This window comes from Hakea prostrata, chromosome 11, assembly GCF_041222555.1.
Source record: "Hakea prostrata isolate BN-2017 chromosome 11, UWA_Hpros_2, whole genome shotgun sequence".
Lineage (NCBI taxonomy): Eukaryota > Viridiplantae > Streptophyta > Magnoliopsida > Proteales > Proteaceae > Hakea > Hakea prostrata.
Genome location: NC_142610.1, coordinates 22,748,021 through 22,817,699, shown reverse-complemented (window position 1 = coordinate 22,817,699; position 69,679 = coordinate 22,748,021). Strand labels below are relative to the sequence as shown.

General features: G+C 36.2%; 7 protein-coding genes and 1 pseudogene across 10 annotated transcripts; 5 read left to right on the top strand and 3 right to left on the bottom strand.

Moving 5' to 3' along the window:
• Nucleotides 1-5,555: 5,555 nt before the first annotated feature.
• LOC149000975 (cysteine-rich receptor-like protein kinase 2) lies at nt 5,556-10,636 on the bottom strand. The gene is made up of 8 exons (XM_089141009.1): nt 10,222-10,636; nt 9,742-10,145; nt 9,395-9,520; nt 8,396-8,523; nt 7,887-8,100; nt 7,307-7,538; nt 6,848-6,998; nt 5,556-6,459 (listed from the first exon to the last, which is right to left on the bottom strand). Exons 1-8 carry the CDS (start codon nt 10,605-10,607, stop codon nt 6,148-6,150), a joined length of 1,953 nt encoding a protein of 650 aa, XP_088997135.1. The 5' UTR covers nt 10,608-10,636; the 3' UTR covers nt 5,556-6,147.
• A 4,959-nt stretch (nt 10,637-15,595) lies between these two features.
• LOC149000974 (cysteine-rich receptor-like protein kinase 2) lies at nt 15,596-21,625 on the bottom strand. 2 transcript variants are annotated; one of them, XM_089141044.1, is made up of 8 exons: nt 21,151-21,625; nt 20,657-21,072; nt 20,445-20,570; nt 18,773-18,900; nt 18,266-18,479; nt 17,196-17,427; nt 16,614-16,764; nt 15,596-16,274 (listed from the first exon to the last, which is right to left on the bottom strand). In XM_089141044.1, exons 1-8 carry the CDS (start codon nt 21,534-21,536, stop codon nt 15,963-15,965), a joined length of 1,965 nt encoding a protein of 654 aa, XP_088997170.1. In that variant the 5' UTR covers nt 21,537-21,625; the 3' UTR covers nt 15,596-15,962. The 2 variants fall into 2 exon arrangements, with proteins under 2 accessions (XP_088997170.1, XP_088997171.1); XM_089141045.1 differs by having other exon boundaries at nt 20,657-21,066.
• A 5,930-nt stretch (nt 21,626-27,555) lies between these two features.
• LOC149000973 (cysteine-rich receptor-like protein kinase 2) lies at nt 27,556-32,797 on the top strand. 2 transcript variants are annotated; one of them, XM_089139982.1, is made up of 8 exons: nt 27,556-28,009; nt 28,088-28,494; nt 28,750-28,878; nt 29,412-29,539; nt 29,832-30,045; nt 30,899-31,130; nt 31,551-31,701; nt 32,045-32,797. In XM_089139982.1, the coding sequence occupies exons 1-8, from the start codon at nt 27,630-27,632 to the stop codon at nt 32,354-32,356; spliced, it is 1,953 nt and encodes a 650-aa protein (XP_088996108.1). In that variant the 5' UTR covers nt 27,556-27,629; the 3' UTR covers nt 32,357-32,797. The 2 variants fall into 2 exon arrangements, with proteins under 2 accessions (XP_088996108.1, XP_088996109.1); XM_089139983.1 differs by lacking the exon at nt 32,045-32,797 and adding an exon at nt 31,816-32,038.
• Nucleotides 32,798-36,038: 3,241 nt separating this feature from the next.
• LOC149000972 (amino-acid permease BAT1 homolog) lies at nt 36,039-39,689 on the top strand. Its single transcript, XM_089140074.1, has 8 exons — nt 36,039-36,357; nt 36,481-36,741; nt 37,522-37,540; nt 37,634-37,853; nt 37,963-38,144; nt 38,570-38,859; nt 38,970-39,099; nt 39,229-39,689. The coding sequence occupies exons 1-8, from the start codon at nt 36,248-36,250 to the stop codon at nt 39,574-39,576; spliced, it is 1,560 nt and encodes a 519-aa protein (XP_088996200.1). The 5' UTR covers nt 36,039-36,247; the 3' UTR covers nt 39,577-39,689.
• A 3,313-nt stretch (nt 39,690-43,002) lies between these two features.
• Nucleotides 43,003-44,608, top strand: LOC149000971 (11-beta-hydroxysteroid dehydrogenase A-like). Its single transcript, XM_089140568.1, has 6 exons — nt 43,003-43,223; nt 43,330-43,522; nt 43,633-43,718; nt 43,850-43,981; nt 44,087-44,251; nt 44,324-44,608. The coding sequence occupies exons 1-6, from the start codon at nt 43,041-43,043 to the stop codon at nt 44,522-44,524; spliced, it is 960 nt and encodes a 319-aa protein (XP_088996694.1). The 5' UTR covers nt 43,003-43,040; the 3' UTR covers nt 44,525-44,608.
• Nucleotides 44,609-49,203: 4,595 nt separating this feature from the next.
• LOC149000970 (11-beta-hydroxysteroid dehydrogenase A-like) lies at nt 49,204-50,926 on the top strand. Its single transcript, XM_089140602.1, has 6 exons — nt 49,204-49,501; nt 49,610-49,802; nt 49,913-49,998; nt 50,134-50,265; nt 50,370-50,534; nt 50,603-50,926. The coding sequence occupies exons 1-6, from the start codon at nt 49,319-49,321 to the stop codon at nt 50,798-50,800; spliced, it is 957 nt and encodes a 318-aa protein (XP_088996728.1). The 5' UTR covers nt 49,204-49,318; the 3' UTR covers nt 50,801-50,926.
• Nucleotides 50,927-57,034: 6,108 nt separating this feature from the next.
• LOC149000969 (11-beta-hydroxysteroid dehydrogenase A-like) lies at nt 57,035-58,653 on the top strand. The gene is given in 7 exon segments (XM_089140619.1): nt 57,035-57,232; nt 57,341-57,533; nt 57,644-57,729; nt 57,863-57,994; nt 58,102-58,266; nt 58,339-58,375; nt 58,378-58,653. Coding segments are annotated over 7 exon segments (954 nt in total). The 5' UTR covers nt 57,035-57,049; the 3' UTR covers nt 58,536-58,653.
• A 94-nt stretch (nt 58,654-58,747) lies between these two features.
• On the bottom strand, nt 58,748-65,389 carry LOC149000968 (cysteine-rich receptor-like protein kinase 44; annotated as a pseudogene). Its single transcript, XR_016170805.1, has 8 exons — nt 64,890-65,389; nt 64,385-64,801; nt 64,187-64,302; nt 63,644-63,771; nt 63,141-63,354; nt 61,918-62,149; nt 60,812-60,962; nt 58,748-59,822 (listed from the first exon to the last, which is right to left on the bottom strand). The product of XR_016170805.1 is annotated as a cysteine-rich receptor-like protein kinase 44 (transcript).
• Nucleotides 65,390-69,679: the final 4,290 nt, after the last annotated feature.

The following is a 69,679-nucleotide window of genomic DNA, read 5'->3' as shown; positions in this document are numbered from 1 at the left end:
GAAAGGAAAAAGTTATCGACAGTAAAAGGAGACAAAGAAACAAGTCAAGAAACAGATCAAGCGTAAATTTTTGAGTTTGAGGTTATTCTTGTTCTTTTAAAATAATTCACTTACTTACCTCAATACTTAACTGTAATTTCTAATGGCAGCAAGTGTCTTTAATATATTTTTATCTTATAGGAGGTCTGATTGATAAATTAGATAACTCATAGGAGGGCTGCTGAAAATTTTTCTTTGCAAATCCTTATAATATAAACGTGGCACAAGTATATATGAATTAACAAATTGAAATATGATAATCCCATCTATTGGAATTATATGATTACGGCACTGCTTCCTTAATCCATGTTCGGAAATCGCCAATATTGACGTGGGGATTAAAATTTAGCTAATTAAGTATTATTATTTTTTTCTAATATTCCATCTTCAAATTTTTTATATATAAAAAAATACTTTTGTACAAAAAAAAAATATATTATTATTTGGGAGTAACCCTATCCATAGAATGTATCTCCCAAGCTTTAATATATTTTCAATTGAGAGTGGCATTATTTTTAGTAACTCAAAGGTGGTGCTGAAAATTTTCCTTTCAAAATCCTTGATATAAACATAGCACTAACACAATTATAAATGAATTATCAGATTGGAATCTGATAATCCCATTTATCAGAATGATCTGAATACGACATGGCCTCCTTAATCCATGTTTGGAAATCGTCAATATTGATGTGGGATTAATTACAATTTAGTTAATTAAGTATTATTACATTTTTCTAGTGAAAATTAAGTTGTTTTTTTTTTTGGTTAAGAAGTATTATTATTTTTTAAGGTCAAGAAGAAGTATTATTATCCAAACTTATAAATTAATAAATATCCTAATGGAATAATTCAAATTAGTCTACCAAACGAAGGGCTTAATTAAGATGGAAAAAGGATCAAGTTGAGATTAAGTCTAATTCAATGTGCGCATATCAATCATAGCAGCCGTGACCTGTTAGTATAGCTTTCCACTCTTGTAGTAATGTCAATTTTAAATTCTTTTATTAATTAAATAACATTTTCTTGGAATTTATAATCTTCAACCGAGCAGCCCAACTTGTCTTTTAGAATTTCTTGGAATTTAGATGCTAGTCATTGGGACTAGGACCCATAAGCATTTTGGGGATGAGATGCACAGGGGGATTAAGGTGTGGAGGGAATGGAGGATCGAACCACAGACCTCCTAGGACTTTAGGTCTCGAACAAAGAAATTGTCTTTCAATGCACTAGAAGCGCACCCACAACCTAACCTTTTTTGGATTGGCTAAAAGTGATGGCCAACCTGAACGTATTTGTGCACATCATTTAAACATGTGTTAAAACTTAAAAGAATTACAAAATCGTTAAGTCAGTCAAAGTAGAAAAGAAGGAATACTCTCTTCATGATGTCTTAAGATTTATTGGAATGTACGTGATGATCTCTGTCATCATGCATTTAGGAGGTGCTCACCTTGTTAATGTGTAAAATTGAATATCGTTCCTAAATACGTGATGAAGAGAATGTTATGACAAAGTTATCAAAGATAAGAGGATATATCAGCTCTCATGGACGGGGGTGTTTGATATAATATAAGTATCCCAACAAATAAGGTTCATATTTCATATACAGGTCTAAACCCTAACTAGGATAAAATTTGACTCCTATCAAAAAATAACAAGGGCAAAAGATCCTGTTCTATTGCAAATTTGAAAAAGAAACACTTCATGTAAGGTAAAGGACAATATCGATGATAGGAACTCTACAATTGCCATTCTAAATATCCACTCTATGGATAGACCAAGGTAGTCATTTTCATTCACGTGTTGCCAACCAAATTTGACCTAGGCATTGAGACTCCATCTTACAATTCGCTTTAACCCTTTTCTATGGTCTCTAATATTTTATAGAGACATCTACATCATCAAATCGAATTCAACAACTATAGTTCTCAATTTTTCGTTTTTGGTAAACATCAATTTATTCATTACATGCGAGGAATGCAACTGAACAAAGCTCTAATAACCACTCATAAGAAGTTGCCAAAAAAGAAAAAGCAACCACTCATAAGAACATGGTCACCTAGTTGTGCACAACACTATAAGCGCTTTCTTAGCTACAATGTCCACCGTTACATTTGACGAGCTAGATACCTAGATACAATAATGGTTCTCAATTATGAGTCTTTGGTGGTTGAAACTGTGGGAATTGATGCAGATGACCCAGTAGAAGAGGATGCATCTCCATGAACCCTAACCCTACTAGTAGCATCGATGAACACAGGTCTGGTTGACCTGAAACTTTGGTGGTTGGAACTTTCTGGTTGTTCCTTGTTTATCAGCAAGACAACAACTTTGGACATTTTGGGTCTCAATGTGCTGAGGACTGGGTGCATTGGAGAGCTATCTCTATAGTTTTCTTTACCTCATCTGCATCATATTCTTCAGGATCTAAGCTTTCATCCACCAAATTCAACAATTTGTCTACCTCAAACAGCTTCTATGCCTGTAAAGCCACAAGAGAAAGGGATAGATGAGAACAAGAAGAGGTTGAAACATTGTTCAGAAAAAAGCAAAATAAAAATTTTGAGCATGAATATCATACTGAATCACAGGTTTTGGTCAAGCATTTGAAGTTTCATTTTTAAGGAATCAAGAAGTATAGTAAATCACAGCATTTCTGGAACCACCTTTCTTCTTTGGTTCTATATTTAACAGATTTACCTAGAATTATTTCTAGAGACACCCTTTGAAGATAAAATTCAGACTTCCTTCCAATCAATCAGAGTGCACCCTAATTTCAAAATATACCATATTTGTTTGTACTTTTTCAAAGCAGTCCACCTTGGAAGAATCATTACTATGTGATTACCATGGCATTAATAGTTATACTCTCTAGATATTATTAAATGACTGTTAAACTTCCAGATCCCTTACTTAGGTCAACCATGGAGAAATTCAGCCATGAAGAATGGATTTCTACTAAGATTCATTAAATAAATAAATAAACCAGATCTCCTAAGTTATATTTGTTGAGGGAAGAAGGTAGAACAAAAAAAAAAAGAAAAAAAATTTTGATGGTCAGGCCTTGAAAAATGTACCCCTTCAAGGAGGTATTGGGTTTCCAGCTCCCGCCTTAAGTCATTGCTCCTTCAACCACTTATGATTTCAAGGACAACCACGCCATATCTGTTAGTATCAACCTTCTCGGATAGTTGCCCATGAATTGCATATTCAGGGGGATGTGTAACCCCTGAAATATAAGAAATACAAAAGCTTTCTTATCAGTATCAACAGGCATACATAATCATTTTAAGTGAGTTAACTAAATTTGTGTGCCATAGCAATTGATATCAATCATGAATTTTTGCAATTACATTTAGAACACATATCGTATTAATCTCATGTCTAGTGCAGTTTGTTTAACTAGAATGTTGAGCACATTGATGAGGCTCTCTGAAGAAATCATCTAATTCACCTACCTCCCATTAACATTAAAGCATGAAACCTTAATCCATCATTCATCCTATGAATATAAAGATTAGAATTTTTAAGAAATTGCCACACAATGGATGCAGGGAACTGATCAAAATAACCACAAAAACACAGAGGAATAAAAACCAAAGGTTAGAGATTGAACCAACATAGAGAAATTGAAAACAAACACAAAAATTCTACATCCTAAAACCCTTCACACTGAGTGAAGCTATGTTTCTAAAGAGAAGATTCAGTTGGAGCTAGGCATTCCCACACAGCTCTACATGTCGCAAGTTCTGACTAGAAAGGTCCCCCTAAACCCATGGTTCAAGAGACAGGCGACTACCTCTAAAAATATGGAGAATGAACTCTTCTCTATTAGCAATGTGGAACTAGACATCTGAAGGAAAAGCATAAGCACAAGAGAGACATCAATGAAAGGAAACCAAGAAATTTCTAAGCTCAAATTAAAGAACAAATTTATAAGGTAAGGGATAACATAATTTTTGAGTTTCAAAGTAATAAAATTAAACACAATATGTCTATGTTAGTTTGTGCCTATCTAACCAAAAAAGAAGTTAGTTGGAGCTCTCTTATTGTGTATCTCTAAACCTATCAACTGAACATGAAGCACATTTAAACAGAAAGAAAGATATAAAGAATGTAAGTGATTGTTTTTTACTCAAGACTTACAGGGTTCCAGCAAATCCAGTGCTTAGATGACTCTTATCCACTGGCCTAAATCTTACAAGCCCAAAATCCACAATTTTGGGCTGGAAATCGTTGTCCAACAATATATTGCTAGATCTTATGACTGTGCGTATGATACATACATGAAACTCCTAATGCAGATAGGCAAAGATCCCTTGCCATTCCAACAATTATGTTAAACCTCTGTTTCCCGTTGAGATTCCCATGCTTTTCACCTGAAATATTAGAGTTGTACTCAGAGTAAAGTAGAAGACAGGTTTCAGATAATTGTAACAGAAAAAACAGCTTTCTAACTCATAATGACCCATAACTAGTTCAAGATAATAACTATAGAATATATTTTTCCCCAGGTTGAGATTGTAGAGTGAGATTTGATTAGTGAAGCTTGGTGGATGAGGTTTGGCAGGTTTGTAAATTTTTATAAGACTAGACACAGATTGCTGCAGTAAAAGAGGTCCATTTATCTTGATACAACATCCTTCCTTCAACATATAAATCCCAAATAAAAAATAATTCCACCAGTTTCCAAAATAATAAACTCCACAACTGGCACGTATGAAATCTATGGTAATGACTTAGTGTCATTAAGCAACACAGGTATGTTGAATGGGTACTGTATACGCATGGATTAATAGAAAAAGGCAGATCAATTCCAAGACTTTCTTTTGGTAGGGTATGTTCAAGCTAGGTGTTCTGTTATAATATTTCAAAGAACTATATTGGAAATGCTTACTTAATGGTGAAAAACCAGGAAGTCAGATAAAGAAACTGGATTCTGACCAATGCAAAATGTGTATTCTCTAATTGAACATTTACAAGCACCTAAAAAGGACTTAAGATAGTTCCACACAGCCCATCTTTGATTTTCCACAGCCAAATGAGAACCATGCCCAAGATCCCTCTTAAGATTCTTCAGCAAATGCCATGCTTGATTTTCTCATTCAAATGGAAACCATGCCAAACTGCCCTACCACCATCACCAGTAACTTTTGTGCCAAACACAAAAGCGTTACTAAATATTGTTTAGCACTAACCAATCTGAGCTGCAAGAATGTTATTTTAAGGTGAGGCTGATGATCCTAAGTTAATGGGATCAGCTACATGGAACATGTAGGGGTTAGAAAACATCAGAGATGAAGTAGATGATATTACCAAACAATAATCTATCAAGGGTTCGCCATGAATTCATAAACAAGCCGAAATTCCGGGCCTTTACTACAACATCGAAGGAGCCGAACAACATAGAAATGATGAACATTGATTATAAGTTTCACTTCACTGGCGAAATCTGTCTTTGCTCTAGCTGATCGGTCAATTGTAAGTTTCTTTACTGCAACTGTTTTTCCATTTTTCAGAATCCCTTGGCAATTCGAACAGTTTACCAGGATTACCATAAGCCCATCAAAAAAACTACAAACCTAAAACCAAATCCTTCTAAACGATGTACATATTTACATGTTGACATTGTATTTGAGCAGAAGTGACAGTGATGAGAACAGATCTGACCAAGATACATATCAAAACACTTTCATTCACTTGTTGCCAGCCAAATTTGACTAAGGCATTGAAGAGTCCATCTTACAAGTCGCTTTAGCCCTATTCCATGGTCTCTAATGTTTTTTAGAGATGTCTACATCCTCAAATCGAATTTCAACAATAATAGTTCTCGAACTTTATTTTTGAGAAACATCAATTTATTCATTACTTGCTGGGAATATAGCTGAACAAACCTCTAATAACCACTCATAAGAACATGGTCACTCATTCGTGCATGACACCATGAGCACCTTCCTAGCTAGAACATCCACAGTTCTATATTATGCAACTCTTACATCAATCTTTGGCTTACATTTATTCATATTGATAATTACGAAGTTTCACTCGATAATTTATAACATAACCTTTCAAAGTGCTTCCTTTCTATTCCAGAATTTGGCTTCGATGTCAACGACCTGAAACTTTGGTGGTTGAATCTGTGGCATTTGATGAAGATGACCCACTAGAAGCAGATGCATCTCCACGAACCCTACTAGTAGCATCAATGAACACAGGTCTGGTTGGCCTGACCTCTGGTTGTTCCTTGCTTAACAGCATGACAACAACTTCAGACATTTTGGGTCTCAATGCAACTGAGGACTGGGTGCATCGGAGAGCCAGCTCTATAATTTTCTTTACCTCATCTGCATCATATTCTTCAGGACCCAAGCTTTCATCCACCAAATTCATCAATTTGTTTTCCTCATACAGCTTCCATGCCTGTAAAGCCACATGAGAAAAGGACAGATGATAATAAGAAAAGGTTGAAACATAGATCAGAATACAGCAACATAAAAATGTGCCATGGGTCACCCATAAAATCTGAATTTCTTTAGAAAATTAAAAGCACACCAAGTGAACACAATTAGAGTCTAGCAGATATAGAGCCACAGAACTAATCCTCCCCTCATGACACTTCTCATCCTTTTTTTCACCAATGATCATTCACCAAGGGAAGTGAGACGGTATGTGCAAATGAGTAAGAAACTAATTGGATATCTACTAAGATTCATTAAATTAAAGAAAACCAGATCACCTAAATTATATTTGTTGAGGGTAGAAGGTAGAACCAAAAAGAAAAATTATGGTCAGGCCAAGAAAAATGTACCCCTTCAAGGAGGTATTGATCTGCAGGGTCCAGCTTTAAGTCAAGGCTCTTTCGACCGCTTATGATTTCAAGGACAACCACACCATAACTGTAAGTATCAACCTTCTCGGATAGTTGCCCATGAATTGCATATTCAGGTGATGTGTAACCCCTGAAACATAAGAATACAAAAGCTTTCTACTCAGTATCAGTAGACATAAATAGTCATTTTAAGTGGGTTCATTAAATTTGTATATGTGCCATAGAATTGATTTCAGTCATGAATTTTTGTAATTACATTTAGAACATATCATATTAATCACATGTCTAGTGCACTTTGTTATCTATGTTAGTTTGAGCTTATTGACCAAAAAAGAAGTTAGTTTGGCGGTCTTATTGTGCATCTCCAAACCTATCAACTGAACATGAAGCACATTAAAAGAGAAAGAAACATATGAGATTGTTTTCACTCAGACTTACAGTGTTCCAGCAAATCCAGTGCTTAGATGACTCTGATCCCCTCGCCTAAATCTTGCAAGCCCAAAATCCGCAATTTTGGGCTGGAAATCATTGTCCAACAATATATTGCTAGATTTTATGTCTCTGTGTATGATACATACATGGAACTCCTCATGTAGATAGGCAATACCCCTTGCCATTCCAACAATTATGTTAAACCTCTGTTTCCAGTTGAGACTCCCCTGTTTTTCACCTGAAATATTAGAGTTATACTCAGAATATAGCAGAAGACAGGTTTCAGAAAATTGTCACAGAAAAACAACTTTCTAACTCATAATGACCCATAATTAGTTCAAATGGAAACCATGCTAAACTGCCCTATCACCATCACCAGTAACTTTTGTGCCAAACACAAAATCGTTACTAAATGTTGTTTAGCACCAACTAATCTGAACTGCAAGAACGTTATAAATATTAAGGTGAGGTAGATGATCCTACCTTAATGGGGTCAGCTACATGGATCTTAGAAGGGCAAAAGAATAATAAAAGAAAAGCATATGAAGAAGTTAGAAAACATCAGAGATGAAGTAGATAATATTACCAAACAATAATTTATCAAGGCTGCTGTTTGCCATGTATTCATAAACAAGCAGAAGTTCCGGGCCTTTACTACAACATCCAAGGAGCCGAACAACATAGCGATGGTGAACATTGCTTATAAGTTTCACTTCACCAGAGAAATCTGCCTTTGCTTTTGCTGATCGGTCAATTGTAAGTTTCTTGACTGCAACTGTTTTTCCATTTTCCAGAACCCCCTGGGAATTCGAACAGTTTACCAGGATTACCATAAGCCCATTAAAAAAAAGAAGAAGAAGCTAAAACTGAATCCTTCTAAACGGTATACATATTTACACGTTGACATTGTATTTGTGCAAAAGTGACAATGATGAGAACAGCCTTGTTTCTCTATGGAAGAACATTATAACCATATGACTTACAGAACCCAACAAGCAATGAAATTAAAAACTTCCAAAACCCTAATAATAAGAATTTGAGAATCATTCACGACCAATATATCATAGAAAATAGTGAAAAAATGTCGAGTAATACCTTGTAGACATCTCCAAACCCTCCTTCTCCAAGCTTATTCTCTGGAGAAAAATCATTTGTTGATTTTGCTAAATCTTTGTAAGAGAAACTCACTGGTCCCCGGAGCTCCGTCGCTCCAAGTATATCAACTGTAAAATGAACAAGGATTGATAAGATCTAAAGCTGCAGAGAAGAAAACCGCGCACGACCTTTTGAGGAATACGTATCGGATTGAACTGATTCGTACCGAATTCGAGGAGTCCGATACTTTAATAACCCCTTATCAAGGGATAGAATCATGGGCAAAGCTAAGATTTAACATCAAGAGGGCCAAATACCAATGTCTCACTCAGAACATAATGAATTTTCTGCTTATTATTTTTATTGTTAAAAATTTTCTTTGATCAGTAGCTCAAATACGGATAATGATATTTCTTACATCTTTTTTTTGGTAAACAGATATTTCTTACATTGAAAGACAATAAAGTGGTGGTTTAGTGGTTTCAAGCTCACTCCCAAGTGGTTGGTAGCCCCTATATCCAAGGTTCACTCCTTTAAACCCTAAACATGAAAAAGAATAAGAATCCCCTTGGCCCCAATGTAGTTATGCTCATGAATATAAGTAAAAACCAATCTAAAGGTGCCAAAGACTCCAAGGGATGAGAGAAGAAGGGAGGAAAAGATGAGTGGGGATCATCTCCTCGCTTGAAACTAAGACTTTACTTGTTACCACATCTCTGCATACGTGGGGCCCATTGGTGAAAAATAATAAAATATGATTTTTAAAAAACACCAATTTCACTGTGAGCCCCATTGCAATAAATGGTTGACCTACCCAAGTGTGCCCTTTCTTTAATGGTGGGTTATAATTGATAAATAGAACACGCAAGTCAAGATTGGAGGGCTGGAGGCTTGAACCAAAAAGTCAAGACTGTCTAGGTATTATACCAATAAGAATCAATTTGATACCAATTTATCAAACTATTCTCTCTCACACAGAGTCAAGTAAAAACACTATACCTTTGTCAACTTGCTTGGCCTTTTTGGATCTTACAAGGAAGACAATGAAAACACCAATAAGCAACAAACAACCAACTGCTCCAACTGCACAACCAATAATTATGGCCTTTTTTCTCTTCGAATTTCCTGTATATAAATAAGTATAATTTTTGAAAAGATTTTGAACATCAAATTTGACTCTCTAAAATTAAATGAATTAACACAAATGAAAAGAAAATTACTTTAATCGTACATTCAAGAAGGAAATCTATTTTTGAACTCTTACAAAATAAACCAGAGGTAATACCCTTCTTGAATATATACTATAGAAAAAAATCCAAACCACATTAAACAAATGCCCTACTCACCTGTTTTCAAGTAGGGTCCGATATTTGTTATGTAGTTTTGTCCGAAAAATGATTTCGAAGAGTATCTCAAAAAACATCCGGCATCAACAGCTCTCCCATCAGCTTCTGGAATGCAGATTTTCATGTTTTGATATGCTACATTTAAGCAATCCCTACAATTGCTCGCGCTTGCTGTATGCACACATTGCGCCACAGCGTACACTGGTCGATTACTAGAAGTACTAGTTGTCTTCTCCTTCACTGCTGCAAAGTAGCCATGAATTCGTGGAGTTGCAATTACGAGATTGGTTAACAACTCCGCGGCTGCAACTTTAAAACTGTTCTGATCAGTTACGGCTTTGCTCCCACATCTTGCATTATTCCCTATTGATGTTGTTTCTTCGAAGAAGTAGTTGCTCTCATACTTGGAACAAAGTGCTCATCAAACTAAAGAGCAAAAAAAATAACGGGTGAAGAAGATAACGACTTAAACCAACTTACCTTAAGAAGCAGCCGTCAAAGATAACACGAGCTCCGTTAGCTGCGGAGCAGTTTCTAATCTGTAACGCAGCTGTATCAAAGCAAGAGAGGCAATCGGCTTTGGATAGGTAATCCCTACATTGAGCCATACCGTAAACCGAACTCGCCCGGCCATATTGAGCCGTTGCGAATCGGGTATTATTCGAACCGGCAAGCTGCTTTCGGAGATCCGGTATCGTTGCATTCAGATTGGCGAAGAAAGTCGATAAATTGGTTGCATTGTAAGAGCTGCATCCGATGTTCAGCAGTAGTGCTTGAGGATCACATAAAACCGGGTCGGACCAAAGAACCAGGGAGATTATTAACTGAACCACCAGAATCACTGGAATTTGGGTTTGGCTCTTCATTTCTGATGGATTTCTAGAACTCTAATCGATTCAGCTTATCTCAGTGAAGAAGAAGTAGCTCTTCATTTTATATATAAAGACATGAATGGTTGTTCATCTTCCCAAGTCATCTTTCCAAGTCAACTAGGAGTAGGGATTGACAAACAGTGGGGCCAGGGGGACCACAAGATGAGAATCTTGACCTTGACTTGTTAATATAATTAGAAGTAGGGTGGACTCACAGTGGGGCCGGAGGATTTTTTTTTTAAATTATCTCTATTTTTTTTTTTTTCAGTATCACTAATTGGTCCCCTTTTTAAAAAAAAAAAAAAGTCCCCTTCAATATTGAGATTAATTTTTAAAAGTAAATAATTAATATAAACGTCATTTTTAATAAAAAAAATTATCTTTTCAATCCCTATTTATTCTCCTCTCTCTTCTCTCTCATCTTTTATTTATTTATTTTCTTCTCTTTCTATAAACGTGAGTTAAAAGGAAATTTTAAAAAAAAAATTTCTTATTCAAACTGTCATTCCTAAAATTAATTCTTCAATTTTTATTTATTCTCCCATATCTCTTCTCTCCTCTTTTTTTTCTTATTTTTTCTCTCTCTTTCTATAAGTATTGGTTAAGGAAGATTTGAAAAAAAATCTTCTTCACAATTAGATACTCTTTCTCTTTCAAAATTTATTTATAATATTTTTTTTTTCATAAATTTTTTTTTCATATTTTTTTTATTTCTTTTGTAATTTTTATTATTTAATTTTATATTGTAAATAAAATGTCTATAGTTAGTAAGGTAACTAACTACCATTGGTTTGCATCTTCTACCTAAAAAAAATTGATTTGCATTTCCTACAAAAAAATATTTTGTTTGCATCTAACATTTTAAGGTTGAAGTCATGTGTAGTTTTTTTTCGTATTGTTACTTTAATTTACCTATATTTTGTTGGAAAAAAAAATATCATTATCAATAATTTACTTTCTTTTTATATATGTGTAGGCCCTACAAAATATATAGGCATATTCCTTAGTATAAAAAAAAAAAAATTCAGAGGTGGGACTCCCAATTAGTCTTATAAGGTGTGCAAATGATGAGAATCGTACTTAAGTAAGTGACTAATGTCTTATTCCATTCCAGTGGCTTGACTAGTAACCAATGGCAAAAACTCAAAAATCCATAGTTTTCCTATTAAAAATAATTCAGAGGTGGGACCCCAATGTGTCTTATAAGGGCCCACACGATGTGTGCAAAAAAGTATTAATGTTTTCGCAACGGAAAAGTTATCTAGACTCTCATTCTTTGGCCCCTCCCCCAATGTGAATCCTGATTCCACCCCTGATTACAACATCTACAAGTCGTGGCAAAAGTTTTTCTTCACTAGCACGCGTTATTATTGAAACTGGTCCTCATGTTTCTTCTCAAGACCTCTCTCTTATTCTCTTCACAAGTTCATATCTTATCCTTTGTTGCTTGTTTGAATGCTACCATCCTAATTAACATGTCTCTTTTTCTCTCTCATCACAATTCACTAAAAACAATAATATTTCAGCTTTGATCCATAACGTATTAGAACAAATTACACAACACCCACTATAAAGGGGAGTAAAACTCTTGATCACCCATTATTACCTCTTAAATTACATCCAAATGTTGAAAGAGAGGTTATTCAGCTCCCATATTTGAAAACAATAGATAGGGGCGGGGGGATTTTCTGTCAGCGATGGCTTTCGACCGTGATGGTCCGATGAGGTATAGGTGGAAGATGGGTGAAGAAATTCTTCCTTCACCCACCTAAGGGTTGAGGGTAGATTGGTCATTTTAAATGAGTTGAATGCAAATAAGGGTATTTTGGTCATTTTACACGTCCACGCTATGTAATTTAAAAGATAATATTGAGCGATCAAGAGTTTTACCCCTTTTATTAGGGTGCCGTGTAATTTATTGTTTTCATTGCCAAGTTGGCTGACTTCTAAAGTCCTAAATCGATTGCTTTCAAGATAGAAAAGATAACCAATAAGAATTTATGAATCTTGACTTGTTAGTCAACTTTTCAAACTATGACTTTTCTCGTCTTCCAATGGAATTATATATTTTTTTATTTTGTGAAAATGGAATTTAATGTTTATTGACCTTGACTTTAATTAGTACGTTTACCAGTGGTGGCGGAAGTTTTTCTTCTCTAGCACATATTGCCTGTTTGAATGCTTCTCTACCCTACTTAACACGTTTCTCCCTCTTTGTTTGAATGCTTCTACTCTATTAACTCATCTCTCACGCCTTTGTTTTTTTTTCTTTTCTTCTTGGTATCTGAGTTTCATCTAAGTCAGCTCTCACGTCTCTTTCTTTCTTTTTCTTTGTTTGAATGTTTCTACTGTACTTAACAGTTAACACGTCTCTTTCTTTCCCTTGTTAATTTGAATGCTTCTAGTCTATTTAAGTCCTCTCTCTCTCTCTCACTCTTACATGTCTCTTTTTTTTCCTTGTTTGAATGCTTCTAGTCTATTTAAGTCACTTTCTCTCTCTCTCTCTCTTAAGTCACTATCAAAGTTAAAACCGGGCCAAACCGATATAGCTCGAACCGGTCTGAACAGAACTTTAATGGGTTGTGTTTGGGCTGAGGGTGGTAGAGACCACACCAACTCGAATATAAACCGCAACCCATTTTATAGTTTTACATTACTATTGTTTGAATCATCATATTACCACAAGGTAGTTTGTATAAACTATTAGAAAAAAATTGAGTATTAATTCAAAGATCAAATAGTCATTCTATTACTTGTAAAGGATAATTAGAATGATTAAGTATGAATGTCCAATTAAATGTACACAATTTGTTTAAATTAATTAAATATTTATCAAGTATGAGAATGTTGATTAAGTATGATTATATTTATCTAGAGGTATTTCTTTTGCATATCAACTAAATACCAATCCAAAAAAGAGAAGGATTTCATAGATATTCTCAAAAAACAAGAACCCAATTTCAACGATCAATCATAGGGTGGACTTGAATTTAAAAGGGTTTTCGGTTTGACAATTTGTTTCAGGACTATCCGATGGAGCCTAAGAAATGAGCTTGCAATTTCTATGTTACTACTTACTATTTGAGTTTTTGATTTCTATAAGCTAGGTGGGATTTCTAACATAGAATGACTTTTCATTTTTTTAATGAAAATTGCTACTGATCAGTAGCAATTTTCTTTTCCATAGAATTTTGGATTTTGTTGCAAGATGCTCGACTATTTCTTTTTATTATTTTTCTTGCATACCATAAATTAATAGTCCAAACCGTTGGTCAACCCGAATATAGACCGTTAACCCAAACTGTTAGTTAGCTCGAACCCAAACTGCGCTAAATCGAAACCGGTTTGAACCTGTTATTTTGCTAATGGGCCATGTTTGGCTGAGTGTTTTTGAGCCCGAAACCTTTAAGCTCAGCTTGAAACAACCCCAAACCGCATTGTTGACATCCCTAATCCCAGCTTTAATTCTTTGTGCATTACTATTTTCATTGTAAGATCCCTTGGTTCTTAAAGGGATTGCTTTCAAGTCTATATATATATATATTGGATACATGACTCAAGCTTGATCATGACTAGCTCTTGAGTATTGTGTGTATTTGCTAGTTGTAGATGATAATATTGTTTTTCATATTACTCAATTACACATTTAGTAGAGGGGTTCACCTATGCTGACAAGGTGGATCAGAAGTGAATTAATAACCTCTTGAATGTGGTGGTGGAATGTGAAAGTAGTGCATCCCTTTTGTCTGTGCCATCTTTGTGTTTGCTAGTTGTCCACTTATAAATCCAGTATTTGTTGAGAAAAATTAATGATTGCCATTGGGTTCAAAAACAGGATAAGGGGTGAATATCACTTGTGTAGCAACAAACAATTAAGAAACCTTAACTAAACAACCTTAACTACTAGACCCAAAAAAAAAAAGTATTTTTTAATGGTATTAATCAATTGCCTACAAAAATAAAAAATAATCAGTAGTAACAAGAATGAAAAAGTCTATTTATAATATAAATGTCTCAAAAACACTTTTTGTAGTTGAAATTAATAATAACATAAAATCTTTAGAGGCATTTTGCAAATGTAATAAAAGACTATTGGGAACATTTTATAAATGCTACTAAAAAAATGTGTCTTAAACATGATAAATTGAGACATTTGTTAAATTGCCTCTAAAAGGCTTGGTCTTTTGTGACATGACCTATAGAGGCATTTATCCAGTATTTATAAACAATGCCTCTAAAAGTATTAGAGGCATTTTTTTAAACTATAGAGGCATTTGTCAAAAAGTTTCTAAAGCCCTATTTTATTGTAGTGTCGAGCATTACGTTTTCAGTACCATATACCTATTGAGTATTGGGGTGAGTGTATTCTCACAACTGCATATTTAATTAACCGTCTTCTAACCCAATTACCTAATATTTGGTCCCCTTGTGAGCATTTATATGGGAAGCCTCCTTCCCTTTCCTACCTTTGTGTTTTTGGGTGTTTAGATTTTGGGAAAAATACTTCCATTCAATATAAGTTTGAGAAAAAAGCATATCTAGCTAGGTGTTTTTATGGGTTACCCACATGGTCATATAAGGGTTACCGTATTTTTGATCTTCAAACTAAACGCTTATGTCTCTCATGATGTTATCTTTCATGAGCATATTTTTCGATTCTCCCTACGTCACCACCTTGCATCAAGTTCACTCATTTTGCCTCTTCCAATAAACCACATGACCCAGGCATTGATCCACCAATTATTGATCCTATTGCCCCAAATCCAACTCCACCTGACTCTGTTGTCCCTACACCCATACTTTATGCTCATGATCTAGTTATTATAGGTTCGAATTCCAATGTTCATTTAATTGTTGAAGTCAAGGGAACGTTGCATTATAAATTTCACATTAAGTGGGGGTGTCAATGCTTTAAAGCCTTCATTTTAGAGTGTCAATGCAATTTGCTCTTTTCTTTTTGATAAACATCAATTTATTCATTACATGCTGCGAATGTGGCCAAACAAGGCTCTAATAACCACTCATAAAAAGTAACCCAAAAGAGAAAAAATAACCACTCATAAGAACATGTTCACTCAATTACATTGGATGACTTAGATACCTAGATACAACAATAGTTCTCAATTATGCGACTCTTATATCAATCTTTTTATTCATTTTGATAACATGAAGTTTCACTCGATAATTTATAACATAGCCTTTCCCCACTTGTAGGCCATTTCTTCTCAGAATTCCGAATTATCTCCATTCATCATGTTGAGGGTCAAAAATTTTGTTGGATATGGGGTTCCATTAATTAATAGTAGATTTCAAAGTGCTTCCTTTCTATTCCAGAATTTGTCTTGGACATCAACGACCTGAAACTTTGGTGGTTGAAGCAGTGGCAATTGATGCAGATGACCCATTAGAAGTGGATGCATCTCCACGAACCCTATTAGAAGCATCAATGAACACAGGTCTGGATGGCCTGACCTCTGGATGTTCCTTGCTTAACAGCATGACAACAACTTCAGACATTTTGGGTCTCAATGCAGGTGAGGACTGGGTGCATAGGAGAGCTATCTCTATAATTTTCTTTACCTCATCTGCATCATATTCTTCAGGATCTAACCTTTCATCCACCAAATTCAACAATTGCTGTTTCTCATACAGCTTCCATGCCTGTAAAGCCACAACAGAAAGGGATAGATGAGAATAAAAATGTGCCATAGTCACCAAGAAAATCTGAATTTCTTATAGAGGATTAAGTACCAAGCGAACACAATCTGAGTCAAAAAGATATAATCCTCCCCTCATGACACTTCTCATTCCTTTTTTCATCAATGATCATTCACCCCCTTCTTAAGAAAAATGGAAGTGAGATGTTATGCGCCTACGAGTTAGAAACTAACCTATAACATCAAATTATGAAGCAAACTTATGTAACGGTTCAATCCTATGTATTAGAAACTCACACCATGTAGGAAAAAAAAAATGATGGTCAGGCCAAGAAAAGTGTACCCCTTCAAGGAGATATTGAGTTTCCGGCTCCCGCTTTAAGTCATTGCTCCTTCGACCACTTATGATTTCAAGGACAACCACGCCATAACTGTAAGTATCAACCTTCTCAGATAGTTGCCCACGAATTACATATTCAGGTGATGTGTAACCCCTGAAACATAAGAACAGAAAAGCTTTCTACTCAGTATCAACAGACATAATAATCATTTTAAGTGAGTTAATCAAATTGGAGTGCCATAGCAATTGATATCAGTCATGAATTTTGTAATTACATTTAGAGCATATCATATTTATCACTTGTCTAGTGTACCTTGTTTAACTAGAATTTCTAAGCTCAAATTAAAGTAAAGGTGAGAGATAAAGACTATGAATAAGTAAAAAGGGAAAAGAATAACATCATTGTTTAATTTCAAAATAGTATGAACACAATATGTCTATGGTAGTTTGAGGTTATTTAACCAAAAAAGAAGTAAGTTGGAGCTCTTATTGTGTATCTCCAAACCTATTAACTGAACATGAAGCACATTAAAAGAGAAAGAAAGAGATGAAGAATATATGTGATTGTTTTTTACTCAGACTTACAGGGTTCCAGCAAATCCAGTGGTTAAATGACTCTGATCCCCTGGCCTAAATCTTACAAGCCCAAAATCTGCAATTTTGGGCTGGAAATCATTGTCCAACAATATATTGGCAGATTTTATGTCTCTGTGTATGATACATACATGGAACTCCTCATGTAGATAGGCAAGACCCCTTGCCATTCCAACAATTATGTTAAACCTCTGTTTCCAGTTAAGACTCCCCTGTTTTTCACCTGAAATATTAGAGTTGTACTCAAAATAAAGCAGAAGACAGGTTTCAGAAAATTGTAACAGAAAAACAGCTTTCTAACTCATAATGACCCATGATTAGTTCAGGATAATAACTATAGAATATATTTTCCCCCTGTTTGAGATTGTAGAGTGAGAATTTTTATAAAACTAGACATAGATTGCTGCAGTAAAAGAGGTCCATTTATATTAATACAACTGCCATCCTTCAACATATAAATCCTAGATAAAAAATAATTCCACCATTTTCCAAGATAATAAACTCCACCACTGGCTCGTATGAAATCTATGGTAATGACTCCGTACCATTATGTAACACAGGTATGTTGAATAGGTACTGAATACACATAGATTAATAGAAAAAAGCAGGGTAATCCCAGGACTTTCTTCTAGTAGGGTAGCAAATAGAAACTTGATTCTGACCAATGCAAAATATGTCTTCTCTAATTGAACATTTAGAAGCACCTAAAGAACTAGAGATAATTCCACATATGCGATCTGTGATTTTTCTCAGCCAAATGAGAACCATGCCCATGATCCCTCTATAGATTTTTCAGCATATCTCATGCTTTACTTTCTCAGACAAATGGAAACCATGCCAGTCTGCTCTACCACCATCACCAGTGACTTTGTGCCAAACACAAACGTTTCTAAATATTGTTTAGCACTAACAAATTTAAACTGCAGGAATGTTAATATAAAGTGAGGTAGATGATCTTAATTTAATGGGTTTGGCTATATGGATCCGAGAAGGTTAAAAGAATAAAAAAAAAGGCATGTATGTGGGGTAGAAAACATCAGAGACGAAGTGGATGATATTACCAAACAATGATCTATCAAGGCTGCTGTTTGCCATGAATTCATAAACAAGCAGAAGTTCCGGGCCTTTACTACAACATCCAAGGAGCCGAACAACATTGCGATGATGAACATTGCTTATGAGTGTCACTTCACTAGCGTAATCCTTCTTCGCTCTAGCTGATCGACCAATTGTAAGTTTCTTCACTGCAACTGTTTTTCCATTTTTCAGAATCCCCTGGCAATCCGAACAATTTTACTAGAATTACCTTAAGCCCATCAAAATTTACAAACCTAAAACTGCTGCCTGCTAAACGATATAAATATTCATACGTTGACATTGTATTTGTACAAAAGTGACAGTGACGAGACCAGATTTTTTTCTTTGCGGAAGAACAATACAACTATATGACTTACAGGACCTAGCAAGTAATGAAATTAAAAACTTCCAAAACCCTAATAATCAGAAATTTGAGAATCATTCACGACCAATATATCATAAGAAATAATGAAAAAAATGTCGAGAAATACCTTGTAGACAGCTCCAAACCCTCCTTGTCCAAGCTTATTCTTCGGAGAAAAATCATTTGTTGATTTTTCTAAATCCTTGTAAGAGAAACTCACTGGTCCCCGGAGTTCCGTAACTCCTACTATATCAACTGTAAAATGAACAAGGATGGATAAAGCCTTTAGAGCCGCGGGAACGAAAACCGTGAACGACCGTTTGAGGAATACGTACCGGATCGACTGATTTGTATCGTATTATAAAAGTCCGATACTTTAATGACCCATATCGAGTAAAGGTGTCAATCGGTATGGTTTCGGTGATTCGGTATGGTACCAACTTTGAATACCGAAAACCAAAATTGTACCCTACCGAATTTATATAGTACGGTTTCGGTATTTGAAAAAGCGGTTTGGTATAGTTTCGATATTAAATCAGTGCAGGAAAACTGTTTAAACATGGTATTTTGTGCGGTACAATTGTTTGTCGCACAAACCCATGCCATTTTTGTTATTAGTTCATTAAGATCCTAATAAAATTGCGATCAAACAATTGGAAAAATATGATATTAACAAAGACAAAGCAATTAAATCTAATTAATAGAGGCAAAACAATTAAATTTAAAAAGATGAGTTAAGGACAAAGCAAGTATATTTAATTAAGGATAAGATAAAGGTAAAGTGTTTTAAATGTAAAATTACATTTATATCCTTTAATTTGGTATAGTACCAATTTGGTACGGCTTTGGTACTTACTGATGGTATGAGTACCTAAAACCGGAATCATACCGAAGAAATTCAGTTTTGGTATGTACCATATAAAATTTTGAACAAAGCAATATGATACGGTTTTAGACGGCATAGTTCAGGGTATGGTTAAACGATTTCGATACACAATTGACACCCTTAATATCGAGGGATATAATCATGGTTGGAGCCCGAATTTAACGACACAGAATATTTCACAGAGAATATAATAAATTTTCTACATATTATCCTTATTGTTAAAATTTTTCTTAGATCTTGAGCCCAAATACTATTATTGATATTTATTACATGGAATGACCGTCAAAGGCTCGGAAAAGAATAAGAATCCCCCAAAGATGAAATCATTACATCCCCTTAGTCCCAAAAATAGTTATGTTCACAGATATTCGTAGAAACCAATATAAATGTTCCAAAGGCTTAAAAGATGGAAGAGACGGAGAGGAAAAGACATGCAAGGATGGAGGCCTCAAATGTAAGACCTTATTTGTTGCATTACCCTCCCTAGGAGGTTAGAGACCACATATATGATTATGAAACACCAATATATATAAATTAACAGTAAATTTGACCTACCTAGGCATGCCCTTCCCTTCCCTTGGTGGTGGATAAAAGTTGATAAATAGAACATGCGAGTCAAGATTGTTCTAGGCTTGGGTCATTGGGTGGAGACCTTTGCTAACTAAATTGGCCCAACCAGATTCTAATTTTAAGCCAATTTTAACCCTATTTTTGTAATGATTTTTCACTTTAGCTCTTAGGTCATTTGGAGAGTTCCTCTCATTACCATTGATAGGATGCATTAACCCTAAACTTAATTATTCCGGTTCTGTTTCACCTCTAATTACGCATAAAGATCAGCCAATCTGATATCAATTCATCAAACTAATTCTCTCTCACACACACATAGAGTCAAGAAGAAGAAACACTGTACCTTTGTCAACTTGCTTGGCTTTTTTGGATCCTATAAGGAAGATGAGGAAAGCATTAACCAGCAACAAAAAACCAACCGCTCCAGCTGCCCAGCCAATAACTATGGCCTTTTTATTCTTTGAACTTCCTGTAAAATTCAAGGCATCAATATCGGTTGATATGTTACGATATCTTCGAGTTCGAACTATGAAACAATTTACCCTACTTAATTACCTGTTTTCACGTAGGGTGTGATATTTGTTGTATCGTTTTCCCCAAAAAATGATGTTGAAGAATATCTTAAAAAGCATCCAGCGTCAACAGCTCTCCCATCAGCATCTGGAATACATACGGCATCTATATTCTGATACGCTGCGGATAAGCAATCCCTACACCCGCTCTCGCTTACCGTATCCGCACACTGCGCCACAGCATACACTGAACCATCACTACTAGCAGTGCTACTTGTCTTCTCCTTTACTGCTGCAAAGTAGCCATGAATTTGTGGAGTTGCAGTTACGAGATTGGTTAACAATTTCGTAGCTACGGCTTTAAAACTGCTTTCATCAGTTACGGTTTTGTTCCCACATATGGGTACACTCCCTATTGCTGTTGTTTCGTCGAAGAAGTAGTTGCCCTCATACCTGAAACTTCAAACACATAAATAAATAAATAAAAACCAAAAATAGCTCCGTCAAAGACGACGGCCGTTAAACCAACCAACCAACCTTAAGAAGCATCCGTCAAAGATAATGCGACCTCCGTAAGCTGCAGTGCAGTTTCTGATCCGTAACGTAGCTGTATCAAAGCAAGCAAGGCAATCGGCAGTGGATAGGTAATCCCTACACTGAGCCAAACCATAAACCGGATCTAATCGGCCGTATTGAGCCGTTGCGAACCGGGTTTTATTCGAGCCAGCAAACTGCCTTCGGAGGTCCGCGAACGTTGCGTTCAGATGGGAGAAGAAACTCGATAAACTGGTGGAACTGTAAGGGCTGCATGCCATGTCCAAGAATATTGTTTGAGGATCACATAAAACCGGGTTGGACCAAAGAACCAGAGAGATTATAATTAACTGAATCACTGGAATTTGGGTTTGGGTTTGGCTCTTCATTTCTGATTTCTGAAACTCTTATCGATTCAGCTCCTCTCACTGAAGAGAACTGAAGAGAAGACCCAGTAGCTCTTCATTTTGGGTAGCTCTAAAGCAGGAGAAGATAAAGAAGATGATCGATAAGAGTACTTGAATCCTGACTTGTAATTCAACTTTCCAACTCAACTATGACTTTTCTTCTCTTACAATGATTAATGTTTATTGACCTTGACTTGGAATTGCTAAATAATAATTACAGTGTTTACCAGACGTGGCAAAAGTTTTTCGTCACTAGCTAGCACATATTATTCTTCAATATCTTATCCCTTGTTTGAATGCTACATTGCTCTACTTTTTATTATTATTATTATTATTTTATATGAGGTTCATCCGGGCCTTTGACCGAGTCATGTGTAATTTTCTTTTTATTGTTATTTTAATTTACCTATATTTTGTTGAAAAAGAAATATTATTATCAATAATTTATTCTTTTTTTTAAATATGCGTGGGCCCTACAAAATATATATCGGCATATTTTTTAATATAAACAAATAATTCAAAGGTGGGACTCCCAATGGGTCTTATAAGGTGTGTAGATGATGAGAATCGTGCTTAAGTAAGCAACTAATGTTTTATTCCATTCCAGTGGCTTGACGAGTAACCAATGGCGAAAACTCAAAAATTCAGGGTTTTCCTATTAAAAATAATTTAGAGGTGGGACCCCAATGGGTCTTATAAGGGTTCACACGATATGTGTGGCGAAAAAGCATTAATGTTTTTCCTACGGAAAAGTTATCTAGACTTTCATTATTTGCCCCCGTGAATCCGGCCCCCCCCGTACAACATTTACAGTCAAGGAGTTTCCACTGCCGCGTTTTATTGAAACAGTCCTCTGTTTTTTCAAGACCTCTCTCAGTCTCTCCACAAGTTCATATCTTGTCCTGGCTGTGAGCCATCCTAATGCTGTCCTCTTCTCTCTCACACACTCACGGTAGTGTAATTTTCGCTTTGATCCTTAAATGTATTTGAACAAATTACACGACACTTGCTGTAAAGGGGGTAAAACTCTTGATCACCCGTTATTACCTCTTAATTACATGGTACCCACGCTCAAAATTACAAATTACTTGCATTACATTTTCAGTTAAATAGACGTATAAAATGACTAAAATATCATTACTTATATTTAAAGCATTTATAATGATTCACCCAACCCCTAGGTGAGTAAAGGGATTCTCCCTTCACCCAACTTCTCTCTCCGAGCCTGTTGGTGTTTGGTCCAACATTGGCCATGGGAGGTGCCGTGTGTACTTCTTGACAAGTTCTCGTCGGCAAACTTGGCCGTAGATGGGCTCCTGGTCCTTCTAGCGGAATGGTTAGCAACCCCTTGGTGTTTGGTCCAACATTGGCCATGGAGAGGATGCCAAGTCTAGTGTACTTCTTGACAAAGTTCTCGTCGGCAAACTGGCAGGGCTCACGTCCGGTACCATTTCTAGCGGTGAAATGGTTAGCACCCCTTCTCGGGGATGACACGGTACCCGGAATCCTTCCGGGAATAGCGGTGGGGAACTGGGAGAGGAAGTGACATACGATGTATCAAACAAAAGTCTGATCTTCCCCAGATTGAAGCTTTGAGAGGCTCGTCTTGTCTCAGCAAGTATCTTTCCGATCCATGTAGAGCTCCTTAGCGCTGCATCATCATGAAATAGTATTTCATGTTAAAACTGCCACCAATGGAAAGAAATCGCTGAATTATTAGACCCCAAATAGGGAAGGGAACCGGTGGCATCACTCTAATAATAGATTAACTCAAAAAGTTTGGGTCAACCCAATTGTTTTCTATACCAAAACACATCCAAATGTTGGAAGAGAGGTTATTCAGTTCCCATATTTAAAAACAAAAGATAGGGGCGGGGGGGGGGGGGGGGGGGGATTTTCTGTCAGTGACGGCTTTTGACGTGGTGGTCCGATGAGGTATAGGTGGGAGATGGGTGAAGGGATTTTTCCTTCACTCACCTAAGGGTTGATGGTAGATTGGTCATTTTAAATGAGTTGAATGCAAAAATAAGTGTATTTTGATCATTTTATACGTCCACTTAACTTAAAATGTAACTGTGGGTCATTTGTAATTTTAAGTGTAGGTGGTATATAATTTAAAAGATAATAATGAGCGAACAAGCTAGGTTTTTCCCTTTTATTAGGGTGCCGTGTAATTTATTGTTTTCATTGCGAAGTTGGCTGATTCATAAATTCCTAAATTCCTAAATGAGTTTCTTTCAAGATAGAAAAGATAATCAATAAGAATTTATGAATCTTGACTTGTTAGTCAACTTTTCGAACTATGACTTTTCTCGTCTTCCAGAGTTCCAGACTTCCAGTGGTATATATATATATATCTATATATATATATATTTTTTTTTGTTTTTGTGAAAATGGGATTTAATGTTTATTGACCTTGACTTTAATAATACGTTTACCAGTGGTGGCGGAAGTTTGAATGCTTTTACCCTACTTAACAGTTAACACGTCTCTCCCCCTCCCCCCCAACCCCCCCACCCCTCTTTTTTTTTTTTTTTTTTTTTTTTTTTAATGGTGTTTTTTTTTTTTTTTGTTAATTTGTTTTTAAAACCCACCCCCCCCGTTTCTTTCTTTCCTTGTCTGAATGTTTCTACTCTACTTAACAGTTAACATGTATATTTCTTTCCTTGTTTGAATGCTTCTAGTCTATTTAAGTCTTCTCTCTCTCTGTCTCACACTCTCATACGTCTCTTTCTTTCGTTTGAATGCTTCTAGTCTATTTAAGTCTCTCTCTCTCTCTCTTTCTCTCTCTCTTAAGTCACTATCAAAGTTATATTCCAGCTAGGGGTCTCAATTTGTAGCTCGAATTGTTAAAACCGAACTGAACCAATATAGTTCAAATCGATCCGAACCGAACCTGAATCTAAACCGCAACCCGTTTTATAGTTTTACATTTATATTGTTGGAATCATCATATTACCACGATGTAGTTGGTATAAACTATCAGAAAAAAAATTGAACATTAATTCAAAGATCAAATAGTCATTCTACTACTTGTAAGGGACAATTAGAATGATTAAGTATGAATGTCCAATTGAATGTACACAATTTCTTTAAATTAAGTAAATATTTATCAAGTATGAGAATGTTGATTAAGTATGATTATATTTATCCAAAGGTATTTCTTTTGCATATCAACTAAATATCAACCCAAAAAAAAAAAGGTTTTCATAGAATGGAAAAAAAATAATAATCTCACAAAACAAGAACCCAATTTCAACAATGATCCATTAATTGAGCATCGATCAAGTGGGATTATGTAGGGGGCCAACAAAATCCGGATGGTTTAGAAGGCTCTTCTTTGGCCATTCACTCCAATATGGATGAGCAACAACTTTTGGAAGTAATTCTTCCTTCAAACTCTCTTCCTAATCAAGTGGAGGGTGGCTCTCTCCGTCATAAGCTTGGTCACCCAAGGAAAAATAAGAAGGTTAGAGCAAACTGATGTTAATATATTCTAGATAGCATTAATAAGGAGAGAACTTGATTTAGAGGTTGTTGGTCGCTCTCGTTTCAGATTTTGGTTCATTATTTATGATTATGTGAGTTGGATCCAATGAGGTTGGGTGTATTTGGGGGCAACTGATGTTGCGGGTTTGAGGGATGACACTTTGATAGTATGTTTGTAATTTTTCTTTTCGCTTTTTAATACTAATAATGACCCTTTTAGCAAAAAAAATTTCAACAATCAATCATAGCACAAGTAAAAATTTAAAAGGGTTTTTGGTTTGATGATTTGTTTCAGGACTATCCGATGGAGCCTAAGGAATGAGCTTGCAATTTCTATGTTATTACTTACTATTTAAGTTTTTTATTTCTATAAGGTGGGTGGGATTTCTAATATGGAATGACTTTTCATTTTTTTTTAATGAAAATTGCTACTGATTAGTATAGCAATTTTCTTTTCCATAGAATTTTGGATTTTGTTGTAGGATGCTCAACTATTTCTTTTTATTCATTTTCTTGCATACCATAAATTATTAGTCCAAATCGTTGGTCAACAAGAATATAAACCGTTAACCCAAATTGTTAGTTAGCTCGAACCCAAACCGCACTAAATCGAAACCGGTCCGAAATTGTTATGCTAACGGGCCATGTTTGGCTAAGTGTTTTTGAGCCCGAAACCTTAAACCCAACTTGAAACAACCCCAAACCGCATTGTTGACATCCCTAATCCCAGCTTTGATTCTTCGTGCATTACTGTTTTCATTGTAAGATCCGTTGGTTCTTAAAGGGATTGCTTTCAACTCTCTATATATATATTGGAACAGACCAGCTTGACGCTACCTTGAGACGGATTGCTATGTAAGAAAATGTTTTCAATACTCAATCACTTTGTAAGTCACCTACGCAGTGGACGTAATATACCTCAGGGACCTCTCCTCACTCTTGTGTGTCCCTTGCCCGTGGCCCTTTTCGTTGTTGTTTGGTACGGGTTCCCTTACCCTCCTTTTCTGTTTTTTTTTGTTTTTCTTTTCTATTCTTTGGCTCTTTTTTTGCTCCTTTTGTGTTGTTTTCTTCTTTGTTTTGCTGCTGCTATTGGGCTTTTGCTTTTTCTTTTCTTGTTGGCTTTGTTTTGCTCCTTGGTCTTTGTGCCCCTTGGGCTTTATACTGCCTTTTCTTCGCTGTTCTCTAATCCCGTTGTTTTTTATGTCGTTTATAGGCTTTTTGTTTTTCGTTGTTTGGCTTGGTTCTGAATCCGGTTTCTCTCGGATTCTGAATCTTTTCTCTTTTACCTAACGTGAATATGTAGTTTATTGTTGGTGTCCGGTTTCATCACTAATATTGCTCTTTTTTGCATCACAATCTGTCGACCTGTTTTTTGGATGTCCTGTTTTATTCCACCGAACTGTTAATTTTATGAATTATGACTCCATAGATTTTAGGGAGAATTTTGAAATCTCTAGATATTTAAAATCTCTAGACTCATAACCAAACAAGCCCTTATAAAAAATCTATAAAAATTTTCTCTTAATTTAAGATATCTATGAAAAATTTCTTTATCTCACACTATATTTCATGTGGTAAAAAAGTTTTAGGGAGATGATTAGTTCTTAAAAATGGAGTTAGATTTAGAGTATTGCATTGGTACCCCGTGGCCTTAGCCTATCCCCACTTTATGTTTAAAAAACACAGAAATCCCAAAATTGGATTTTCATTGAATATATTTGTCCAATTTACCATTGAAAACCTTTCAGACACCGTTTATTATAGGGATATTGTTGAAAATAAATAATAATTTAATTATTTTTAGTGATAAATTTGACAAATATATATAATGAAAATCCAATTTTGAGGTCTTTGTACTTTTTAAACATAAAGTGGGATGTCCGTACTTTTAAGGTCTCCATTTTGGAGTATCATAGCAATTTGCTTTAGAATTAATGGAGAAATGGAAAATATTTAGGAAAAGATTTTCTTTTTAGTTTTTATTTTAAGAGTATATCTAATTATTAATAGCTAACATATAAAAAATATTCAATGAAAAATAAGTAAAAAAATAATAGACAATAGAAACTAAATATATTTATATATGACAGGTAAATGTAGTACATCACAACCCATTTAAAAATCAATGAACACAATAACACTTTTAGTGAGTTGTGATGTGAGAGAGAGAGAGCGACGTATTAAGTAACATAGTAGCATTCAAACAAGCAACGAGAGAGAGAGAGAGACGTATTCAAACAAGCAACAAGAGATAAGAGAAGAACTTGTGGAGAGGGTCAGAGAATGGATGCTTAAAAAAACACAAACATGAGGACCCGTTGATCTGGAAAGTTGACTTACAAGTAGGTCAAGATTCAAGAGATAAGAGATTAACTTCTGGTCAGAGAGAGTGGGTGCTTAGGAAGAAAAATGAGTACCCGTTGATCTGGAAAGTTGACTTACAAGGTCAAGATTCAAGTACTCTTATCGATCATCTTCTCTTATCTTCTCTTGCTTTAGGGTTACCATTAATGTCTCTTTTTTTTCTTTCTGTTCTTCGATCTGCAGTGAGAGAAGCTGAGTCGATTAGAGTTGCAGAAATCATAAATGAAGATCCAAACCCAAATTCCAGTGATTCAGTTAATTATCATCTCTCTGGTTCTTTGGTCCAACCCGGTTTTATGTGATCCTCAAACAACATTCTTGGATATGGGATGTAGCCCTTACAGTGCGACCAGTTTATCAGCTCTCTTCGCCAATCTGAACACAACGTTAGCTGATCTCCGAGGGCAGCTTGCCGGTTCAAATAAAACCCGGTTCGCAACGGCTCAACACTTCCTGTCGACTCAGATTTATGGCATGGCTCAGTGTAGAGATTATCTATCCACTGCAGATTGCCTTGCTTGCTTTGATACAGCTGCATTACGGCTCAAAAACTGCACAACAGCTCTTGGAGGTCGCGTTATGTTTGACGGTTGCTTCTTAAGGTAAGTCGATTTAATCCGTTATCTTTAACGGAGGCTTCACCTGCTATTTCTGGTCTTCATCCTTGTGTGTTGTTTCAGGTATGAGCGGAATTACTTCTTTGACGAAACAATAGCACAAGGGAATGTGGTCAGATGTGGGAACAAAACCGTAACTGGAGATGATAACAGTTTTGAAGTCGCAACCAAGAAATTGTTAACAAATCTCGTAACTGCAACTCCACAAATTCGTGGCTACTTTGCAGCAGTGAAGGAGAAGACGAGTAGTTCTAGTGATGGTTCAGTGTATGCTGTGGCGCAGTGTACGCATACAGTAAGCGAGAACGGGTGTAGGGATTGCTTATCCACAGCGTATCAGAATATTGATGCCGGATGTATTCCAGAAGCTGATGGGAGAGCCGTTGATGTTGGATGCTTTTTAAGATACTCTTCAACATCATTTTTTGGGGAAAACCAAACAACAAGTATCACACCCTACGTGAAAACAAGTGAGTAGGGCATACTGCTTCTAAGGTTTTGATACATTGGATATTTCTCTATCATATATTCATCTCTAGTCTATTTTGTCAGTGTCTAGAAATAGATTCATTACTCTTGACGTGTGATAGAAAGTTTATTTTTTTTTTCCAAACTCAAATAAAAACTAGTGGACTAGCTCATTCATTTTATTCTAGAGAGTCAAGATTGACGTTCAAGATCCTTTCAAAAATTATGCTTATAAAGTTGTATTTATTTATTTACAGAAAGTTCAAGGAATAATAAAAAGACCATAATTATTGGCGGTGCGGCCGGAGCGGTTGGTTTTTTGTTGCTTGTCAATGCTTTCGTCGTCTTCCTTATAGTATCCAAAAAAGCTAAGCAAGTTGACAAAGGTATAGCATTTCTTCTTGACTGTGAGTGTGAGAGAGAATAGTTTGATGAATTTGTATCAAGATTGACTGATTTTTGTTCATAATTAGAGGTGAAATAGAACCGGAATGACTTTAGGATTAATGCATCTTTATCAATGGTAATGAGAGGAACTCTCCCAATGGCCTAAGGGCTAAGGTGGAAAATCATTACAGAAACAAGGTTAAAATTGGCTTAAAATTAGAATACAGTTGGGCTAGTTCAGTTAGCAAAAGGTCTCAATCCAAACCTAGCACAATCTTGACAATCCACCACCAAGGACAGGGCATGCCTAGGTAGGTCAAATTTACCGTTAATTAATATTAGTGCTTCATAATCATGTTTAATTCTGACATGATGGTAACAACTCCCTATGTAGAGACAATATAACAAATAAGTTCTTACATTTGAGTCTCCATCCTTCCACATCTTTTTCAATTTGTATTCCTCAAACGGTCATTCACGGTTTTATTTCCAACAACTCTAAACGCTTTATCCATCCTTGTTCATTTTACAGTTGATATGGTAGGAATTACGGAGCTCCGGGGACCAGTGAGTTTCTCTTACAAAGATTTAGAAAAATCAACAAATGATTTTTCTCCGAAGAATAAGCTTGGACAAGGAGGGTTTGGAGCTGTCTACAAGGTATTTCTCGACATTTTTTCATTATTTCTTATGATATATTGGCGTGAATTTTTCTCAAATTTCTGATTATTAGGGTTTTGGAAGTTTTTAATTTCATTACTTGTTGGGTCCTGTAAGACATATAGTTGTAATGTTCTTCCACAAAGAAACAAATCTGGTCTCATCACTGTCACTTTTGTACAAATACAATGTCAAGCGTATGAATATGTATATCGTTTAGAAGGCAATGGTTTTAGGTTTTTAATGTTTGATGGGCTTATGGTAATTCTGGTAAAACTGTTCGAATTGCCAGGGGATTCTGAAAAATGGAAAAACAGTTGCAGTGAAGAAACTTACAATTGGTCGATCAGCTAGAGCGAAGGCGGATTACGCTAGTGAAGTGACACTCATAAGCAATGTTCATCATCGCAATGTTGTTCGGCTCCTTGGATGTTGTAGTAAAGGCCCGGAACTTCTGCTTGTTTATGAATTCATGGCAAACAGCAGCCTTGATAGATCATTGTTTGGTAATATCATCCACTTCATCTCTGATGTTTTCTACCCCACACACATGGTTTTTTTTTTTTTTTAATTCTTTTAACTTTCTCGGATCCATTTAGCCAAACCCATTAAGTTAAGATCATCTACCTCACTTTATATTAACATTCCTGCAGTTTAGATTTGTTAGTGCTAAACAATATTTAGTAACATTTGTGTGTTTGGCACAAAGTCACTGGTGATGGTTGTAGAGCAGACTGGCATGGTTTCTATTTGTCTGAGAAAGTCAAGCATGAGATATGCTGAAAAATCTACAGAGGGATCATGGGCAGGGTTCTCATTTGGCTGAGAAAAATCACAGATGGCATGGGTGGAATTATCTCAAGTTCTTTAGGTGCTTCTAAATGTTCAATTAGAGAAGACACATTTTGCATTGGTCAGAATCAAGTTTCTATTTGCTACCCTACTAGAAGAAAGTCTTGGGATTGCCCTGTTTTTTTTTTCTATTAATCTATGCGTGTACAGTACCTATTCAACATACCTGTGTTACATAATGGTACTGAGTCATTACCATAGATTTCATACGAGCCAGTGGTGGAGTTTATTATCTTGGAAAATGGTGGAATTATTTTTTATTTAGGATTTATATGTTGAAGGATGGCAGTTGTATTAATATAAATGGACCTCTTTTACTGCAGCAATCTATGTCTAGTTTTATAAAATTTCTCACTCTACAATCTCAACCAGGGGGAAAATATATTCTATTGTTATTATCCTGAACTAATTATGGGTCATTATATATGAGTTAGAAAGCTGTTTTTCTGTTACAATTTTCTGAAACCTTTCTTCTGCTTTATTTTGAGTACAACTCTAATATTTCAGGTGAAAAACAGGGGAGTCTTAACTGGAAACAGAGGTTTAACATAATTGTTGGAATGGCAAGGGGTCTTGCCTATCTACATGAGGAGTTCCATGTATGTATCATACACAGAGACATCAAATCTGCCAATATATTGTTGGACAATGATTTCCAGCCCAAAATTGCAGATTTTGGGCTTGTAAGATTTAGGCCAGGGGATCAGAGTCATCTAACCACTGGATTTGCTGGAACCCTGTAAGTCTCAGTAAAAAACAATCACACATATTCTTCATCTCTTTCTTTCTCTTTTAATGTGCTTCATGTTCAGTTGATAGGTTTGGAGATACACAATAACTTACTTCTTTTTTGGTTAAATAATCTCAAACTAACATATACATATTGTGTTTATACTGTTTTGAAATTCAAAAATGATGTTATTCTTTTCCCTTTTTACTTATTCATAGTCTTTATCTCGCACCTCTACTTTAATTTGAGCTTAGAAATTCTAGTTAAACAAGGTACACTAGACAAGTGATAAATATGATATGCTCTAAATGTAATTACAAAATTCATGACTGATCAATTGCTATGGCACTCCAATTTGATTAACTCACTTAAAATGATTATTATATCTGTTGATACTGAGTAGAAAGCTTTTGTGTTCTTATGTTTCAGGGGTTACACATCACCTGAATATGTAATTCGTGGGCAACTATCTGAGAAGGTTGATACTTACAGTTATGGTGTGGTTGTCCTTGAAATCATAAGTGGTCGAAGGAGCAATGACTTAAAGCGGGAGCCGGAAACTCAATATCTCCTTGAAGGGGTACACTTTTCTTGGCCTGACCATCATTTTTTTTCCTACATGGTGTGAGTTTCAAATACATAGGATTGAACCGTTACATAAGTAATAAGTTTGCTTCATAATTTGATGTTATAGGTTAGTTTCTAACTCATAGGCGCATACCATCTCACTTCCCTTTTTCTTAAGAAGGGGGTGAATGATCATTGATGAAAAAAGGAAAGAGAAGTGCCATGAGGGGAGGATTATATCTGTTTGACTCAGATTTTGTTTGCTTGGTACTTAATCCTCTAAAGAAATTCAGATTTTCTTGGTGACTATGGCACATTTTTATTCTCATCTATCCCTTTCTGTTGTGGCTTTACAGGCATGGAAGCTGTATGAGAAACAGCAATTGTTGAATTTGGTGGATGAAAGCTTAGATCCTGAAGAATATGATGCAGATGAGGTAAAGAAAATTATAGAGACAGCTCTCCTATGCACCCAGTCCTCACCTGCATTGAGACCCAAAATGTCTGAAGTTGTTGTCATGCTGTTAAGCAAGGAACATCCAGAGGTCAGGCCATCCAGACCTGTGTTCATTGATGCTTCTAATAGGGTTCGTGGAGATGCATCCTCTTCTAATGGGTCATCTGCATCAATTGCCACTGCTTCAACCACCAAAGTTTCAGGTCGTTGATGTCCAAGACAAATTCTGGAATAGAAAGGAAGCACTTTGAAATCTACTATTAATTAATGGAACCCCATATCCAACAAAATTTTTGACCTTCAACATGATGAATGGAGATAATTCGGAATTCTGAGAAGAAATGGCCTACAAGTGGGGAAAGGCTATGTTATAAATTATCGAGTGAAACTTCATGTTATCAAAATGAATAAAAAGATTGATATAAGAGTCGCATAATTGAGAACTATTGTTGTATCTAGGTATCTAAGTCGCCGTCCAATGTAATGGTGGACATCATAGCTAGGAAGGCGCTCACGGTGCCGTGCACAACTAAGTGAACATGTTCTGAGTGGTTGTTACTTTTTATGAGTGGTTATTAGAGTTATGTTCGGCAACATTTGCAGCATGTAATGAATAAATTGATGTTTATCAAAAAGAAAAGAGCAAATTGCATTGACACCCTAAAATGGAGGCTTTAAAGCATTGACACCCCCACTTAATGTGAAATTTAGAATGCAACATTCCCTTGACTTCAACAGTTAAATGAACATCGGAGCCTGTAAAAACTAGATCATGAGCATAAAGTATATGTGTAGGGCAACAAAGTCAGGTGGAGTTGGATTTAGAGCAATAGGGTCAACAATTGGTGGATCAATGCCTGGGGCATGTGGTTTATTGGAAGAGGCAAAATGAGTGAACTTGGTGCAAGGTGGTGACGTAGGGAGAATCGAAAAATATGCTCATGAAAGATAACATCACGAGAGACATAAGCGTTTAGTTTGAAGATCAAAAAAAAGAAGGTAACCCTTATGACCATGTGGGTAACCCATAAAAACACCTAGCTAGATCAACTTATGTTGAATGGAAGTATTTTTCCCAAAATGTAAACACCCAAAAACACAAAGGTGGGAAAGAGAGCGACAAACTTTTAGAGAGAGAGAGTGAGAGAGAGAGAGAGATTCAGAGAGAGTTCGAGAGGGAGAGGGATATAGAGAGTGACAGACTTTGAGAGAGGTCGAGAGAGAAATTAAAAGTGAGATTAAAATTAATGAAAAATTAATAATAATTTATGACTAAAATGTTTAAATTATCTTTGTAAAAATAAGTAAAGTAATAGCAAATAGTACAACATTATTGGTATTTGGAACAATGATAAAAACAGAAAAGGACAGAAAAAGATTTGCAAAAAAGGTAGAGTACATGCTTTTATAATAGTAGTATGATAGTAGTATAATAGTATGATATATATATATATATAAAAGCATGCATGTACTCCTATTTCCTATTTCATCGCAAATCTATATATATATATATATATATATATATTTCAATCTCAAAGAATTTCCGGGTCTTCACTTCAAAATTCCGGTGAGTATTCGTTTCATCTCTTTTCTTCCCTTTCTGGGTCCTGCTATTTTCTTTCGATAGTTCTTCACTATTATTAAAAATCTCCGATTATTGGGTCTGCAGGATCGCAAGGAACGGTAGTCAGCAGGCAAGGAAGGATGTGTGGATGTTCTTGTTGGGTTTTATTCATTAGTACTGTTTTTAGAGTTTGAATTTTGTTATCTTAGTACTTGGAACTTGTTTCGGTTATCTTCTCAGATTGGTAGTTGGAACATAAATTATGCGGATAAAAATATTAAATTTGGTGTTGATGCTCGTGCTTTGATGCTTAGAGGTGTTTGGAGAGCTCTCTGATGCTGTTAGCAAAACCATGGGATTGAAGCTTTGCTGCTTATGTTGCTATAGATGTTGGTCGAGTGTTGTACTCAGTTGTCTATTAAACTAATAAGAATGGCCATTGTTCTTGCTATGGATAAAATTTCTTTCTTCTCAGAACTCACCACAACGGCACAACGGGGAAGCATTGCACTAATAGGCCCTCAACTCTGTGTTTACTCTGGAAAAAAACAAATATTCTTAAGTAGAGGACAATGGGGTAGATTATATTGTGAAATTGACATATGGAAACTCAAAATTTCTTAAAGCTAATGCTCGCTTTTTTTTTTTTTTTTTTTTTTTTTTATTTTAACGAATGATGGTGTTACTGTGGCAAAGAGCATTGAATTCAAGTGCAAGCTTAAAAATGTGGTTGAATTGCAAGCCTTGTGAAGCAGGTAGCAAATGCAACAAATGAAGTGGCAGGTGGTATGGCTCTAATCTCAGTGTTAGGGGTTTTGCTTTGTTGTAGGAAATACTTGTTTTTCTTGAGTTAGCTTTAAATGATTCTGCTTTCAATTTTTTGACAGCAACTTGGTGATTTTACAGATGAAAGTATATGAAGTCCTTGAAGCTTTTATCTTTTTCGGCCACTTATACCCTTCTCTTCCTTTGTCTGTTTATTCATTTTTTAGTTTTATCTGAACCCTTCAGAAATAAAAAAAATAAAATAAAATGAAGTGGGAAAAAAACCTATGTGCACTACAATAAAGGGAGGTGAGAATAAGACAACGAAAAGGAAAATGGAAAATGGAAAATGACAAAAGAAAAACATGAGGGACATATAACCAAAAGAGAATAAAAGAGGGGAGGAGGGGGTGGAGGTCTAGAAGCATGGAGCAAATAATTGGATTAAAAAACAATAAAAGTCTGGTAATGGAGCTTCCTCCATTGAGCTGTTACTCCTCCAATTCATCTTCCCTTGTTTGCTTGAATTCATTTGGCCTCTTGTTGTGTTATTGAATTCATTTTTGTTGGTGTAGAATTTGTCGGGATCTTGAACCGCGATTTTGGCATCAAACCAACTCAGATCTAGATCGATCTGGCTTACTTAATCATCAACTAATCTCTCATTCCTAAGAAAACGGAGCCCGATCGTCTTGATCGGTGTCGCATTTTCGATGGTCTAGTTAGAATAATGAAGACAGTGCATTAGAGCTTGCAAGAGCTTCTGAGGTGTTCTAATGGTGAAAAACCAGAAAATATCTGTGTTTTGGTTGATCTGAGAGACCTACCTTCCGCAAACTCATCATTCCTTTATATATAGATTTCCCGCTTGATCTGCCTTTAGCTGTGACCGTCGGATCATAATATAGAATTGGATGGCCATGATTAGGCCTTCTTTTTAGCTCTTGGGCGAACCAGAGACTTGCTTTATTGAATCATCTTAAACCAATTATTTTAGATTTAGACTGAAATGAACCACCATGAACCGATGTTAGGATATTTTATTCACAACAATTTTGCATATGTTGTTTTCTTCTCTAGAGGTAGACTCTAAATTGGACTCTATTGGAATTCAAAATACTGTTTAGTGATCTCAAGATCACTCTGTTTCTCTTTCTTCTGGTTCTGCTAAGTTCTTCTAATTTTTATTTTTTTAGTTTTTTTTATGACTCTCCCTCTTACGCTCCACAAACTTAATTCAAAATTTTTTAATCAACAATAATGATTAGTTCTACCAGTATTCTAAGTAAAGGAAAAAAAAAAATAAAAAAAGAACACTTGCTCACGCTCCACAAATTCAGCTCAAACTTTTTTCCCTTTTTCAATCAACAATAATGATTACTTCCACCATTATCCTATTTAAAGGAAATTTTCTTTTAGAGAAAACAGTATCTTGCCTTAAAAAACGCAGACGGATTGTATTTTTTTGCTTCTTCTTTTGTTTTCTTTCTATTCTTTTCAAGCAATTTCACGATCCAAGATCGCAGCATATCTTTTTGTTTTTTTTATTGTTAGCAAGTTAGAGGTATAGAGAGTCCCACGAGATATCCAATAAGTATTGAAATATGATATGGTGAAAAATCAAGGTGTTGTTCTGGTCCTACTGATAAGCAGTGGAACCAAACAAAATATTTAAAACGAGTGTGGAGAAAGAGAGAGGAGTGAAGAGAATCCATTACTACATTATCATTGAATTCCCAATCTGGGTAAGTGGGTTATCATAATTGAACAGAGATGGTTCAGAGAAGCCATGAGGGAGTCCAGAACGGCGATGTTTATCTTGATACAGGAACTGCACGTCTTCAAGAACTTGGTTATAAGCAGGAGCTGAAGCGTGATCTCTCGTAACCCCTTTAAACTTCTTTTCTCTTTTCTGCTTCTGTTCTTAGATACCTGATTCATTCTAAGATGATGAATCATGGGTTTAGTGTTTTCTAGTGTAATAATGGTTTAGTACGAATTTTCAGGGTGATTTCAAATTTTGCGTTCTCGTTTTCGGTTGTATCAGTGCTTACAGGAGTAACCACCCTTTACAATACTGGGCTTACATATGGTGGCCCTGTTGCTATGACTTATGGGTGGTTGATTGCTGGCTTCTTCACCATGACTGTTGGGTTTTCCATGGCTGAGATATGCTCCTCTTACCCAACCTCAGGTGGTCTCTACTATTGGAGTGCCAAGCTTGCTGGCGAGGATTGGGCGCCCTTTGCCTCATGGTTGACTGGGTGGTACTTCTCTGCTTCTCTTCCTCTCTTCTTACATGGTCCGAACAAACATTTTTCTTCCTTGTTCCTAGTATAAACAACCTTAGAACATGTGGGATTCAAATGAATCTCTCATGGATAGATTCAAGCTTCATGATTCTCGCACTAAAATTGAAAACTCTGAAGTAGTTCGCGAGCTTATTCTTTATTGTACTCAAACCTATGATGAGGTGGTGACAGATCTAGTATTCACTGATTCTCCAGGAGATAAAAAGGTTTCCTATTAAATCATATCTATTTTGTTTTGTCGGTTGAATTGGTTTACAGTTCCTCCTGAGCAAACAGGGCTTTCTCTATAGTGCTGTTAATTGCACATTTATCATCAATCCATTTTTTATTTTACTATTTATTGTTAAGAACTACTGCATGGTGAAAAGGTTCTTCTGGTATGACCCTGCTTTGGAAGAATTCGGGGAGAATAAATTAAAAAACTGAAGTTTAAAACGATAATATTTGAAATTGATGAATTCATTATATCCTTGAAATATCTGTCACTGTTATAAGGGGGATTCTATGCCCTAACATTGCAAACTAGCTAATAAGTAGTGTACTTAGTGGTTTACCTTTCAACAATATGATCTGGATTCCTTTTTGGCCTTCTATTTTCTTTCTGATCTTGAGCCAAAGTTTCTCTTTTTCCATCTGTTCAGTGTAACTGGTAAGTTACAACTTTTTAAATTCACAATGATCTCTTCCAGTGCTTTTCAAGTGAACTTCTCATTAACCTTTCTTTTTTATATGCAGGTTCAACATTGTTGGTCAGGTAATTCTGATAATTCATATATATGTAACCTCAAAACGTCCAAAAGACGGGTAAAATTGCCATAATATATTTAAATACTGGAATGTTTTGCAGTGGGCAGTCACAACAAGTGTGGATTTCTCGCTGGCTCAACTAATTCAAGTGATGATTCTACTTAGCTCAGGAGGAAAAAATGATGGTGGATATGAGGCTTCTAAATATATTGTTATTGTCATCCATGGTGGACTTCTACTTGTTCATGCCATCATAAATAGCCTTTCTATATCAGTTTTATCCTTCTTCAGTCAAATTGCTGCTGCATGGAATATCCTAGGTATGGAAAATCCATGGATAGTTTTTGCTTTTATTGTTGTAATTTCCAAGTGATGTCACTGGGTTCTATCTTCCTTCTGAAACCTCTTGACCTGTCTTGCTATTTCCAGGTGTTTTTCTCCTTATGATTCTCATACCTAGTGTTGCAACCGAGACGGCTAGTGCCAAATTTGTTTTTACTCACTTCAACACGGATAATGAACGTGGAATCCACAGCAGTGTTTACATATTTGTTATCGGGCTCCTGATGAGCCAGTACAGTCTACTTGGTTATGATGCATCTGCACATATGGTAAGTGTGTTTCTTTATGCACTGCAGACTTGAAATACGAATCTCAATATTCACTTTAACACATAATGATTAGTGTAATGCTTGCAACCATAGATATTTCACAAGGGCTGTTGAGTTCTTTGTAAAATTAATTGATGTATAATGGCATTGCCTCTTTCTAGAATTTGTTGGTTTGATGTACAAAACGACAACATTCTTCTGATCTTCATTGTTTAAGCAATACAAATTACTTCTCTACTGATGTTTCACCCACTGATTTCATTCAGGATTACCTTAAGATTGCCTACTAATCGATCACTATATATATATATATATATATATATATATATCTTCATATTGTCTTTCAATGAATATGGTTTTAATATGTCATCATGTTGTTTAAATTGCTGAACAAACTTGCCTTTTCACTTTTGATCTCTTTGCAGTCAGAAGAGACAAAGGGTGCGGATAAGAATGGACCAAAGGGAATAATAAGTGCAATAGGCATATCCATAGTTGTTGGATGGGCTTACATACTTGGTATCACATTTGCAGTGACTAACATCACTAACCTATTGAGTAGTGACAATGATGCTGGTGGTTATGCCATTGCTGAAGTTTTCTACCAAGCTTTCAAGAGTAGATATGGCAGTGGGGTTGGAGGGATTATATGTTTTGGAGTGGTTGGTGTTGCCATATTTTTCTGTGGCATGAGTTCTTTGACAAGTAACTCCAGGTAAAAGCTCCTTTTTATCTGTTTCAAGTATCTAAAGAGTGTTTATTTTGGGTAGCTCAATTCCTTAGGTCCTTTATAAGTTGCTAATCACTGTTTTTGTCAAATCTCAGGATGGCTTATGCATTCTCAAGAGATGGAGCTATGCCCTTTTCATCATTGTGGCATGAAGTGAACAAGCAAGATGTTCCACTATATTCAGTTTGGCTCTCAGCATTTATCTCATTCTGCATGGCATTGCCGGTACGTATGATTTTTAAGAGAGAGGGAGCACCATTTGATGGCTTCCTCTATGAATAATTAGCTAGTGAATCCTTCAGAATGATTGTTGTCCATTTGCTAATTGTTTTCGTATGTGTGCATCTGTTGCAGTCTCTTGGAAGTTTAGTGGCATTTCAAGCAATGGTATCAATTGCAACAATTGGACTCTATATTGCCTATGCACTACCAATCTTCTTTAGGGTGACATTGGCCCGCAAAACTTTTATTCCAGGACCCTTCAACTTGGGCAGATATGGAGTCCTTGTGGGTTGGATTGCTGTTCTTTGGGTATCAATGATCTCTGTCCTTTTCTCTTTGCCTACAACATATCCCGTTACTAAGGACACACTCAACTACACTCCTGTTGCTGTTGGTGGCCTTTTTATCCTCACTGTGTCAGCTTGGATTATTAGTGCTCGGCATTGGTTCAAAGGTCCCATCACAAACATAGATATTTGAAACAAAAAGCACTATCACATTGATTCACAATCAAAATCTTGAATGACACATGGGAGTAATGATATCTTCTGCTTCTTGAATCATTTTCTTCGAATTGCTGAAAATATCGTTCACTACATTTGGAGAAATTTGGGTTTTGCCTCACGGCTCATTGCGTAAGATCGGGTATTAGCAATTTAGGTGTTCCTGATTTTCTTTGCTTAAGTGCTCTTCATTTTATTCTCCGAATGGGTTTGGGGAAATTTGGGGGGGAAGATTACCAATATAGGTGCCCTTGTGGTCATGAGAACCCATGACCTCCCCGTGGGAAGTTGGGCTTTTAACCACTCTACTAATCCACCATTGGCAAAAGTTTCTGTTTTTAGTACTTGGATGTAAGTTTTATATAACCATTTATACTTTTGTATTCCGTACATCATTTACAAGATATAAATGTGTATATCAACAGGGGCAAGAAAAGACGATGCAGAATGCTTGGTTATTACCTTTTGAGTTTGTAAATTTTATGTTGTATTTACTACTACATTATATTTTGTAGAGTGACTAGTTAAAGAGTTTCCCCACCTAATTGTGAGAAGACCATTAATAATGCAACCTTCTTATGGGAGGAAAATGATTGCTCTAATCTTCTATGTGCAATGTTGATCCAATGCCTTGTTTAAATTGGAAATAAGTATCTCATTGAAAATATTTGTCGACTGTCAGTAGGGGGTTCACTCCTTGGTGGCATTTTTGTAGTTCTCTAAGTTTTTTTTTGAGATTTGAGGGGAACCACCTTTAGATCTAAGCTCGATCTTCTTACATTTGATCCTCATTTATTACATTGTGAGGAAGTGAGTGGTTGAGAACTTTGGGACTACTCACCATGTTCCCTTTTTGGGTGATCATCAACTAGGGTTAAAGGGCGATGAATAAACCATTGAGTCAAACAACCATCTCATATTTCCATTTAGAAGAATATTGCTTTTGTAAAACAGAGAATGGAGATTACTAATAATGTGAGTTAGGAAAAGAATAATAGAATAATTGTAGTAAATGCAAATATCAATATCAGTGAACAGAAACAAGGGCTTTTTTTGCAGAGGCGGAACTCGACTCTCTCAACCTGTCTCGCTACGAGTTGCAGGGTGGTAGCAGTCTCCACTTCAGATGCTGTTCCGGTGACTTCTCTTATAGTAGTTTTTTGTTGTTCTTCTTCTTCACCCCCCCCCCCCCCCCCTCCTTCCTTCTTCTCTTTATTCCTCCTCCTCCTGCAACCCCACCGCCCACCCGTCCTGGTAGGCTGCCACAACTATCACCAGAGTTTGAGGATAGAGCTCCATTTTAGGGTTTCTTCCCAAATACCATCAAGTGAAACATGAAATGGCAATCACCCCCAGACAACCACCCCTTACTGTTTAGGTTTTTAGGCATGACTTTCTAATGCAATTCTAACTTAAATAATGAATTATTTAAGATATTTTGGGATGTGTTAGGCTATCATTTGGTATTCTTTTAAAAAGCTCTAATCTACTTAATAGGTGAGGGAATTCAACCATGTTTGCATATGTTTAAAGCATGATTTGCTATTGAATGTCCATGATGTGCAATATACTAATTCTTTATGCTTCTTTTGTTCTTAAATAAATTGAAAATTATTTAGAATCATGCTTTATATATAGTTTGTTGGATCATGATGTGCTATGGCTTAAGTGTGGGTTAGCTAAGTGATGCATGGTCATGACCTAGGGTTGTGGCTTGACCCCAGCCATCAAAACCTTAGATTGGACGTGTGGTTTAGGATGCATATCTAGGATGTCTACTTGTATATGGTTAGGTAAAACCCCATCATGTCGCTATTGTAAAATGAGCAAGGACGGATAAAACGTTCAGAGCCATGGGAAAGAAAACCGTGCAGGACCGTTTGAGGAATACGTTCCGGATCGACTGATTGGTATTGCATTCGAAGAGTTCGATACTTTAATGACCACAGAACATAATGAATTTTCTACGTATCATCTTTATCTTTTAAAAATTTTCTCAAGTTGGAAGCCCAAATGCAAATATTGATATTTTTTACACGGAAAGACGATCAAAGGCCTAGAAAAGAATAAGAATTCCCTTGGCCTCAATGTAATTATGCTCATAAATAAAATAAAAAACCAATTCAAAGGTGCCAAAGGCCCAAGGGATGAGAGATGTGGGGAGGAAAATATATGACATCTAGTTTCATATTATGGCCTTTTTATTCCTTGAATTTCTTGTATATAAATAAGTATAATTTTGATAAGCATAATATTTGTAAAGACTTTCAAGGCAAAATTTGACTCTTCAAAATAAAATGAGTTAGCTCATTAGTTTTTTAGACCCTTCTTGAATATATTATAGAGAAATATCCAATCTACTATATCGGCCAATACGATATTTTCAAACCACGAAGCAATATGCTCTATTCACTTGTTTTCAAGTAGGGTGCGAAATTTGTTGTGTGGTTTTTCCTGAAAAATGACCAAATTCGACCAGTCATATTGAGCTGTTGTGAATTGGGTTTTATTCGAACCGGCAAGTTGCCTTCGGAGATCTGGGATCGTTGGGTTTAGATTAGCGAAGAAAGTCGAAAAATTGGTCGCACGGTAAGAGCTACAGCTATATACCCATTGCCATTGGGTTTAAAAACAAGATAGGGATCAATATCACTTGGGCAGTAGCAAACAATTAAGAAACCCTAGCTAAACGACCTTAATTATTGTCTTTTCATACGTGATATTGTCTGCTAAATGTGCTCCTCTCATGTACTCAATAGTTTTTCTTATTATAATTTAGAGGTGAACTCTCCTCCTAACGTGTGATAAAGAAATGTGAAGAAAACACATATCTCTACTTTAACCATCAAGACAGAGAATTCACTCTAGTCTATGGTCCATCTATATGGAATGGGTTCACTTATGTCTCCTTAGAGATTTGTGTTTTCCACAAGTACCCTTTTCCACTGGAACATTGACTCTATCGGCCGTATTGTGGGAAATGCAATGAAGCAAAACGTCATCTTTCAAGTGGTTGGACTTGATATATCAAGAAATAATGCGTGTAGTATGCTGCAATATGCACCGAATAGCTAAAACTTTGAAATCTTCTCCATGGCATGGCAGTATTGGTGCTGGCTTACGCATTTGATGATAGAAAAGAAAAAGAAGCTTTTCAAGGCCTTAACAATGCCTCGTATTCAAGTTCTTTCTAGTAGTAAACCAAATTAAAGGCTCCATGACAGCTACAGGGCGGGTCACTGTGCAATGATGATCCATCCCTTGCGTTTTATTAAGTTTTCTTCCAGGGTTTGTAAAAACAAAGCAGGTTTCTTCTAGAAAAGGTTAAGAGTGGCCAGTGGAAGAAGCCTTGGTGGCACAGCACAACTGTTAAAAAGAAGAGGAACCCTTTTAAGAACAGGATTTCTGCTCCCCTGTTTCACAGTTTATTGGAGTAGAGTCATGGAATTGATCCAGAATCTACTAAACTTAGTGATTCCTCCAATCACTGTAGTGCTTATTTGTTCCCTTCTTCCTTTTCTCTTGGGTTTTAAGTTCTTATATTTTATTCTCAGATGTCTCTTCCCTGAGGAAATGAGGGGAAAAGTTGTTCTCATCACTGGTGCTTCTTCGGGCATTGGCGAGGTTTGATTTGATTTTGTTTCTTATGAATCTGTTATAATGACAGATTAGGAGACGGTGACTTTGGTAGTTTCATGGTTGATTGATTTATGTTTCTATTGATTTACAGCATCTAGCATATGAATATGCTAAGAAAGGAGCAAATCTGGTACTTGTGGCAAGAAGGGAGGAAAGCCTTAGAAAAGTCGGGGGAAAGGCTGCTAAACTTGGTTCCCCTGATGTCTTAGTTATTCCTGCAGATGTGTCAAGAGTTGATCAATGCAAGAAATTCATTGATGAGGCTGTGAATCATTTTGGCAGATGTAAGTTTCAAAGGCAATGAAGTTTATGACATTCAATATCATTTCTCTCTGCATCTGCAAATTTGGTGCTCTATTTTTAGTTGTAACATATCAAATGCTTTGATTTCCAGTGGATCATCTGGTTTGCAATGCTGGGATTGGTAGCATTTGTGCATTTGAAGATACACCCAATGTCACAAATTTTACACCAGTGATGGTATTTGCATCTCTCTTGTTTCCAATCTTCGAAGTTCTACTGAAAATCCTTGTGTGCATTGTGATGGTTCATAATTTCTATTCTTTTCTGCACGGTTTTAAGTTCTCATTTTCGACATTAATTGTATGCAGGATATAAACTTCTGGGGCTCAATCTATCCCACTTACCATGCAATTCCTCATCTCAGAAAATCCAAAGGCAAGATCATTGTGACTGCGTCAGTAGCTGGGTGGATGATTTCACCAAGAGGAAGTATCTATGGAGTAAGAAAGACATCTGCAACAACTCATCATCATCTCTATTTCTGACACTTCTCTCTCTTCTCCTTCCCTTTTAATTGAATCGATTTTTCCATTGTAACCTTGCAGGCAAGCAAAGCAGCATTGATACACTTCTATGATTATCTAAGAATCGAAGTTGGCTCAGAGATTTCTATAGTTGTAGTTAGTCCTGGTTTTGTAGAATCAGAGATGGCCGAAGGCAAAGTGCTAACCAAGAAAGGGGAAGTTGAACTAGATCCTAGGATTAGAAAGGTGAGACTCACTTAAGTAGATAGTTTTATTCACTTCTTATAAATATGATCTGAAATGGGTATTGATGAGCAGGAGCTTGGAGCATATGGAATCCCATTTGAAAGTGCAGCGGAGTTTGCAAAGGCTATTGTGGCTGGGGCATGCCGTGGAGACAAATACATTACAGAGCCATGGTTGTATAATATGTTTTACCTCTTAAAGATCTTTTGCCCTGAACTGGTTGAATGGACTTGTAGGTTGATGTACAATAATAGCTTGCCAAGCCCAACTTGAAACAAAGATTGGTTGAACTATGAAATGTTAGATGCCAATGGATTAGGTGAATTTTTTCAAGCATGTATTGTGAATGATTTAAGCTCTAAATGCTAATCAATCAGAATACAAATTTTGTTATGGTGCACCAGCAGCAATTCTCTCATCATCTTGTTTCTGGGTTTTTAAGAACCTTCTTCACTCCATGCAATTACACATTTGATGTATAAGAAGAAAGAACACTAACCAGTCATGAGCCAGGCCTGGTCGAATTGTATGGGCTGGCTACATCCCATGCATGTTCAAGAATCTTGTTTGAGGATCACATAAAACTGGGTTGGACCAAAGAACCAGAGAGGATTATTAACTGAATCATGCGAATCACTGGAATTTCTCTCTTCAATTCTGATTTCTGGAACTTCAATCGATTCAGCTCCTCTCACTGAAGAACTAGCAGATCACCTTCACGCCTTAACGGTAGCTGTGAAGCAAGCGAAAATGCTTGTATCGTGAGTCTTGACTTGTCAGCTCTACTCACTCTCCAAGTAATATTCCAGCTTTGATTCTGTTATTCATTGCAAGATCCGGTGATTCTTATATTGGTTGCTTCCAAGTTTCCATGCATATGTAAAAGCATCCCTATATCGAATAATATTCTATATGATTGAATTCTATCACTCATTAGGCACTTATTAGAAGATTTTGGCCTTCTTGTGGGAATATTCAATCGAGCAGAAACCAACAATCTTTATATATCCACAAGCTGGTGCTAGCTTTGCCCATTTGATGATTAATTGGAAAATTGCTTTTGAAGGCCTGAATAATGCCTCCGACAGTTCTTATTCTAATAAACTAACCAAACACTCCATAACAGCTACAGGGTTTTTTTTTTTTTTTTTTTTTTTTGAACAAAACAGCCTCAGGGTCACTGTGGAATGATGCCCATTACTTGGCTTTTATTTAGTTTTCTTTTAAGGGTTCACCAAAAACAAAGCAGGTTTCTTCTAGGAAGGTAATATGTTAAGAGTAGTGGAAAAAGCCTTGGTGGCAAAAGCCTTGGAGGCACAACCGTTAAAAACCAAAAAGGATTCCCCTTTCAAAACAGGATTTCTGATCCCCTGTTTCAAAGTTTCTGGTCCTCTTTTAGAGTCAACGCAGAGCTGTTCTAATGGTGAAACCAACACTCTTTTAGTGAAGAGGTCGTGGATTCGACTCTTGCTGAGGCATATTAATATCTCAGTCCCCCGGCTTAATAAAGTCCATTTGTAACAAAAAAAAAAAAAAAAAGTCATGGAATTAATTTAGAATTTACTCAACTTAGTGATTCATTTCCTATTTCATTTTCTCTTGGTTTTTAAGTTCTTATATTTTATCTTGATACGTCTCTTCCTTGAGAAAATGACGGGAAAAATTGTTCTCTGATGGGGAAGGAACGGACATCTCAACCATAATGTTGACAATAATAACGGAAACAAATCAATTCTTCCCCTTCTTGAGTGAGCCTGTTAGGAAACTGACTAGTAGAGACTCTTGCAGGCAATTTATCAAACACAATGTGGACAATATATTTTGCTTGCAACTTAGATGCAAATTGAATCACAACCACATTCACAAACACATCTACAAGCATGTCCATAAAATCACACACGCATTATACAAATGAATTTTAATGCGGAAAACCTCACCGATGTGAAGAGGAAAAACCACGGGATCATAGTCCACCCAAAATTCTACTAATCACTAAAATTGGGAATATAAGGATATTTTCTAGTTAAAACTAGAGTAAAACATCAATAGAAATCAATAACCATCAAGAACAACAATTCTTGGCATACACTATCAAATTAAATGAACTCCTAAGTGAATAAAATCAAGAAATTTTAGATAGATCTCACAAAAATAGAAGCACAAAGACATACAAATGATGATAGCTCTATTGTTTTTTATTCTGAGTCTAAAATAGAAGATTGTTTTTTATCATGCAATCAAGAAGGGGATTTAAATAGACTAGAGATGGACACCTTTCTTGAATATATCCAATCTATTAATATCAGCCGATACAATATCTCCGAACCACAAAGCAACATGCCCTACTCACCTGTTTTCAAGTAGGGTGCGATATTTGTTGTGTGGTTTTCTCCGAAAAATGATGTCGAAGAGTATCTCAAAAAACATCCGGCATCAACGGCTCTCCCATCAACTTTTGATACGCTGCAGCTTAAGCAATCCCTACACCCGCTCTCTCTTATTGTATGCACTGCACCATACCGCACACTGAAAGGTTACTACTTACTAGAACTGATTGTAATCTTCCTCATTGCTGCAAAGTAGCCAAGAATTCGTGGATTTGAAATTACGAGATATTAATTACTGAACCACCCGAATCATTGCAATTTGGGTTTGGCTCTTCTTTTCTGTTTGTTTTCTGGAACTCTAATCGATTCAGCTTCTCTCAGTGAAGAAGTAGTAGCTCTTCATTTTGTATATAAAGACATGCAAGGTACGTAGCTCTAAAGCAAGAGAGGATAGAGAAAATACATATAAAATTGAAAGCAGCCCATATACATAATACGTGGCTCAAGCTTGATCATGCAAGGTAGCTCTAGTAGTTGAGTATCATATGTTTTACATCACTCAACCAATCATTCAGTATAGCAGTTCACCTTTGAATACTAAGAAGGTGCACTAGAGGTGGATTAACTTTTTGAATGTGTGATGGTGGAATGTGAATATAGTAAAATCCTTTGCCATCGAACTCATTGTATTGCATCCCTTTTATTTGTGTCATCCATGTGTTTGCTACTTGTCCACTTAGGCTGTGTTTGTTTGTTGAAATAAAAGTGGGGTGGGAAAATTTTTGAAAAAAGTGTAAATTTCTTAATTTTCCCTTAAATCCCAAAATGGTAGATTGTTTGATTGCTTGGGGTGAGAAAGTGAGAGACAAGTTTTCATGAATTAAGGAAACTTGTCTGGTGATGTGGCAGCCCAACTTTCCCATCCCAAGTTATTTTAAAATCTCACATATTTAGTAGGATTTTGTGGGAAAGTTGGAAAAAGTAAAAAGTAGGACCCACCATTATCACTTTTTCACAAAATCCTTTCCTTTCCTTCTCCCTCACCCCACTACACATGGGACCCACATTTTTTTTCCCACCCCACTTTTACAAACAAACACAGCCTTATAGATAAGGTTGTCGAGAAAAATTAAAGACTTCCATTGGGTTTAAAAACAAGATAGGTGGTGAATGTATCACTTGTGCAGCAACAAACAATTAAGAAACTATAACTAAACAACCTTAATTATTGCCTAGTCATACATGACATTGAACACTAGATGTGCTTTTCCCACGAGCTTAATGAGGTATAATCTAGATCCCTCTACTGATGCTTCCTTCGTACTTCTTCACCCCACATTAAGAAAGGGATGCATTGGAGGTCACATTTGATTTTTCTTATTGGAATTTAGATGTCGGCCCTTATATATAATGCGTTATAAAGGAGTGTGAGGAAAACACATGCTTCTACTCATCAAAATAGAGGGCTCTCTCTATTGCACATATATTATTAAGAAACAACCTCAATGGGAAAAATGATTGAATAATTTTATATGAGAAATCCTCAAATATATTGGCAGCATACATCCCTGTTAGGTAACTATGAGTAATAAAAGAAAGATATAAAATATGAAAATACAATACATGAAAATGTTTGTATGGAAATATAATACATGAAAATGTCTGTATGGAAACACAATGTATGTAAATAATTTAATAGAGAAACCTAATAAAGCCAAAGCCAAATTAGGATATTGATATAATGGAAGAATGAGATGGTATGAAAAGAATTCAAATGGAAAGAATGACAAATGGAAAGAATTTAAATGGGATGAGTGATGAATGAAAAGAATCAAATGATATGGAGAAAGATATTTAAAGAATTATAATAAAACAATTAGGGAACCTGCTTCTCAATGGAGAGGTCATGGGTTCAACTCCTACCGGCGGCATATATAATATCCCTATCCCTATATATAAAAAGCGCCTTTGTTACAAAAAAAAAAAATAAATAAAAAATAAAAAATTAGAAAAATGATGAAAATCCATCCTTATCACGCCTAATATATATCGAATGGATTTATTAATGTCTCCTTAGATCTCCTTAGATATTTGTGTTTCCAAAAATACCCCTTTTCAATTGGAGCATTGATTCCATCGGCCATGTTGTTGGGAAATTCAATGAAGCAAAAATTGTGCTTAGGAGCAGCGCTGCTCCCAGCAACGGGTCCAGATGCATTTTGGGGGTCCAGAGAGAATCTGGCCGTTAAATAAACATTTCACTCAAGGTTCAGGTTTTCTTTGGACTCCAAAATGCATTTGGACTTTCTATGCTGCTCCCAAGCAAAATCAGAAAAATAAACAATCTTTCAAATGGTTGGAAATTATACATATCAAGCACTACCATCTCACCATGAAATGATGCGTGCAGCATACTGCGATATGCGAGACCAATCACGTGAAGTCTTGGTCCTGGCTTACCCATTTGATAATTAAAACTTTGAAGTCTTCTCCATGGCATGGCAGTAGTACTATTGGTGCTGGCTTACCCATTTTAGATGATGAAAAATGCTTTTCAAGGCCTGTTACAATGCCTCATGACAGCTACAGGGTGGTTGGTCACTGGAATAATGATCCATCCATTGTCTTTTATTGAGCTTTCTTCCAGGGTTTATAAAAAACAAAGCAGGTTTCTTCTATAGAAGAAATACGCCAAGAACAGGATTTCCTCCCCTGTTTCACAATTTATTGGAGTCGAGTCATGGAACTGATCCAGCATCTACTCCACTTAGTGATTCCTCCAATCACTGTAGTGCTTATTTGTTCCCTTCTTCCTTTTCTCTTGGGTTTTAAGTTCTTATATTTTATTCTCAGATGTCTCTTCCCTGAGGAAATGAGGGGAAAAGTTGTTCTTATCACTGGTGCTTCTTCGGGCATTGGCGAGGTTTGATTTGATTTATGTTTCTTATGAATCTGTTATAATGACAGATTAGGAGACGGTGACTTTGGTAGTTTCATGGTTGATTTGATTTATGTTTCTATTGATTTGCAGCATCTAGCATATGAATATGCTAAGAAAGGAGCAAATCTGGTACTTGTGGCAAGAAGGGAGGAAAGCCTTAGAAAAGTCGGGGAGAAGGCTGCTAAACTTGGTTCCCCTGATGTCTTAGTTGTTCCTGCAGATGTGTCAAGAGTTGATCAATGCAAGAAATTCATTGATGAAGCTGTGAATCATTTTGGCAGATGTAAGTTTCGAAGGAAATGAAGCTTCTGACATTCAATCTCATTTCTCTCTACATCTGCAAATTTGGTGCTCTATTTTTAGTTCTAACATATCTAATGGTTTGATTTCCAGTGGATCATCTGGTTTGCAATGCTGGAATTGGTAGCTATTGTGCATTTGAAGATATACCCAACGTCACAAATTTTACACCAGTGATGGTATTTGCATGTCTTCTCTTATTTCCAATGCTTGAAGTTCTATTGAAAATCCTTCGTCTGCATCGTGGTGGTTCATAATTTCTATTCTTTTCTGCATCGTTTTAAGTTCTCATTTTCAACATTCATTGTATGCAGGATATAAACTTCTGGGGCTCAATCTATCCCACTTACCATGCAATTCCTCATCTCAGAAAATCCAAAGGCAAGATCATTGTGAATGCATCAGTAGCTGGGTGGATGACTGCACCAAGAGGAAGTATCTATGGAGTAAGAAAGACATGCAACAACTCATCATCATCTCTATTTCTGACACTTCTCTCTCTTTCTCCTTCCCTTTTAATTGAATCGATTTTGCCATTGTAACCTTGCAGGCAAGCAAAGCAGCATTGATACACTTCTATGATCATCTAAGACTCGAAGTTGGCTCAGAGATTTCTATAGTTGTAATTAGTCCTGGTTTTGTAGAATCAGAGATTACTGAAGGCAAACAGCTAACCAAGAAAGGGGAAGTTGAAGTTAATCCTAGGATTAAAAAGGTGAGATTCAAGTAGCTAATTTTATTTACTTCTTATACAAATGATCTGAAATGGGTATTGACGAACAGGAAATTGGAGGGTTTGGAATCCCATTTGAAAGTGCAGGGGAGTGTGCAAAGGCTATTGTGACTGGGGCATGCCGTGGAGACAAATACATTACAGAGCCATGGTTGTATAATATGTTTTACCTCTTAAAGATCTTTTGCCCTGAACTGGTTGAATGGACTTCTAGATTGATATACAATACCTTGCCAAGCCCAACTTGAAACAAAGATTGGTCAAACTATGACATGTTGGATGCCAATGGATTAGGTGAATTTTATCAAGCATGTATTGTGAATGATTTAAGCTCTAAATGCTCATCAATTTGAATAAAATTTTGTTATGGTGCACCAGCAGCAATTCTCTTATCACCTTGTTTCTGGGTTTTTAAGAACCTTCTTCACTCCATGCAATTACACATTTTGATGTATAAAAACAAGGAACACAAACCAGTCATGAGCCAGGCCTGGTCCAATTGTATGGGCTGGCTACACCCCTTGTTCAAGAATCTTGTTTGAGGATCACGTAAAACTGGGTTGGACCAAAGAACCAGAAAGGATTATTAACTGAAGCACACGAATCACTGGAATTTTTCTCTTCATTTCTGATTTCTGGAACTCCAATTGATTCAGCTCCTCTCACTGAAGAACTAGCAGATCATTTTGTATATATAGACATGCATGGTAGCTGTGAAGCAAGCAAAGATGCTTGTATCGTGAGTCTTGACTTGTCAACTCTACAAATCAACTACGACTTTTCATCACAACTCACTCTTCAAGTAATATTTCAGCTTTGATTCTTACATGTATTACCGTTTTCATTGCAAGGTCTGTTGATTCTTATATTGGTTGCATCTAAGTTTCTGTGTATATGTAAAAAGTGCCTTTGTATCAAATAATATTTTATATAATTGAATTCTATCACTCATTGGGCACTTATTAGAAGATTTCTCAAGAGAATCAAAACCACGCCCCTCTCCATTGGAGTATTGATTCCACTGGCCGGCCGTGTTGTGGGAATAGTCAATCGAGCGGAAACGTCAACAATATTTATACATCCATCAGCTGGTGCTAGCTTTCCCATTTGATGATTGCAAAATTGCTTTTGAAGGCCTGAACAATGCCTCTGACAGTTCTTATTCTAATAGACCCAAACACCTCATAACAACTACAGGGTCACTGGAATGATGCTCCATCACTTGGCTTTTATTTAGTTTTCTTTTAAGGTTCACAAAAACAAAGCAGGTTTCTTCTAGGAAGGAAATAGGTTAAGAGTAGTGCACTGCACAACCGTTAAACTTAAAAACCAAAAAGGATTCCCCTTTCAGAACAGGATTTCTGGTCCCCTGTTTCAGAGTTTATAGTAGTAGAGTCATGGAATTAATTTAGAATTTACTCAACTTAGTGATCATTTTTCATACTTCCTCTTCTCTTGGTTTTTAAATTATTATAGTTTATTCTTAGAAGTTTCTTCTTTGAGAAAAATAACGGGAAAAATTGTTCTCTGATAGAGGAAAGAATTGACAACTCAACTACAATATTGACAATAAGAGCAGAAACAAATCAATTCTTCTCCTTCTTGAACAAGCCTGTTAGGAAACTTACAAGTAGAGACTCTTACAGGCAATTTATCAAACACTGTGGACGATATATTTTGCTCGCAAGTTAAATGCAAACTGTATCATAACCACATCCACAAACACATCTACAAGCATGTCCACAAAATCGCACACACACATACATTATACAAATGAATTTTAACATGAAAAACTTCTCCGATGTGAAGGGAAAAACTATGGAATATAGTCCACCCAAAAATCCACTAATCACCAAAATTGAGAATATAAGGATCTTCTCTAGTTAAAACTAGAATAAAATATCAATGATAATCAACAACCATAAAAAATAGTAGTTCTTGGCATATACTATCAAATTAAATGAATTCCAAATTGAATAAAATCAAGAAGTTTTAGATAGAACTCAAAAAAAAAAAAAAAAATAGAGGCACAAAGACAAACAAATTGCACTGATTTTGCAAGTTCTCATTAACAATCCCTCTGTTGGATTTAAAGAATGACGAGCCCGAACCTTCAATCCAAATTTCAACTCGATGGGACACCAGATGACCACTTGATGAAAAGTTTGATCGAAATTGGACAAGACCCACTCAAAAACGAGATTGAAGCTCTTTCACTCTCTATTCAAGATTCTTTGCCCTGAATTGGTTGAATGGACTTCTCGGTTGATATACCATGCCTTGCCTTGAACTGGTGAATGGACCTACTAGGCTGATTACGGCCATGGCCGCCACCCCTGGATTTTTCAAAATTTTAATTAATTCCTTTAAATTTTGAATTTTTTATATTAATTTTCTTCATTTTCTCACTTTTTTTTTCTCTTTTCACATGTGAAATGTCACTATTTGAGCCCCCCAAATATTGAGAACAACTTTTAAATGTAAAATAATATGTATAAAAGTCATCTCTAGTTAAAAACTAACTCTTCAATTCCTATATATTCTCCCCACTTCTCTCTCACATCTTTTCTTCCTATTTATTCTCATCTCTTTTTATAAACGTGGATTAAAGGAAATTTTTGAAAAAAAATCTTATTAGATATTCAAAATGTCATTTATAATTAGAAACTAACTCCTCAATTCCTATATTCTCTCATATCTCCTCTCTCTCTCTCTCTCTCCTCTCTCCTCTTCTTTTCCTATTTATTCTCTTATGTTTCTTTCTTCCTATTTATTCTTCCCTTTTTATAAGCCTGGGTTAAAGAAAATTTGGGAAAAAAATCTTTCCCACAATTAGGTACTCTTTTTATTTCTCAATTTATTTATTGTTTCTTTTTTTTATATATATATTTTTTATTTGATTTTATATTCTTTGTTTCTTTATTTTGTCTACAATTTTTGCTATTTGATTTTATATTATAAAAAAAATCTCTATACTTAATAAGGTAACTAAGTACCATTGGTTGCATTTCTTACCTTAAAAAAATCAACCAATTAAAGGCATCTTACATTTTATGGTTGAAGCTATGTTTGTTTGTTTTTTTTTTTTTTTTTTTTTTTGGTACTGATGCTTTAATTTATCTATATCTTGTTGAAAAAAAATGTCATTATCAATAATTTACCTATTTTTATCAAATATGTGTGGGCTCTACAAAATATATGTGAGTTTATTCTTTAATATAATAAAATAATTCATACGTAGGACCCTCAATGGGTCTTAAGGACCCATACAATATGTGTAGCGAAAAACCATTGGTGCTTTCCCAATCTGGACTTCCATTCTTCGGCCCCCCCATATTGAATCCTGGTTCCGCCCCTAATGCCAAGCCCAACTTGAAACAGAGATTGGTTAAACCATGAGATGTTGGATGCCAATGGATTAGGTGAATTTTGTCAAGCATGTATTGTGAATGATTTGAGCTCATAATGGTCATCAATCTTAATGAAGTTTTGTCATGGTGCACCAGCATTCTGGGTATTTAAGAATATTTTGGAATCTTAAGATGGTGGACCTTTTCTTCGGCCAGATAGTGTTGGGCCTTCCGGTCATGGGCCTTCCGTTGGATCCTCTATTGACCGTACACCTATTGCTGCTCCTGTGGCCCAGCCCACTTGCACACCATATGCAAGTGGGCCTTTAGAATCAAATGCAATCCTGATGGTACCATTTCTCGCTCCATAGCTCGCCTTGTAGCTAAGGGATATCACCAACGGCTTGGTTTTGACTTTAGTGAGACCTTCAGCCCAGTTGTTAAGCTTACCACCGTGTGCCTTGGGTTATCTATTGCCGTGATGTACAATTGGATGGTATGGTACTTGATGTTTCGAATGCATTTCTTCACGGTGATTTGGTTGAGTCTGTCTACATGAGTCAGGCCCCAGGCTATGTTGATTCGTCTCGGCCTAACTATCTGTGCCACCTCAAGAAATCCCTCTTTGGGCTTCGACAAGCTCCGCGGGTTTGGTTCATCAAGCATAGCACGTTCAAGGATTTTGAGTCTCTTATGACTCCATAATTGTGAAGCTACTTACCGACCTCGATTCCGTTTATAGTTGCATACAAACAAGTGTCTCATTTTTAACCTTCCTTGTTTTTAAGAACCCACATAACACCGGGATGCCGATGGCTAGATGCTATGCATCCTTGATCTATATCATATACACACAACAAATAAGAGAGAGTAAAACACAATATCCCATGCAATAAAATTTTGTAGTCTATTGATGGTAAAGATGCCCATCAAGGTATCTTAACAATGTATAAAATAATCTGAGGGGCACTTTGGTCCTTTCACGTTTGAAATTTGAATATAGTTAACGGCGGTTAACTTTGTTGGTCTGCTTGGGACCCAAACGTAATATATTGAATTAAGATGACCCAACATTAGTTTATGATCCACTAAAGGAATCCACACGTAAAAAATTCTTATTATTATTATTTTCGTTTGATTACTAAATGGATTGCTTTCAGCCAATGGACAGTTAGTAGAATGGTTGAAAACCTAACTTCTCAATGGAGAGGTCTTGGGTTCAACATTTGCTGACGGCATATGTAATATCCCCATCCCCAATTTCCCTATATGTAAAAGTGACTTTGTATCAAAAAAAAAAAAAAAGGTTGTTTTCAAGTTTATATGTATGTACATACATATATATGATACACATGTATCATAACTACTAATATGCATTGAACATGTGGCTTAAGCGTGAGAACAAACAAGGAAGAGAGCCTTTATTTGAGTTAGGCATGCCCAACTCAAATCTCAAATAATGAGACTAGTAGTTGAGTATCAAATGCAGGTTCTAGTTATAGAAAATAAGATTTATCTTTCATAGCTTTTCTTCACACGTTTAGTAGAGGCATCCACCTCTGAACACTGATAAGGTTGATCAAAGGTGGCTACCCTCATCCTCTAGTTGACTAGACTCATTGTATTGTGTCCTTGTGCAATCTGTGTGTTCACCACCTCTCTTATAGGCACAATGGCTGTTGAAAAAAAGTAAGGACAGCCTTTGAATTTAAAAACAACAGGTGAATATCACTTGTGTGGCAGAAATCAGAAAACCCTAACTAGAAGACCTAAGTTACTACCTTGTCATGCATGATATTGTCGACTAAACTGCCATTTCATCTACTTTTCGTTAAAAGGGGAGAATCCTTGGAGGCACTACTAAAAACCAAATGAACAGATTTTTGTACCCTTGTTTGAGTCCGGATCATCTCTCCCGACCGGGGGCTATTGACCACAAATTACAGCGGGGCCCACATGATTAGAGTGATGGGTTTTTTTTTTAAAGAAAAATGTTTATTATTTTTTACTTGTGGGCCCCCACATAGTTTGTGGTTGTAAAGCCGACAGGGGAGCACACCCGTCGGGGGAGATGATCCACCCTCAAGGCAAAGTATCTATGGAGTAAGAAAGGCATCTGCATCAAATAGCTAGTTTTATTCACTTCTTATACAAATGATCTGAAAATGGGTATCTCTGAACAGGAGCTTGGAGGATCTGAAATTCCACTTGAAAGTGCAGGGGACTGTGCAAGGGCTATTGTGGATGGGGCATGCCGTGGAGACAAATACATTACAAAACCATGGTTTTATAATATGTCGGTTGAACTACCATACCTTGCCAAGCCCAACTTGAAAAAGAGGTTGATAAAAACTATGAGATGTTGTATGCCAATGGATTAGGTGAATTTTGTCAAGCATGCATTGTGAATGATTTAAGCTCTAAATGCTCATCAATCTTAACAAAATTAATTCTGTTATGGTGCTTGGTGCACCAGCTTTCTCGGTGTCTAGGGACCATATTCAATCCATGTAATTACTCATTTTCCATAAATCAAAAACAAGAAACACTAATCAGTCATGAGCCAGGCCTAGACAGAAAATTGAGGATTTTGAGTCTCTCTCACTGATTCCATAATTGAGAAGTTGCTTGCTAACTCAGAATCACTTGCATACAAACAAGTAAACATTCACATGAGAGCTAACCATGCGTCTCATTTTTCACCTTACTTGTTTTAAAGAACTCACATGCTGTATACAACAAACAAGAGATACGTAATTGAAAACGCAATAACATTTTGTGGCTCATTGATGATAAAGCTGCCCATCTTGCCCATCAAGATATCTTGATGACCATAAAAGGTGAAACCCACCTCCTCTTTTTTGTGTTTTTTTTGGGGTAAAACCATTAACTCCTTTAGCTGGTTGGTATTGATTATGCATTGCCAGATGATACTATAATATGCTACCTCTTAACTCAAGAGCTCCAGAACTGTTGAGTCTTCTCCATGGCATGGTAGTATTGGTGCAGGTTTCTTCTAGGAAAGAAATAGGTTAAAAGGGGTCAATGGCAGAGGCCTTGGAAGCACTGCACACAACTGCTAAAACCAGAGAACTCTTATAAGAACAGGATTTCTTCCCCTGTTTGACAGTTTATTGGAGTATAGTCATGGAATTGATCCAGCATCTACTCAACTTAGTGATTCCTCCAATCACTGTAGTGCTTATTTGTTCCATTCTTCCTTTTCTCTTGGTTTTTAAGTTCTTCTATTTTATTCTCAGATGTCTCTTTCCTGAGGAAATGAGGGGAAAAGTTGTTCTTATCACTGGTGCTTCTTCAGGCATTGGCGAGGTTTGATTTGATATTTGTTTCATATGAATCTGTTACAATGACAGATTTGGAGACAGTGACTTTGGTAGTTTCATGGTTGATTTGATTTATGTTTCTATTGATTTGCAGCATCTAGCATATGAATATGCTAAGAAAGGAGCAAATCTGGTACTTGTGGCAAGAAGGGAGGAAAGCCTTAGAAAAGTCGGGGAGAAGGCTGCTAAACTTGGTTCCCCTGATGTCTTAGTTGTTCCTGCAGATGTGTCAAGAGTTGATCAATGCAAGAAGTTCATTGATGAAGCTGGGAATCATTTTGGCAGATGTAAGTTTCAAAGGAAATGAAGCTTATGACATTCAATCTCATTTCTCTCTGCATCTGCAAATTTGGTGCTGTATTTTCAGTTGTAACATATCAAATGCTCTGATTTCCAGTGGATCATCTGGTTTGCAATGCTGGGATTGGTAGCTATTGTGCATTTGAAGATATACCCAACGTCACAAATTTTACACCAGTGATGGTATTTGCATCTCTTCTCTTATTTCCAATGCTTGAAGTTCTATTAAAAATCCTTGTCTGCATTGTGGTGGTTCATAATTTCTGTTCTTTTCTGCATCATTTTAAGTTCTCATTTTCAACATTATTGTAAGCAGGATATAAACTTCTGGGGTTCCATCTATCCCACTTACCATGCAATTCCTCATCTCAGAAAATCCAAAGGCAAGATCATTGTGAATGCGTCAGTAGCTGGGTGGATGACTGCACCAAGAGGAAGTATCTATGCAGTAAGAAAGACATCTGCAACAACTCATCATCATCTCTATTTCTTACACTTCTTTCTTTCTTCTCCTTCCCTTTTAATTGAACCCATTTTGCCATTGTAATCTTGCAGGCAAGCAAAGCAGCATTGATACACTTCTATGATCACCTAAGAATCGAAGTTGGCTCGGAGATTTCTATAGTTGTAATCAGTCCTGGTTTTGTAGAATCAGAGATTACTGAAGGCAAACAGCTAACCAAGAAAGGGGAAGTCGAAGTCAATCCTGGGATTAGAAAGGTGAGACTCACTTAAGTAGCTAGTTTTATTCACTTCTTATAAATATGATCTGAAATGGGTATTGATGAGCAGGAGCTTGGAGCATATGGACTCCCATTTGAAAGTGCAGCGGGTGTGCAAAGGCTATTGTGGGTGGGGCATGCCGTGGAGACAAATACATTACAGAGCCATGGTTGTATAATATGTTTTACCTCTTAAAGATCTTTTGCCCTGAACTGTTTGAATGGACTTGTAGGTTGATATACAATACCTTGCCAAGCCCAACTTGAAACAAAGATTGGTTGAACTGTGAGATGTTGGATGCCAATGGATTAGATGAATTTTGTCAAGCATGTATTGTGAATGATTCAAGCTCTAAATGCTCATCAATCTGAATAAAGTTTTATTATGGTGCATCAGCAGCTCTTCTCTGATCATCTTCTTTCTGGGTATTTAAGAACTTTCTTCAATCCCAGCATTTTTAACCGGTCATCAGCCAGGCATAGATGGGCGGTGGAGAATTTTAAGCTTCTTACTAACTCCATAATTGAGAAACTACTTAACGACTGCATATCACTTGCATACCAACGAGTAAATGTTCACATAAGAGCCAACCACGCATCCAATTTTTTACATTTCTTGTCCACTGAATGCAAGGTAAAGGACACAAACAATAATAGCCATTCTAAGTATGCACTCAATACATAGAGCAAAGTAGTCACTTTCATTCACTTGTTGCCTATCAAATTTGACTTGGGCATCGGAGAGTCCATCTTACAATTCACTTTAGCCCTCTTCCATGGTCTCTAATATTTTTGGAGAAATCTACATCATCAAATCGAATTTCAACAACAGTAGTTCTCGATTTTTTGGGTAAACATCAATTTGTCCATTACGTGCTAAGAGTGTAGCCAAACAAAGCTCTAATAACCACTCAGAAGAACATGGCCACTAAGTTGTGCACGACACCATGAGCGCCTTCCTAGCTAGGATGTCCACCATTACATTGGACGACCTAGATACCAAAATACGACAATAGTTCTCCATTATGCGACTTTTATGTCAATCTTTGGATTGTGTTTGCTCATTTTGATAATATGAAGTTTAACTCGATAATTTACAACATAACCTTTCCCACTTGTAGGCCATTTCTTCTCAGAATTCCGATTGTCTCCATTCATAATGCTGAAGTTTCAAAATTTGATTCCATCCATTAATTAATTCTAGATTTCAAAGTGCTTCCTTTCTATTCCAGAATTTGGACATCAACGACCTGAAACTTTGGTGGTTGAAGCTGTGGCAATTGATGCAGATGACCCAGTAGAAGAGGATGCATCTCCACGAACCCTCTTAGTAGCATCGATGAACACAGGTCTGGTTGGCCTGACTTCTGGTTGTTCCTTGCTTAACAGCATGACAACAACTTTGGACATTTTGGGTCTCAATGCGGGTGAGGGCTGGGTGCATTGGAGAGCTATCTCTATAATTTTCTTTACCTCATCTGCATCATATTCTTCATGATCTAAGCTTTCATCCACCAGATTCAACAATTTGTGTTCCTCATACAGCTTCCATGCCTGTAAAGTCACAAGAGAAAGGGATAGATGAGAATAAGCAGAGGTTAAAACATAGATCAGAATACAGCAAAATAAAAATATGCCATGGTCACCCACAAAATCAGAATTTCTTTTGAGGATTAAGTACCAAGCAAACACAATTTGAGTCTAGCAGATGTATAGCCACAGCAGTAATCTTCCCCTCATGGAACTTCTCATTCCTTTTTTCATCAATGATCATTCACCCCCCCCCCCCTTCTAAAGAAAAAAAGGAAGTGTGATAGTATGTGCCTATGAGTTGGAAACTAACCAATAACATCAAATTATGAAGCAGAATTATATAACTGCTCAACCCTATGTATTTGAAGCTTACACCATGTTATAGCATGATAATGGAACTAACTTTTTCCTTTAACCTGGTTCAAGTAACTTTCCATTATTGTTTCAAATTAGACTTTAACATAACTTAAATGCCAACTCAAACAAAAAAGTTAAGTATGCTTATTTAGCTATAAAACCTTGGCAAGCTTTTCAGATTCTAGGTCTATCTAAATCAATTCTGAGCATGAATATCATACTGAATCACAGGTTTTGGTTGAAGCATTAGGAGTTTATTTTTTTAAGGAATCGATAAGTATTGTAAATGATGGCCTTTAAAACAACTTTTCTTCTTTGGTTCTATATTTAACAGATTTACCTAGAATTATTTCTAGAAACACCCCTTGAAACTAAAACTCAGAGTTCCCTTCAATTAATTCGAGAGCACCCTAATTTCAAATCTTAACATACTTCTTTGTACCTTTTCAAAGCAGTTACCTTGGAAAAATAAGTACTATGTGATTCCCATGGCAATAGTTATACTGTCTTGATATTAATAAATGACCATTAGATTACCGGAACCCTTACTTAGGTCAGGCATTGAGAAATTCAGCCATGAAGATTGGATTTCTATTAAGATTCATTAAATTTAAAAAAAAAAAAAAATGATGGTCAGGCCAAGAAAAATGTACCCCTTCAAGGAGGTATTGAGTTTCCGGCTCCCGCTTTAAGTCATTGCTCCTTCGACCACTTATGATTTCAAGGACAACCACACCATAACTGTAAGTATCAACCTTCTCAGATAGTTGCCCATGAATTACATATTCAGGTGATGTGTAACCCCTGAAACATAAGAATACAAAAGCTTTCTACTCAGTATCAATGGACACAATAGTCATTTTAAGCGAGTAGATTAAATTTAAGTGCCATAGAAATTGATACCAGTCATGAATTTTGTGATTACATTTAGAGCATATCATATTAATCACTTGTCTAGTGCACTTTGTTTAACTACAACGTTGAGTACATTGATGAGGCTCTCGGAAGAAATCATCTAATTCCGCTACCTCCCATCAAAATTAAAGCATGAATATAAAGATTATAATTTTTAAGAAATTCCCAGCCAAAGGGTGCAGTGAATCGATCAAAAGAACCATAAAAACAGGGTGGACAAATAAAAACCAAAGGTAGAGACTGAACCAACATAGACAAATTGAAAGAAACACACACTCATACACACCAATATATATATATATATATATATATATATTCTATATCCTTAAGCCCTTCACACTGAGTGGAGCTAAGTTTCTAAAGAGAAGATTGAGTAGGAGCTAGGCATTTCCACACAGCTCTCCACGTGCATGTTCTGACTCGAAAAATCAATCAAAACCCATGGTTAAAGAGACAGGCAGCCACCTCTAAATATTTGGTGAGTGAACTCTTCTCTATTAGCAATGTGGAACTAGACATCTGAAGGAAAAGCATTAGCACAAGGGAGACATTAATTAAAGGAAACCAAAGAATTTCTAAGCTCAAATTAAAGTAAAGAAATAATTTATAAGGTGAGAGATAAAGACTATGAATAAGTAAAAAGGAAAAAGAATAACATCATTTTTTAATTTCAAAGTAATATAAACACAATATGACTATGTTAGTTTGAGGTTATCTAACCAAAAAAGAAGTTAGTAGGAGCTCTGATTGTGTAACTCTAAACCTATCAACCGAACATGAAGCACATTAAAAAAAGAAAGAAAGAGATGAAGAATATACGTGATTGTTTTTTACTCAGACTTACAGGGTTCCAGCAAATCCAGTGCTTAGATGACTCTGATCCCCTGGCCTAAATCTTGCAAGCCCAAAATCTGCAATTTTGGGCTGGAAATCATTGTCCAACAATATATTGCTAGATTTTATGTCTCTGTGTATGATACACACATGAAACTCCTCATGTAGGTAGGCAAGACCCCTCGCCATTCCAACAATTATGTTAAACCTCTGTTTCCAGTTGAGACTCCCCTGTTTTTCACCTGAAATATTAGAGTTATACTCAGAGTAAAGCAGAAGACAGGTTTCAGAAAATTGTAACAGAAAAACAGCTTTCAAACTCATAATGACCCATAATTAGTTCAGGATAATAACTATAGAATATATTTTCCTCCTGCTTGAGATTGTAGAGTGAGAAATAATTAGTTAAGCTTGGTGGATGAGGTTTGGCAGGTTTGTAAATTTTTATAAAACTAGAGATAGATTGCTGCACTAAAATAGGTCCATTTATATTGATACAACAGCCATCCTTCAACATATAAATCCGAAAATAAAAAATAATTCCACCTTTTTCCAAATAATAAACTCCACCACTGGCATGTATGATATCTATGGTAATGACTTAGTGTCATTATGTAACACAGGTATGTTGAATAGGTACTGTATATGCATAGATTAATACAAAAAAGCAGGGCGATTCCAAGACTTTCTTCTAGTAGGGTAGCGAATAGAAACTAGGAGGATAAAGGGGGTTAGGCCAGGTGTTCTGTCATAATTTTTGAAAGAAGTATATTGGAAATGCTTACTTAATGGTGAAAAACTGAGACAACAGATAAAGAAACTTGATTCTGTCCAATGCAAAATGTGTCTTCTCTAATTGAACATTTAGAAGCACCTAAAGGACTCAAGATAGTTTCACACATGCCATCTGTGATTTTTCTCAGCCAAATGAGAACCATGCCCAAGATCCCTCTTAAGATTCTTCAGCATATCTCATGCTTAACTTTCTCAGTCAAATGGAAACCATGCCAGTCTGCCCTACCACCATCACCAGTAACTTTTGTGCCAAACACACCAAACATTACTAAATATTGCTTAGCACTAACAAATCTAAACTGCAGGAATGTTATTATAAGGTGAGGTAGATGATCCTAACTTAATGGGTTCGGCTACGTGGATCCTAGAAGGTTGAAAGAATAATAAAAAGTATGTGTGTGGGGTGGAAAACATCAGAGATGAAGTAGATGATATTACCAAACAATAATCTATCAAGGCTGCTGTTCGCCATTAATTCATAAACAAGCAGAAGTTCCGGGCCTTTACTACAACATCCAAGGAGCCGAACAACATTGCGATGATGAACATTGCTTATAAGTGTCACTTCAGTAGCAAAATCCCCCTTTGCTCTAGCTGATCGACCAATTGTAAGTTTCTTGACTGCAACTGTTTTTCCATTTTTCAGAATCCCCTGGCAAGTCGAACAGTTTTGCCAAGATTACCATAAGCCCATCAAAAACTACAAACCTAAAACCGTTGCCTTCTAAACAATATACATTGAAGTTGACATTGTTTTTGTGCAAACGTGATAGTGATGAGAACATATTTGTTTCTCTGTAGAAGAACATTATAACTATACGACTTACAAGACCCAGCAAGCAATGAAATTAAAAACTTTCAAAACCCTAATAATCAGAATTTGAGAATCATTCATGACCAATATATCACAGAAAATAATGAAAAAAGATGTCGAGAAATACCTTGTAGACAGCTCCAAACCCTCCTTCTCCAAGCTTGTTCCGTGGAGAAAAATTATTCGTTGATTTTTCTAAATCTTTGTAAGAGAAACTCACTGGTCCCCGGAGCTCTGTAGCTCCTACTATATCAACTGCAAAATGAAGGAGGACGGATAAAACGTTCAAAGCCGCAGGAAAGAAAGCCGTACACGACCATTTGGGGAATACGTACCGGATTGACTGATTCGTATCGTATTCGTGGAGTTCAATACTATAACGACCGCATATGGAGGAATATAATCATAGGTTTAACATCAAGAGGTTCAAATACCAATATTTCACACAAAACATAATGAAATACTGATATATTTCTTACATGAAATGACTACGCTACGTTCAGGTTGAGAACTTTCACAAACTCCATTGGCTCAACTGGATTCTGATTTTAAGCCAATTTAACCCTATTTTTATTTCACTTCTACTTAACAGTAAAGATCAGCCAATTTGATACCAATTCAACAAATTATCATCTCTCACACAGCAAAGAGTCAAGGAGAAACACAATACCTTTATCAACTTGCTTGCTCATTTCAGATCTTCTAAAGAAGATGATGAAAACACTAACAAGCAACAACGAACCAACCCCTCCAGCAGTGCAGCCAATAATTATGGCCTTTTTATTCCTTGAATTTCCTGTAAAATCCAAGGTATCAATATTGGCCGATACGGTACGATACGATATCTTTAAATTATGAAGCAATTTGCCTTACTCACCTTTTCAAGTAAGGTGTGATATTTGTTGTATCGTTTTCCCCAAAAAATGATGTTGAAGAGTATCTTAAAAAGCATCCAGCATCAACAGCTCTCCCATCAGCATCTGGAATACATCCGACATCGATATTCTGATAAGCTACAGATAAGCAATCCCTACACCCACTCTCGCTTATTGTAAGCACACACTGTGCCACAACATACACTAAAACATCACTAGTGGAAGTATTAGTTGTCTTCTCCTTCACTACTGCAAAGTAGCCATGAATTTGTGGAGTTGCAGTTACGAGATTGGTTAACAATTTCGTAGCTACGGCTTTAAAACTGCTCTCATCAGTTACGGTTTTGTTCTCACATATGGCTATATTCCCTATTGTTGTTGTTTCATCGAAGAAGTAGTTGCCCTCATACCTGAAAGAAACAAAGAAACACATAAATAAAGAAAACCAAAAATAGCTCCGTCAAAGACAATGGCCGTTAAACCAACCCACCAACCAACCTTAAGAAGCATCCGTCAAAGATAACGCGACCTCCGCCAGCTGCTGTGCAGTTTCTGATCCGTAAGGCAGCTGTATCAAAGCAAGCAAGGCAATCGGCGGTGGATAGGTAATCCCGACATTGAGCCAAACCATAAACCGGACTCGACCGGCCGTGTTGAGCCGTTGCAAACATGGTTTTATTCGAGCCAGCAAACTGCCTTCGGAGATCCGCGAACGTTGCGTTCAGATTGAAGAAGAAAATCGATAAACTGGTCGAACTGGAAGGGCTGCATCCCATGTCCAAGAACATTGTTTGAGGATCAGATAAAACCGGGCTGGTCCAAAGAACCAGAGAGATTATAATTAACTGAATCACTGGAATTTGGGTTTGGCTCTTCATTTCTGATTTCTGAAACTCTTGTCGATTCAGCTCCTCTCACTGAAGAGAACTGAAGAGAAGACCCAGTAGCTCTTCATTTTGGGTAGCTCTAAAGCAGGAGAAGATAAAGAAGATGATCGATAAGAGTACTTGAATCCTGACTTGTAAGTCAACTTTCCAAGTCAACTATGACTTTTGTTCTCTTACAATGATTAATGTTTATTGACCTTGACTTGAAATTGCTAATAATAAATACAGCGTTTACCAGTCGTGGCAAAAGTTTTTCGTCACTAGCTAGCACATATTATTTTTGAATATCTTATAAATTGTATTTTTTTTTACGTAGTAAAAATTACCTTTTATAAAAGATTAAGCAAAACAGTTGCAGCATACATTCATGTGGGCAGTTCATATCTGGTAATTTAGAGGTTTAAATCCTCAACGGCGCTCATCGAGCGGCCATCCAGCGGCTGCTCTGGATGAGCGCCATGTGTCAGATAAAAAAATCTAAACCATTCAGTATTTTTATTATATATTTTCCATGTAACCCGTTCAATAAACCCGGTTTAAGACCAACCGGGATTATCTATCAATTTCAACTTGCTTTAGTAGACCACTACAAAACCCTTCCATCGGAGACACAGGAAGCAAGGCTTATTATAGTTTCAAGTGAACCTTTCTCGATGGAATTCGATCGAACCCAGAGACTAGGCTGACGAACATAATTGAAGTGAAGCAATCTTTCGGTTTCTAGGGAAACAAGAAGAAGCCCCAAAAAGAATTGGAGTGTTGGCTTCTGACGAAAAGGTTATGAATAGTTCTTCCAGATGGTAGTACAGATAAATTTATTTAGATTTAGTATCTCAAGTTTCCAAATGGTGGTTTATGCTATTTAGCGTTTAAAGTTTTGGTTCAAAGCTTTTTGAATTTCCTCCAGTGGGACTTCTCATTACAACCAAGTGTTCTTCAGTAACCATCTCGCTTCATAGTGATGATTTTCACGCTTTAGAGCAAAATCACTGCCATTTCTCTACATATCCATAGATTTCGACTTTAATTTCTTTGCATTTAAGTTTCCAATAGAAATTCTGGATGGTTTGATCTGTAGGTGCTTCCCTGTTTTATGATAATTTTAAGGGTTTATGGTATAAAAGGATATCGAATTGTTCTACATGATGTCTGGATTTGAGCCAAGAATCATGATGGCTAGAGAATCTTTTGGTGTTGATCTTCAGAAAAGTCTTGTTTCTTCTTAGCCTTTAGGGATACCTAACATGAGATTAGCATTCAGTTCAGATGGAATTGCAGTTTACAAACCTGCAGGCACAAGTCTTCCGGCAACTTTTCAACCAATCAGTGGAATTGCTCCTAGTGTTAGTGGTGGTGGTGAGGCGGAGATGGTTCCGCCGGTGCAATTGTTCAACACGACCTTAATATGAACATGGGTGAGCCGATGAAGCGGGTTGATAATCTTATTTGGTCTTAAACCGGATTTATTGAACGGGTTAAAGGGAAAATATATAGTAAAATACTAAACGGTTCAGATTTTTTTATCTAACACATGGTGCTCATCCAGAGCAACCGCTGGATGGCCGCTCGGATGAGCACCGCCAAGGATTTAAACCCCTAATTTAGCTATCAAATGAAAATGTTTTTTGGATGGATAGGGATTTAAACATAATCAAAGGAGTCTTAATACAATTTATGAGATCAAACAATAGAGGTATAAGGTTTAAGGGCCATTTGAAATTCTTCATCCCATGGTATAGATTTTTTAGTTCCTCATCATTCAGGGCTTTTTTCCAATTTCGTGAAAAGAGATGAGAGAGCCGTGAACATTGAAGAGTCAAGAGAGTGAGAGACGAGAAGATTTGCATAGATTTAGGGACATGTTTGGTTACATAAATCCAGAGATTTCAAATCTCTAGATTCATAAATAGGAGATTTTAGGTTGGTTGTGTGAACCCAGATCACGATAGAGTCCATTTTCACACTAAAACGTGAACGGATTGGGCGGTGAAACCAAAGATTCCTCCTATACAAGTGTAACTTTGAACCATAATTCATAAATATTTTTGTTTATTCTTCAAAATTCAGCTACCACGTATTTTTGTCTGCCTGGTCTTGTTTGTTCGTTTTGATTTGTCGTCGGCCGTTTCTAAATTTAAGGAAGAGAGAGGAGAGAGGAAAATATGGATGGATTTAAATAAAAATCAGATTTAATTTGAATTGGGTGACCGTAGGATTACTTAATGCCACATGGCACAATCCTAGATGAGAATTGCAGGAAATTATAGAAAAGGGAATTACAGAGGATGTGAATCCACCTCATTGTCACTCTCTTAGTCTATCTCTCCACTTAGTTCATCTTTCGTACCTTATTCCTTGTTTGAATGCTTCTAGTCGATCTTCTACTCCAAATTAACACGTCTCTCGGTCTCTCTCATCACATCTCAATGTAAAAGTAATATTCCAAGCTTTGATATTACATGTATTATTGTTGTCATTGTAAGGTTAGTATATATATAGAGTAGTTGTATGACATCTATTATGTAGTAAATACAAATAAACTTGAAAGCAACCCATTTATATGTATTACGTGGCTCATGCCTGATCATGAGACTAGCATGGCCTATATCATTGCTAGTTGTAGATGATAATACTATATATGTTTTACATCACTCAACCAATCAATTTAGTAGAGCACTTCACCTCTGAATACTGACAAGGTGCAATAGATGTGGATTAACCTTTTGAATATGTGGTGATAGAGTGTGAAAGTAATAAAATTTGCTGCTATATATCAAATTTGTTGTATTGCATCCCTTTTATTTGTGCCGTCCGTGTGTTTGCTACTTGTCCACGTATAGATTTAGTGGTCGTTGAGAAAAATTAATGACTGCCATTGGATTTAAAAACAGGATAGGTGATGAATATCACTTGTGCAGCAGCAAACAATCAAGAAATTGTAACTAAACAACCTTAATTACTATCTTGTCATGCATGACATCTTACACTAGATGTGCTCTTCTCATGTGCTTAGTGAGGTGGAATCCAGATCCTCTAGCCATGGTTCGTTCATACTGCTCCACCCTCATATTAAGAAAAGGGTTCACTGGGGTCACATTTGATTTTTCTTATTGGAATTTAGAGGTCGGCCCTTCTCCTAATGTGTTATGAAAGGAATGTAAAGAAATGACCGACTTCTACTCATCAAGATAAAGGATTTTCTCTATTGCATCTAATATCAAATAGATTCACTAATGTCTCCAAAAACACCCCTTATCGATTGGAGCATTGACTCTATCGGTCGTGTTGTGGGAAAATTCAATGAAGTAGAAAAATCAACCATCTTTCAATTGATTGGAAATTATACATATCCAACACCACCATCACCATCACACCATGAAATGATGCGAGCCCAATAGCTAAAACTTTGAAGTCTTCTCCACGGCTTGGCAGTGTTGGTGCTGGCTTACCCATTTGATGATTGAAAAAAAAAAAGGCTTTTCAAGGCCTTAACAATGCCTCGTATTTAAGGTTCCTTCTAAGTAGTAAACCAAAGACTCCATGAAAGCTACAGGGTGGGTCACTGTGCAATATTGATGATCCATCCCTTGCGTTTTATTAATTTTTCTTCCAGGGTTTCTTAAAAAAAGAGCAGGTTTCTTGATGAATCCCGAACATTTAAAAATTCAAATTTTGAATGATCCGTTGAATGAGTTAGAGTCACAAGAAACTCAAAAACAGATTTAATAAGATGAGTTCCATTCAAACTCAATACATAACTGTATTTTATGTTTCTAACTCTTTTTGAATTTTATTATAAATTAAACACTTCTTGTCATGGAATATAAAGTTTCAGATTGAAGTTTGCTGAGAGAGAATAACCTTTGCTATCTTGCTTATGATAGGAAAGATGTAATTTATAATAAGATGCAAAAACAGTCGAGCATAATAACAATTTTTTGGAGTTGAGTGGAGCTCATCTTATTAAATCTATTTTTGAGTCTTAACAAGACTGAATCATTTCAATGAATCATTCTAAGTTTCGAATTTTTAAATGTTCCGTTAACCTGATGCAAGTTTTTTATCATTTGAAGGGAGGGGTGGCTGGGGTTTCATCCTATTGAGTCCTTCCGAATGAATTACAACATGTGTCTCTTATCCATTGTTGCTTGTTTCACCACTACTACTCTAATTAACACGTTTTTCTCTGTTCACTTTCATCACTAACTCATTATAAAAGGTCAAAATCAAAGTCAAAGCACTATTCTAGGTTTGATTCTTATTCAGCCAATGGAGGTTAGTAAAATGGTTGAGAACCTGACTTCTCAATGGAGAGTTGGGTTTCAACCCTTATAAAAGAACATTTGTACCCAAACAAAAAAAAAAAAAAAAAAAAATACTTTCAAGTTTATATGTATGAAC

Bases quoted from the DNA above. Each gene is read 5' to 3' on its own strand.
- LOC149000975 (XM_089141009.1), bottom strand. From the start codon at position 10,607: ATGAAGAGCCAAACCCAAATTCCAGTGATTCTGGTGGTTCAGTTAATA. The intron at 10,146-10,221 runs GTAAGTTGGTTT...ACTTTGTTCCAA, and splicing joins TTTGACGGCTGCTTCTTAAG to GTATGAGAGCAACTACTTCT. The intron at 8,524-9,394 runs GTATAGTGTTTT...TTCATTTTACAG, and splicing joins GGCCAAGCAAGTTGACAAAG to TTGATATACTTGGAGCGACG.
- LOC149000974 (XM_089141044.1), bottom strand. From the start codon at position 21,536: ATGAAGAGCCAAACCCAAACCCAAATTCCAGTGATTCAGTTAATTATA. The intron at 20,571-20,656 runs GTAATTAAGTAG...TGAATTTTACAG, and splicing joins CACACCCTACGTGAAAACAG to GAAGTTCAAAGAATAAAAAG. The intron at 17,428-18,265 runs GTAATATCATCC...CTAATATTTCAG, and splicing joins CCTTGATAGATCATTGTTTG to GTGAAAAACAGGGGAGTCTT.
- LOC149000973 (XM_089139982.1), top strand. From the start codon at position 27,630: ATGAAGATCCAAACCCAAATTCCAGTGATTCAGTTAATTATCATCTCT. The intron at 28,010-28,087 runs GTAAGTCGATTT...GTGTTGTTTCAG, and splicing joins TTTGACGGTTGCTTCTTAAG to GTATGAGCGGAATTACTTCT. The intron at 29,540-29,831 runs GTATTTCTCGAC...TCGAATTGCCAG, and splicing joins GGTTTGGAGCTGTCTACAAG to GGGATTCTGAAAAATGGAAA.
- LOC149000972 (XM_089140074.1), top strand. From the start codon at position 36,248: ATGGTTCAGAGAAGCCATGAGGGAGTCCAGAACGGCGATGTTTATCTT. The intron at 36,358-36,480 runs GTAACCCCTTTA...ACGAATTTTCAG, and splicing joins GAGCTGAAGCGTGATCTCTC to GGTGATTTCAAATTTTGCGT. The intron at 37,854-37,962 runs GTATGGAAAATC...TGCTATTTCCAG, and splicing joins TGCTGCATGGAATATCCTAG to GTGTTTTTCTCCTTATGATT.
- LOC149000971 (XM_089140568.1), top strand. From the start codon at position 43,041: ATGGAATTGATCCAGAATCTACTAAACTTAGTGATTCCTCCAATCACT. The intron at 43,224-43,329 runs GTTTGATTTGAT...ATTGATTTACAG, and splicing joins CTTCTTCGGGCATTGGCGAG to CATCTAGCATATGAATATGC. The intron at 44,252-44,323 runs GTGAGACTCACT...ATTGATGAGCAG, and splicing joins TAGATCCTAGGATTAGAAAG to GAGCTTGGAGCATATGGAAT.
- LOC149000970 (XM_089140602.1), top strand. From the start codon at position 49,319: ATGGAACTGATCCAGCATCTACTCCACTTAGTGATTCCTCCAATCACT. The intron at 49,502-49,609 runs GTTTGATTTGAT...ATTGATTTGCAG, and splicing joins CTTCTTCGGGCATTGGCGAG to CATCTAGCATATGAATATGC. The intron at 49,999-50,133 runs GTATTTGCATGT...CATTGTATGCAG, and splicing joins CAAATTTTACACCAGTGATG to GATATAAACTTCTGGGGCTC.